This window comes from Ursus arctos, unplaced genomic scaffold (genome assembly GCF_023065955.2).
Source record: "Ursus arctos isolate Adak ecotype North America unplaced genomic scaffold, UrsArc2.0 scaffold_19, whole genome shotgun sequence".
Classification (NCBI taxonomy): domain Eukaryota; kingdom Metazoa; phylum Chordata; class Mammalia; order Carnivora; family Ursidae; genus Ursus; species Ursus arctos.
The window spans coordinates 14,868,486-14,929,870 of NW_026622863.1; the positions used below are offsets into that span (position 1 = coordinate 14,868,486).

At 55.2% G+C, this 61,385-nt stretch overlaps 1 protein-coding gene across 2 annotated transcripts; it reads left to right on the forward strand.

The window, feature by feature from the left end:
• Nucleotides 1–506: 506 nt before the first annotated feature.
• MMP15 (matrix metallopeptidase 15) lies at nt 507–23,098 on the forward strand. 2 transcript variants are annotated; one of them, XM_044382417.3, is made up of 10 exons: nt 507–1,007; nt 13,649–13,797; nt 14,486–14,614; nt 15,908–16,215; nt 16,575–16,736; nt 17,733–17,986; nt 18,356–18,494; nt 19,661–19,811; nt 19,899–20,014; nt 21,145–23,098. In XM_044382417.3, the coding sequence occupies exons 2-10, from the start codon at nt 13,694–13,696 to the stop codon at nt 21,594–21,596; spliced, it is 1,815 nt and encodes a 604-aa protein (XP_044238352.3). In that variant the 5' UTR covers nt 507–1,007; nt 13,649–13,693; the 3' UTR covers nt 21,597–23,098. The 2 variants fall into 2 exon arrangements, with proteins under 2 accessions (XP_044238352.3, XP_026350653.3); XM_026494868.4 differs by lacking the exon at nt 507–1,007 and adding an exon at nt 1,562–2,297.
• Nucleotides 23,099–61,385: the final 38,287 nt, after the last annotated feature.

Sequence of the window (61,385 nt, forward strand, 5' to 3'; positions counted from 1 at the left end):
ATGTTGTTCGGAGGGAAGAAAATTTCTTTTCTTCACTTGAGCAAGGGGGGAGACTGGCAAAGATTCTTTGCTTGACCAAACTTTAGTCAGGATCCCCTGAAACTTCCTAAGGAGGCCCTGCTGTGTACTTCCTTCTAGAATCCAGTTTAGCAAGAATCCTGCTAAATCAGTTTATCCAGAATTTCCCACCCTGAGATCTTATCACGCTAGGCATCCCTACTAGCCCCCCCAACAGGTGATATCTGATCTCCTTGGTCCACCTTAGGTCAGAACCCACCCTTCCCACCCCACCTCCCACCTCCATTCCACTTGCTTCTTGGCTGTAAATCACCCCTGTTCAGGTGCTATTTGGAATTGGGTCCAGTTCTATACTGGAATCTCTCTTCCCCTACTGCAACAGTGTTTTTTAATAAAATCTATCCTTGCCAGTTTAACTTCTGTTTTTCTTTCTCAGTGGTCTTTTTCTTTACCTCCAGGTCTCTGAACAGGCCATTTCCAAGCTCAGCTGGATTTCTGCCCATATCCGGGAGGTCAGTTGGGCTGGGCCACCCCAGGGTTTACTCTAGAGAAACCCGCCCTCAGGTAGGAAAGTTCCCATTCCCGGTGCTGGGAAGTGGCAGAGAGGAGGGAAGGTCTCCACCCTGCTGCTCTCCCCACCAGGTCATCACCTCATGACCCTGGAGCCAGTCTGTGGGGCCAGCACTGCCCTTGATCTGGAATCGTAGCCTCTGTGGACTTTAGACCAAGGCCCCTGGCCACCCCAGGCAGTCTGCGTCCCTGCAGGCGGATCTTAAGCTGCTCCCACGATAGGGTTAAATCTAGCACTTTCAGCTCCGCTCTGTGGAAGTTTTGCCCACTGGCCCATCACCTGGTGGAACCACATTGTTACATTTCACTTGCACAAAACAGTGTCCTCTGCTTGGACAGTTACAGTGTGGAGACAGCGGCATACCTAACCCTCAGCCACCGTTTGCCCCACATTCCAGATAAGGACCTGGAGGCGGCAGGTAAGTGACGAAAAGTGCAACTACCTCTGTCTGAAACCTGTGCCTTTGCCCACGCAAGCTGCCCAACCTCAGTGGGCGACTGAGGAGGGCCACTCAAGGACCAACGACACCCTGAGGCTTTTGAAAAGGCTCCTGGGGCCAACAAGCCGCTAGATTTTTATCTTTCTTTTCCCCTAAGACAGGACACTTGGGTCCCTCTTTCCTCAGCCCCCCTTCCTGCCTTCCGCTACCTTAGTATCCCTACACACCCGCCAGGTGGGAGAAAGAACAGTCTTTCTTCCTCCTTGCTCCCTCCCTCCCTAGGGGGTTGCTAGGAAGGGGGGGTGTCAAACTCGCTCTCCACAAGTAAGGAGGGGGTGACGGGGCGGGCTGGGAAGGATTCCCTCCTTCTGGGAAGAGTAAAAAGGCCGCCCGGTCGGACTCCACCGCCGGCACCTGCTACCGAGAAGCCCTCCCGCCGAGGTACCGCCCCTGGCCCCCGCCCGGGCCAGCGCTCGCAGAGAGCACTGGCCCTTTAAGAGGCGAGCAAGGGGAGGAGGGCTGGGAGCGCCCCGAGCTGCGCCGAACTCGCCGGGGACGTCGGGCGCCGGCTCCCTGGCTCGCTCACTCGCTCCGAGCGGCTCCCTGCGCCTCCTCCCGGGACTGCGCGGGGACCCGGGCCCGGGCGGGCGCGGGGCTAGCAGAGTCCCCGGGCGGGAGGCGCGCGCTCTGAGCAACACCCGGCCCCGGGCATGGACAGAGGGAGCTGGGCGCGCGGGGGACGCCGCGGGACCGGGCGGCCGGAGCGCTGAGCCAGACAAAGGCTCAGGAGTTGCGCTAGCTTTCGGGAGCCGGGCCCCGGGCGCCGAGGCTGCGGGACCCCGCAGCGGGCGGCTCCGGCCGGCCACCTCCCCCGCGGGCCGGCTCCGCGCGCCCGGACCTGCCCTGCCGGCTTCTCCTCGGGCGTGGGAATTTGCCGAGGGGACCTAAGCGGCTCCGACGGGGACAAGGACCGAGAGGTCTGCCGCGCGCCCCCCGGGCGGGGAGCCAGGGAGCGTCGCAAGTTTCCGAGCCGCGTGCGGGGCCCGGGCGCCCGCCAGCGGGCGAGCCCTGCGTGCACCGCGGCCGGCCGGGCTAGGCGCCGAGAACATGGGCAGCGACCGGAGCGCTCCCGGACGGCCGGGCTGGGCGGGCAGTGTTTTCGGCGGCCGGGAGGCGGCGGCGCGGCCGCGACTGCTGCCGCTGCTCCTGGTGCTTCTGGGCTTCCTGGGCCGCGGCGCGGCGGCGGAGGACGCAGAAGTCAACGCCGAGGTAAGGACCCCGCCCGGCCCCTCCGCTGCGGGCTAGGGGCTTGAGGGGTGGGCGGGAGGGAGCTACGCCCGCGGCCTGGGGCGAGGGGTGGAGGGCGCGGAGACGAGCTCCGGTCCGAGAGATAGGGGGCGGGGAAGAATGGGGCCAGGCTAGCTGCCCCTCCCCAGCTCGCCCTCTGCGGCGCACCTCATCCCAAATCCTGGAGGGTGTAGGACTAGCGCCCATTCTATCCTTGCGGCCGTGCCCTGGGCACTGATCCGCCCCAGCCCGGGTCCCGGGAGTCGCTTCTATTGCCCCCAGCACTCGCTCCCCTCCTTCCCTCTCCCCGCGCGGCTGATTCCTCGAGAGCCCTGCGGGCGCGCCGTGACGTTCTCTGCGAGTGGGGAGGGGGCTGCCCTGGGGGGCCCACGGGCGGAGCGGGCAGCGCTCCTGCCTCGGTAGCCTCTGGTCTGGGTGACGGCGAGCCGAGCGCGCGGCGGGCCGAGACGGGGGAAGGAATTCAAACCTCCGAGACAGTAGTCTCGGATCGCGGGGACGCTTTGGCGACTTCCTTGGGCTCTTGCGCGGAAGCCGCCCCACGGTCAGGTGGGTCCAAGAGAGACCCTGTCTCCCCACGGCACTTCCTTCCACTAGCGCCCCTACGCCGAGGCCTGGGTCGGAGAGGGCAGACTCCGAACGTGTTTTTATTAGGAGCCCTCCTGACGTCTCTCCGGAGCTCCGTCTCTGGATCGGTCCCGCGAGTGACCAGGCTCGGCCTCCTGGGCATACAGTGGGGTACAGCTAGCAGCCCCACCACCACACGCGGGCTCCACGGGGTCGCCCAGCGCAGTCCTCCCGAGCACGGACAGTGAGGGTACCAGCTCCGTTGCCCCAGCAAAAGCTGGGTCCGTTCTCTCCAGACTTCTAAAACCCGACTCCCTGCCCCAGACTAGGAGCAGGGTGGACTGGGCAGGAGTGAGGGGGTGGGAAGAGAGACGCGCCTCAGTGCAGACCCCGGTAGGCTCGGGCCTCGGTGCCCTTGGGTCGGCCTGGAGCTTCCCGCAGCCCGAGCTTCTATTTGCAGCCGGGCCAGTGCTCCCTCCCAGCCCCCCGGCGGCTTCCCCACCTCCCCCCGCAGCCTGGGAGATTTTTCCGATGGAAGCCTGCCCTTCCCCGCCCTACTTTAATAAAAGCATGGAGGAAGGGCAGGGAATTCCTCCCGGCTCAAGTTACACCTCCCAGCCAGTTCCCCACCTGCTCTGCGCTCCCTCCCTGGCCTGGCCAGGGAAAGCTGTGGGGAGCCAGGCCTTGGCTGGAGGTGGAGTGGGAGCCCAGCCCATGCCCAGTCCAGCTGCCCCCCCTTTCACAGAGTCAGTCAGGCAGGGGCTTATAGGGAGCTCCTGCTGATGGGGACTCCCATCCAGGTACTGGGTAGAGAGTGCCTGTTAGGCCCACCTGCTGCTCTGGAGTGGAGGACCCAATGATTCCAAGTCACAGACCCACCCTTGAGGAGTTTACAGTCTATTTAAGAATGGCATCTCCTGGAGCGCCTGGGTGGCTCAGTTGGTTAAGCGATGGCCTTGGGGCTCAGGTCATGATTCTGGAGTCCCAGCTGAGCAGGGAGTCTGCTTCTCCCTCTGACCCTCCCCCCTCTCATGTTCTCTCTCTTCTCTCTTTCTTTCTCTCTCAAATAAATAAATCTAAAAAAAAAGAAAGAAGGAGAGAAAGAAAGGCATCTCTGCACAGGAAGCAGTTATGGATCAAGCTGGAATTTGGTGGCCATGGTGGTGAATTGGCATTCTGAATGGCCGGGAGCTGGGGCGCTGGGACCTGTGGTTGGAGGGGCTTTACTCTCTTTCCTTTGCTTCTGCTCCTTCATCACCCCCTCCTCTCCCAGCTGAGGGAGTGCCCATAGCCCAGGGCCTGTACTGTCAGCCCTGAGTACCTGCAGATCAGGGCCCTAGCCTGTGGTGGCTCTGGCTAGAGATCTGTGACTGGCCTGCAGCCTGTCTCCTGGGGGGAAACCTGGGTTGGGCATTGTTGGAAGAGACTCTGGAAGGCAGAAGGACCGTTGATGTTGGAAGACAAGGTAGACAGAGGGCTAGAGACAGGTGGACTGTCCCAGCAACTACAGTTGGCTTTGGGGTACAGGTTGTTCTTTGGAGTCTGTCAAGTCTATCCAGATCTGGGCCTAAGAAGTCAAATGGCTTCAGCAACCAGCCCATTTGCCAGCAGGTCATGGGAGATGTGTCCCCAGGCCTGTGCTAGCTGAGGACCAGCATCAGAGACTCCTGGGCCTGGCCCTCACCCCAGAACCCCCATAGCTCCAGACTTCAAGTCGGGCCATGGCTGGGACCTTCTCCGAGCAGCCTGACAACTGAGTCAAGGCCAGCCTCTCTCGCTTCCCTCTCCCCCTCCCAGGACAGAAACCATAGGAGTTTGACCAGACTAGGAATCAGGAAGCCCTGTGGGTGGCATGTGCTAGGAGCCGGCTGCCACCTGCCATCTGCCAGGTCCCTGCCTGGAGTAGGCTGTCTTCCTTGGGGGAGCTGCCACTGAGCAACTCTGCCCTGTCCACTGGCTCCCCTGGATGTCCGTAGACCCACGTCCTGCTGGACTGAGGTGCCAGCGGCAGCTCCTGGACTCCCTGCCCTGAGAGTCCAGCCCCCACCTTCTTCTGCTCTCTGTCCTGCTGTTTCTGGCTGCAGCCCCTACTAGCCTGCTTAAGTGCCTTCCCTGTTCACCAGAGAATCTCTGGTGTCCCCCGCCCCCACATACCCCCTCCTTTTAGGCACAACTTCAGGCTCTTAGCCCCACCCCATGGAGGTGACTCAGCTGCCAGAGTTCACAGGTGTGGTACCAGGGCCACTAAAATGTGGACACACCCAGGTACACCGACGTAGAGACTCTCGCACATCTTCCTTGCCCTTAGGTGGTGGCTGAGCAGAATGAGCAAAAAAGGGGTGCGGGCCAACTTGAATTCTGATTTTGACCTTCAGATCTGACTGGCAGGCTGAAGCCGCAGGCTTCCAGTGTCCAGTCTCTGCTCCCACTGCTATGCTGGCCCCTGGGGGCCCCAAGGGTGCTCTCCTTTTGTACCCTTTCTTAAATGTGGAGCAGAAGGTGCAGAGGTTCCCTGTGTCCCCTGTCAAGGAAAAGGGGTTCATGCGAGGGCCTTGTCATCAGGAACCTGCAGAAGCTGCGTCTTCTCTCCTCCCTCCTGTCTCTGCTTTTCAGTCCTTTCTCTAACTACTCAACAGACCACTCCTCTCAGTCTCTTTCAAAACCCAGACAGAACTGGGCTGATCGGCACGGCTAGGGACCTGGCATCCCATTGGGCCCTGCCCTGCACGCTCAGTCCTCTGCCAGGTCCCAGTGCTGGGGCCGCCCCACGGTCCAGTCAGTCCACTGCCTCTGTGCACACAACAGCCCGGTGTGTGCTTGTCTGAACAGCGTAACTGGCTGACCCGCCCATTCTGACCCCTGGACGAAAATGCCTACCTTTGTCCCACCCCAAGGAGCAGAAGAAACGACCTAGAAACACACCCAGATCCCCCACAGGAGACTTTCTCCAGACCCCCAGTGCTCACGGCCTGTGCTGAGGCCAGCTCAATGGCAGCCTGGGACAGCCGTGCCCCTCTGAGCGCTGGGTTCTGGCCCCTTTGTGCCTCCCCTGCCCAGCTGGGATTTTGACGTCTGCCTGAGGCCAGCTGTGGGGGTTGCTGTGGTCGCCACTGCCCCCCACTTCTGATTATAGTTGGTGCTCTAGACTGAATTTGGCATACTCCCCCAAATTCATAGGTTGAAACCTGACTCCTGAGGCAATGGTATTAGGCGGGAGGCCTTTGAGAGGCGATTAGGTCATGAGAATGGAGCCCTCTTGAATGAGCTTGGTGCCCTTATAAAAGCAGCCCGAGAAAGCTCCCTTGCCCCTTCCACCATATGAGGGCACAGCAAGAGGTAGGCAGTCCACACCCCAGAAGAGAGCCCTCCCCAGAACCCGGGCATGCTGCCACCCTCATCTTGGACAGCCAGCCTCCAGAATGGTGAGCCATGCATGTTATAAGCTGCCCAGTTTGTGATATTTTTGTTATTGTGGCCCAGACAGACTAAGACATTAGACATCTTCCATATCATCCCAAGGTTGACGTGGCTTGCATAGCTGGCAACTCAGGCGGGGACCAAGCCCCATGGCCATCTCTGCTTTCGGAGATGTGGTCTCTGAGGCAGCAGAAGCAGAGGGGCCGGGAGCTGTCTGCTCGGATGCTGTCCCCCACACAGTGTCCTGGGAGGACCCCACAGATGAATGTGAGGACCTGGGGCCATGCACATAGGTGCACCCCCAGGTGCCTTCTAGTTGGAGGAGCCCCCATGAGTCAGGGCTCCCATGAGGCTGCTCCCCAGAAGGACACCAGTTCCAGGGATGCCTGGAGACTAGTGGCGGTGGACCGGGCCCTTTGGGGGAGAGAGCCCAGATGTTGCATCCCCAGGTAGGAACAGCTTAGGTATACAGGCTGGGCTTGGATCAGGGACGAGGAAGGGTGCCTCTTACCAGATCCCACTTCCCTCGTGGGAACAGCAGGAAATGAGCAAGAAGACCCAACTCAGTCTCTGACATGTGGACAGGCAGATGAGGACCTAGCACCCCCAGATGAGGATGCCGGCCATCATCCAGCCTGTAGAGATGTGTCCCATCCTACTGCCATCCGGTGGTCGAGCTGCCAGAGCCTGGAGGCCAGGGTATGGAGCAGCTTTCCAGGGCTGGCCCTTAGCCCTGAGAACTACCTTGCCCTCCCAGGACTGCCTGCCACCCCAGAGGGGTGAGAGCCCAGTTTCACATTGAGCATTTAGGAGCTTGGCACTAGGGACTTAGGAAGTGCTTGCAAAATGGTGGCCGAACACAGTGACAGCAGCAAGTGGCATTTGCTGTTGGGCAAGTCATGAAACCTCTCTGACCTGTTTCCCTGTCTACAGAATGAGAATCGTAATAGCATCTCCTGGATGGAGTTACTGGGAGATTCAGCGCGTTTATGTGTAAAATGCCGAACACCATGCCCGGCGGTCCTCACGTGGGGCCCAGTGAGGATGCGCTGTCATTGTTGAGCACCTTCAGCACGCTTGGTTATATCCTAGGCACCGCGCACGGGGGTTTTGTATGTTTCCCATTTGATCCTGGCGTTAACTCTGCAAGTGGAGGGGCTATCATGACCCCATTGTACAGAAGAGGAAACTGAGACTGGGGGATCAGAGAAGTTGTCCTAATTCCCCAGCCAAGAGGTGGCAGAGCTGGGATGAACCCCAGTTGGTCTGGCTTGGAGCTGAGCTCCCAGCCCACATGCTGGGCAAAAGGCTTCGAGGTGCCATTCTGTGAAGATCCAGGTGGAGAGGTTGTAGAGGTGGGGCCAGAGCTGCCCTCGGCCGTCCCCCCACCTATCCAGCCACCCAGGCTTTGCTCCATGAGCAGCCCTATCAACACTGATAACACCTACCAGAGAGTTTGCAGGTGAGGCCTCAAGGCCTGGCTCTCAGCCAGCCCCGAAACCACTAGCAAACAGGACACTTTCACCCCGCCCACTGGCCAAAGGACCGGTCTGTTTTTCCCTCCAGGTTAAGGATTGCAGGAGCAGGCCCAGAGGGGGCAGGGTAAAGGAACCCAGGAACTCAGGCAACCACCTCCTTCCAGCTTCCCTGGCTGGACATTCCCCACCCCTCCTACTCTCCCTGCTACCCAGAGCCCCTTCCTCAGCTGTAACTTTCACATAGTGAGGGGAGGGCAGCTTGAGCCCCAAATAAGCAAACGAGTTCTTCTGGAACTGCTAAAGTATGGACCGTGCTGCCTGGAAAGGTAAAAGATCCACCAAGGACAGGGGGCCTGGCTTGGTGACCCCTCTCCTCACTGGCCTTGGTCTGTGTCATCTGTGCTATCATCCCTGTGTGACAGGAAGGGAGTGATAATATTGACTCTGCTTTGCAAGGAAGGAACAGGGGGCGCAGAGAAGCTTAATTAGCCCCCTCCATCACCCTAAGGCCTGTTATGCGGACAAGCAGTCGGGACCGAGGGGCAGGTGTCCCTGGGAGGCAGATTTCTGCTCAGCCTGACAAGCAGCTTTCCAACAGTTATTGAAGCCCAAAGACAGAATGGGCTACCTTGATGGCAGTGGGCACCCCATCTCTGCAGGGGTGCAGGCTGGAAGAGCCCTGGGCCCAGCTATGGTCCACAGAAGCTTCAGTGAGGCAGCTGGATTTGACGGCCCCGAGGTCCTCTCCAGACTGAGGCTGGATGAGTCTAGGGCTGGGTTGGGTCACCTAGCTGGTGAATGGGCTTCTGGCTCAGACCCCCTGGAGAGGGTGGGCCCAGTGGGCACGGGGTGCATGCTCTGCGCCTGCAGGGGCTGTGGCTTCCCAGGACTACAAATCTCTTTCAGCACTGGCTCTGTGCCGGCCAAGACCGGGAGTGCAGAGCCAGGCCAGGCCTTGGCCTGCTCCCAAGAGCCCACAGACTGAGAGTAAGGGAGACGAGCACGATGAGGACCTCACACCATGGAAGGTCCGGGTCCGTCACCGGCAGCCCTGACAAGATGCCTTTTATGCCTGACTGGCAACTCTGCCAGGGTCTGCGTAGATTGCAGAAAGAGCTGGGGTGACAGCAGCAGAGCAGAGCCTTGCAGAGATCCTGCTTTATCGCACAGGGTCCGATAAGGCCGGGGTGGGGGGGCTGGTGGAGGGGCCCCAGCAATCTGAGGCCAGGGGAGCTGGCCAGAGGAGCTGGCTGCAGTGGCAGCAGGGGCGCTCCCCCTCCCCCACACCCCACAGCCGCTTAATGCACAATATCGATCCGCGGCTCCTTCTCAGACACACCCTCCCCGTGGGCCTGCCTTGGCATTGTCTCAGCAATTCTGGGGGGCAGCCTTGCTGACATGGCCCGGCGCCCAGATCCAGCCGAGAGGTAGGGTGTGGGGAGGATTAGATGCCCTCCCCCAGTACTGTGCTCTCCGGCCAAGAGGAGCTGGTGCTGCTTCACAAGCGGCCTGGGCCAGTAGCACTGCTTGTGGGTTCCAGTTCTAACCAGACAGCTGTGTGACTGTGGGGGGGCCATCGCCCTCTCTGAACCTCACTGTCTGTATAATGGGGATGGGGTACTTGTGAGCATAGAATGGGATGATGAGAGTAAACTGCCTGGCCCACCGCAGGGTTCTCAGCCTTCTGCTACTGTGTTTATGGCCTCTCCTAAGGGCCAGGGGGCCAGGAATCTCCCCTCAGACTCCTGATGGCCCCATGGTTCCTTACCTGGGGCTAGCCTCACCTGAAGCGTCTATACATAGTTTTTTTTAAAAAGATTTTATTTGAGAGAGAAAGCATGGGGGAGGGGCAGAGGGAGAGGGAGAACCAGACTCCCTACTGAGCAGGGAGCCCAAATGGGGCTTGATCCCAGGACCCTGAGCTCATGACCTGAGCGGAAGGCAGACACTTAACCTACTGAGCCATCCAGGCACCCCACATCTATACATACTTATGGGATGGGGTCTGGAGCTCAGGAAAGAATGGCTGGTAGAATCCGGGTGCGTGGGGTCTCTCTGCATGGTCCCTAGAGCTCTCTTCAGAACCTTCCCTGCCTCCCACTGGACAGTGGCTCTCATGGAGGAGCTCCCCCTATTTTGCAGCTTCCTGACCTGTCCGTGCCTCAGTTTCCCTACGTGAGAAACAAAGTTTCACCTGCTTAGCTTACCCCACCTACGAGACTCTAGGTAACAAGGAAGAAAAGAAGGCTACTTTCGTAAAGGACAGAGTTTACAGTCACCAGTAGGAGCAGCCCCTCCCCAACTTCAAGACTGGGAGGTTGATCATGACCTTGGGAGTCACGACCCCCTTTTGGCCCATGGCAGCAGAGCACGTCAGCAAGCTGGGACTTCAAGGGTGCAAGCAGCCCCGTCACACACCTGTGCACCCCAATCCCATGATCTTTTCCTTCTGCATCCTCACCTCCTGGGTTTGTCACACTCAGTGTGGCAGTAGGGTGGAGAGAAACATCCTCCCAGACACAGGGGACAGGAAAAGCCCACACAGCCCTACGGTTGGTGTAGACTGATGGGCACTTGGCAGTCAGCCCTGGGCACAAGTCTGCCAGAGTCAGGCAGGCTCCAGCAGCTTGTTCCCCCTATCCTCTGGGGCTCAGTTGCTCTGGGCCTAGACCAGTATCTGCTCCCCTCCCTCACGTGCCATTGCTCCCTGGCCTGGATCCTCATCCTGGCCAAGGGCATTGGTCACCAGGAGACTGAGGGCTCAAGGTTTGGCTGATGCTGAGTTGGAGGCGCCTGGCTTCCCTAAGACCCCAAGGGTGCTTGTCTGTGGGAAGGAGGGTCCGCGGGCACCCATGGGACCTTCCCGTCAGCCCCTGAGCTGCCCCCAGGAGTGAAGGGCCTCTCAGCCCCGTCGGCTCTGCTGGGCTCTGGAGCTCTTCACTGCAGACAGGCCCAGCTCCCCTCCCTTTCTCTCCCCAGGGCCCCAGCCTGAGCCTCCCCTGCCTGCCCTCCCGCTGTCACTGCAGACACCGCTAATCAGCCCCTTGGTGGCCTGTGATTGCGCTCCCTGAGATATTTTTACCTTATGCAAATAGGTGATGTAGAGGCGCCCTCCTCCGTCAGCAGGCAGCTCCACCTCCCCCCGCCTCACTGTCAGAGCTGGCCTAGTATCACCGCCCCGCCTTCTCTCTCTCCCAGCTTCTTTAGGAAACTGCCCATTACGGGCACTGGACTTCCCACCCTGCCCTTCCACGCGCACAGAGCCTCAGGAGAGGTTTCCCGTGCTTGGGAAGAACAGGGAAGGAGCCCTGGGCCAGAGGGATGGGGGCGGGGGGGGGTAGTGCAGGGCACTCCTGCCTCCCCTTGCTGCTGAGGCTGCCAGGCATTCAGGCCCTGTTGGAGCCTGGACCCTTCTTCCACTCTCTCAGGAGAGGCAAAAGGCTGCGGTTCCAGGGACAACCAGACAGGCCTCCGTCATTAATGATACATTTATTGAGCACCCTTCCCTACCTGGCACATTGCCACCCAGTGGTGTGGCCTCCCCATCGAATCCTCAGGGAAACCCATGTATGAGGCCGGTCCGGGTCCAGCCCGCCCTGTAAGTGGGATTTTACCTCTGCAAGCTCCTCCTCCCCGGTGCCTCCTGGGGGTCAGTGCCCCGGGCCGGTGGCCTGTTGACCCCTCCCAGCGCCTCCAGCTCTGCTGCTCCAGCCACCGTGGCCTGCTGTCCCAGGGGAAGGGAGCTGCTCCGTGACAGAAAGGCCCCTCTGAATGGCCGGGGCTCTGTGGTCGTCTCCTGCCTCCTTTGCCATCTGACGTGGTTTTCCTTAAATGCGGCCTTGATGAGTAGACGTTTGATTTTTTTTTTTAAACAGCACTAACTTGTAGCCTCTTTATGTACCTGGAAATGTCCCTTTGAATAAATAAAAACTTGGTGGTCTTGTCTTCTGAAAAACAAAACAACAACAAAAAAACAATTGAGTCTGATGATGCCTAAAGCACAGGAGGCACGCGGCCACAGCTCGCAAGTGGCCGGGCCAGAATCTGTCCCCAGCCCTGTCACCGGAGCTGATGGCTGTTTCCCAGCTCCCTGTCTCTGCCTGCTCGTTTGGTGGCTGTTTCCCAGGGCCCGGGAGGCCTGGAAGCTGCGGCCAGGCATCCGTCCATGTCACCCTCTTTGGCTGAACAGCCCCTCCCTCCAGCGGCCACCTGGGCACCGCTGAGCCGGCTGTGTGGGCCGCCCAGCCATGCCGGGGGCTGGCGATGGCATTGAGGGGGCAAATCTTTGGGGAGTTGGTTGTGATGCTGGTGGCAGACAGACATGGGCGTGGCCCTGGCCAGCTGACACAGGGCTGTTGGTCAATGGCAACCACCATACCTGGCCATCATCCTGCCTTATGGGACTTTGATGTGCAGCCTTAACCTTCCAGAGCCTCCCAGAGAGCAGGCCTCAGGTGCCCTCACTCTGGGAGCCCTGGAGAGCCAGGGCGGGCCAGGAAAGGTACAAAACACACTTCCATGCAGCCAGAGCCCATAGCAGTCCATGGCCTCTGTGCTCACCAGCAGCCTCTCTTGGCAGTCACCGTGCTGTCACGGCACAATTCAGCTTGGCTCATCGGGGATCCCATCCTCCATTTGTGACTGTGACAGCCATGTCTGCTCACAAACCTGCAGGCGTGAGTCCCTCCCTCTGTGGGAACGCCTGGTCTCCCCAGGGAGCCTGGAAGCCCCTGGAAGGAAGCACACCTGTCCCGGGGCCCTCCGTAGCCTCCAGCTCGCACGGTGTCTAGCACAGAGAGGGCACCACAGACACACTTGGCAGGAGGGGAGTGGGTGACTGGATGGACAGATGGAGAAGACTCGCCCAGCAAGCTCTGGAAGGGGACAGGCACCCCCGTTGTGTGCCAGCTGCTTTTCCCAGGGCTGCCCCATTGTTCCCTGAGAAAACTCAGGCCCGGTGAGAACAAAGCATTTGTGGCAAAGCAGGGACTGAACTTCAGGCCTCCTGTCCCACCCTACTGGGCCCGGGTGGGCTGCCCAAATCCCTCCGCTCTTCCTCCAGGAGGCTTACGATGTGCAGTGGAGCAGCACCAAGGGGCTGGTTTTCCTCCTTGGTGAGAACCCCTCAGGGTCCCCAGCGGTCTGCCAGGAGTGGTAGGGGGTCTACCCTGGAGCAGCCAGTACGATGATAAAGACAGCTACTGTGGACTGTGCTCATGGACAGTCTCCATCCTAATGGGGAAGACAACAAACACCGAAGTGAAATAGGTGTTAGATGACGAGTTCAGGGAAGGACAAGAGGGGAGGCAGGGTGCGCAGGTGGGGGTCGTCTTTTAACATTGTATTGTCAGAGAACACCCCTCCAGTAAGGTGAGGTGAAAGCAGAGACTGAGGGAAGTGGGGGGTGGGAGCCATAGAGATAGGTCTGAGAGAGAGTGTGCTTGGGCAGCAGGAACAGTAAGTGCAAAGGCCCAGAGGCAGGAGTGTGACCGGCTGGGGGTGGGTGGGAGGAGTGAGGGCTGAGGCAGGGGCAGGTAGTGAGGGCCTGGCAGCTCCTGTAAGACAGCTTTTCCTCTGAGCTGGGACGTTTTTGGAGGATTCTGAGCAGAAGTGGAAGATTGACCAGACCTGACTTGTAAAGGCCTTTTGTTCTGGCTCTTGTGTGAGAACAGACCGTAGGAGGTGGAAGCCGAGAGAGCAGTACAGACGCTCACACGGCCACTGCAGCAGGAGGGGGTGGCGGCCCCGACAGGGCGATGGTGGCCATCGCGGGCAGTGGTGGGATGCAGGCTGCGTGTGTTCAGAGGTAGCAGTGCCAGACATGCTGACCCAGGGGCGGCCTCTCCTTTGCAGAACTGGCTGAGGCTCTACGGCTACCTGCCGCAGCCGAGCCGCCACATGTCCACCATGCGCTCCGCGCAGATCCTGGCCTCGGCCCTGGCTGAGATGCAGCGCTTCTATGGGATTCCCGTCACGGGCGTGCTTGACGAAGAAACCAAGGCGTGAGTCCCTCCGTCGGGCCCTTCCCAGACCCCACTGGCACCTGCCCTCCTTCTGGCCTGCTCTGACAGGGGTTTGGCAGGTGGAGTTTCCAGAATAGAGTAGCCTAGATAAGAAATGGCAAATGGTCTGGTCTTCCCTGCTAGCTCTGATTGGCTGGGAGTGGCTGCCAGAAGCTTAAGGTCGAGAAAGCTCCGGAGACGAATCTGGCTGGGCACAAGGAGCATGGGAGTGATTAGTGATGTCTGCCACAGGCACGGGGATGGGGAGAAGTAGCACGCGGGGCCCTGGCTGGGACATCCTCGCTAGGCCTCAGCTCTGCGCTGAATCTGACAGAGGTGATGGGACCCAAAGTCACATCCTTGAGCATGCACTGAGCATAACATAACATGGACAGAGGGCCTCAGGAGTAACTCTCCCATTCCTGGGTGATACCGGTGAAAGGGGGCTCACTTTTGTGGAGCCCATGCTGGGCACTTGGTCTTCCAGCCTGAGGTCAACATGTCTGTTTTTCTGATGAGGAAACTGAAGTTCAGAGAGTCTCCCACCCCCACTGCACCCATACAGAGGACAGCTGGAGGCCAAAGGCAAAAGGGTGGAAGAAGGTGGACTGCCTGGAAGAGGCAGGGCCAAAGTGGGCAGGCATAGGGAGGAAGCCTCTGGGCTTACCCCTCTGTGCCGGTGACCCAGGTGGATGAAGCGACCCCGCTGCGGGGTGCCGGACCAGTTTGGGGTGCACGTGAAAGCCAACCTGCGACGGCGGCGGAAACGCTATGCCCTCACGGGGAGGAAGTGGACCAACCACCACCTGACCTTCAGGTAGGGACTGTGGCTCTCCAGGGCAGCAGCCCTCCCACAGTGTCGGCCAGAGACTGCCCGCTTCTCTCCCTACTCAGGCTGAGTCCTCAGGCTTCCCAGTGGGCTTGTCTGGAAGGCTTCCTTTCCCAGAAGCCCACCCCAGGGCGCCCAGCATAGACCATCCGACCCACTCCCACGCTGACAAGATCAGCCCTGCATTCTAGGCAGTCTTCCCCCGGCGAAGGTCAGGACCCTTGGAGCTGCTTCCGCTCTGTCCTCCTTCCCTCCCGGTTCCCCACCCCACCCGCCAGCGGCTGGGGGATGGCTGCACAGCTGGGGGCCTCCGCAGCGCCTGGCACACAGAGCTTCAGGCACCTAAGGGATAGGGAGGGTAGCAAGGTGTTGGAATCCAGGCATCTGTCAAGTGGGCAGGCAGCAAGTCGCCTGCAAAAACCCTGGTCCAGGCACCCTCCTCCTTTGGCGAGGAACCCCCCCCCCCCGCCAAGCCCTGAGCCACGTGGTAGTCCCCAAGGGCTCCCCTTCCTGTTTTAGTCCAGCCATGGCCCCACCCTCAGCTCTGTCTCCCAAGGAAGAGCGGCTCCTGCGGCCACTTAGACCCCAGGCCCCCAGAGCGAAGTCATGGCCCAGCCAGCTTTTAATGGAGGAGATCTGTCCAGCACACAGAAGCTTAGTCTGATTTATGTGGGCAATACCAGGCCTCCTCCTGCCTTTATCACATGAAGACTCAGGGCCCGTGTTCTCCATGAGCTTATTCATGTTCTCCTCCCAGCTCCTCAGGATGAGAGCACGACTGTCCTTTTCCCATTTTACAGATGCAGAAAACTAAAATACAGAAAGACGAAGTCGCTTGCCCAAGGTCATGTAGATCATGTCAGAGCCTGGCCTTGAACTCAGGACAGACTGACCCTGCAGTCCAATAACCAGAACTGCTTGGCCCATGTTTCCTAAACCTCAGCCATTTGTCTCCAAACCCTCTAGTTCTTTCTCTTAGCTACACGGCACCTGTTCTTTTATTTGCTTCATGGTTTTCTTATTTAAGCTAACTGGGCACCGTGCAACCTTATTTAGTGATATCCTCGTGAACTCCCAGGTTTGACGTGTTAGTTCTCTTTTTCAAACTCACATCAGAGTAAATGAATGGTTGGTATTGACGGGCACTGTCTGTGAACCAGCTCAGATCTTAGCGTGTCTCTTGGGACCACGTGTCTTCACCCCCATCCAGTGGGTGCTAGCAGTGGGCGGTGGAACCCAGTAGGCCCTGGGTTTACTCCCTGTCTCCCTGCCCACCCGCAGCATCCAGAACTACACAGAGAAGCTGGGATGGTACCACTCGCTGGAGGCAGTGCGAAGGGCCTTCCGTGTGTGGGAGCAGGCCACGCCCCTGGTCTTCCAGGAGGTGCCCTATGAGGACATCCGGTTGAGGCGGCAGAAGGAGGCCGACATCATGGTACTCTTTGCCTCTGGTTTCCATGGCGACAGCTCACCATTTGATGGCACAGGGGGCTTTCTGGCCCATGCCTATTTCCCTGGCCCTGGTCTGGGCGGGGATACCCATTTCGATGCAGATGAGCCCTGGACCTTCTCCAGCACAGACCTGCATGGTGAGGACACCTGGCCAGGGCAGGGCAGGGGAGGCAGAGCCGGTGGTGGGCATCGCCCTCTGAGCCGGTTCAGTAGCTACGCGGTTGGGAGGGGAGAGTTTCCCCTGCACATTTCTCTGGAGCACTGACCCTCCATCTCAGTCTTTTGTCCCGTGATCTCCAAAGGGTGATAGGGAAGGGAAGGGATCATCATACCCATTTCCCAGGTAGGGAAGCTTGAGGCACAGCAGTCAGAGCAGCTCAGCCTCTTCTAAGATTGGCAGAAGGGCCAGCTCTCTGATAGCCTCAGCCCACAGGGCCTTGGGGGTCCAGAGCCTGGGCCAGGCCAGAGCTGACTGTGCCACCCGCCCCCACTGCAGGGAACAGCCTTTTCCTGGTGGCAGTGCATGAGCTGGGCCACGCCTTAGGGCTGGAGCACTCTAGCAACCCCAGCGCCATCATGGCGCCATTCTACCAGTGGATGGACACGGACACCTTCCAGCTGCCCGAGGACGACCTCCGGGGCATCCAGCAGCTGTACGGTGAGCAGGCAGCATGGGTACGGCCGGGAAGCTCTGCACGCCGGCTCTCAACTCCCAGCCCAACGAGGCATAGGTACCAGTTTTGTAGATGAGGAAACGGGCCCAGAGAGGATTAGTGACTTGTCCACATCACTGAGTAACTGATGGTGCTAGAAATCACACCCAGGGTTGGCTGACTCCAGGGCCTGGCCCTTGCCCGGGGCCCTCATGGTGGCTCCAGGCTGGGGTCCCCAAAGCCCCCCAGTGACCCCTCCTTTCCTCCTCAGGGTCAGTGGTATTCTTATTAAACTAGGCATGCCCCTGGGGTCCCAGACCCCGTTCTTCCCACTCTCGCTCCCAACCCAAGCCTGTCCCAGCCTCTCCAGTGAGTGTTGTTGGCTTATCACTGCCCGGTGGCTTTGAGGCAGGTGGTGCCCCCTCCACCCAGGCCCCACCCGAGAAGGTCTCCAGTGGTAAGGTCTCCTGAGGACCAGTTCTGTGGGTCAGGGCCTGTGCTCAGTGCCCCACTGAGCCCCTTGTTAGAGCTGGCGGTACCTGCCCTGCTGGACACATGACAGACATTCCCTTACTGTATCCCCGGCAACCTGGCAATGAGATGGGCCCTCGGCAGTGGTCCCAGAGCCACGTTCTTTCCTCTGCATGTGCCCACTACTTCCTGGTACACTGAAGCAGGCTAGTGTCCTGAGGGGAATGTCCCCAAGGGAACGTGGAGGCAGGAGCAGACTCAGGGGCACAGTGACCCACGTCCAGTGTGGGGAGGTCGAGGAGGGGGCTGTATGGAGGAGGATGGAGGTCCTGAGGATGATGGCCCACGTGGGGGAAGGGTCTGCTAGGGACAGACGGGGACTTGCACCTGGTTAGGCCTACCACCGAGGCACATGACCCTCCAGGCTGGGGGCCCCAGGGTCCCCCGGTTCTGAGTAGGAGAACCTGGCATCCTGGCTGGGTTCTGGGGCTATCTGCTGACTTCCCACTCCCCCCCACCCCACTCTGCAGGCACCCCGGATGGCCAGCCACAGCCCACCCGGCCTCTCCCTACTGTGACTCCCCGGCGACCGGGCCGGCCAGACCATCGGCCCCCCAGGCCCCCCCAGCCACCACCCCCAGGTGGGAAGCCAGAGCGGCCCCCAAAGCCAGGCCCCCCAGCCCAGCCCCGAGCCACGGAACGGCCTGACCAGTACGGCCCCAACATCTGCGACGGGGACTTTGACACAGTAGCCATGCTGCGTGGGGAGATGTTCGTGTTCAAGGTCTGGCCCCCACCCATGCCTCCCCTAGCCCCTTGGCCCCGTCTCAGAGCAGGAGAGCAAGCCCCACATCCCACTCCTGGACCCTTTCCCCACCTGGTTGCCCAGGCATCCCCGGCCCTCCCTCACTGAGCAGCTTCTGGGGAGCCATCAGACCCTAGACCAAGAAGAAACCAGCCTGAGGGACAACGGGCTTGGCCAGGGTGACACAGACGTGCAGGGGCCTATGCCCCGCCCAGGGCTCCCTCCCCGGGCCACCCTGGGCTTCTGAGCTACCCCTCCGATCTCCCTGACCTGGGAAGGGGTGGATCGAAGAGGGGCCTTTCCCAGGATGAGGCCTACCCTGCCCACTCACACCCACACCCTCCCCAGGGCCGCTGGTTCTGGCGGGTTCGGCACAACCGTGTCCTGGACAACTATCCCATGCCCATCGGGCACTTCTGGCGTGGTCTGCCCAGTGACATCAGTGCTGCCTACGAGCGCCAAGATGGACGTTTTGTCTTTTTTAAAGGTAAGTAGGGGTAGGTGGGAGGCCTGGGAAGCCTTCCTGCCCTATCCTCTGATCTGGCCTCTGACCCAGCGGGCCTGAGGGAGGAGAGCAAAGGGCTACATTGCATGTAGTATCCTATTGCCCACTGTGGGGGGAGACGAGTCAAGGCAGGGGTGCGGGATGTAGACAGAAACCAGGAGACACCCGAGCCCCTGGGGGCCAGAGGCTGCTCTGATTGGAGGCCACTGTCCGTCCTCTGCAGCACAGGGGCTCCGCATTGGTTCCCTCCTTCCTTGCCTCTTGTGCCTCCGGCAGCCCCTCCTCATAAGAACAGATCTCCCGAGCCCACTCGGGCAGGATTTCTGGGGTTGGCCTGCAGGGACAATGAAGCTCCCTACCACCAGGCCTCCCTCTGGGTTCTGCCCCCCTGGGGAGGGCCTCAAGGGCAGTACCCCGTGACAGATCAACCGTATCCCCAGCCCCCCGCTGGCCTGAACCCAGCGAAAAGCCCCCCCCCCCGCCCCGGGCCCAGAGACCAGGCAGGGCTCCGCCTCTTTCCTCTCTATGTACAAGAACTGTAAAAACCAAGGGGCACCTGGGTGGCTCAGTCGTTAAGCCTCTGCCTTCGGCTCAGGGCGTGATCCCAGAGTCCTGGGATTGAGCCCCACATCAGGCTCCTCTGTTGGGAGCCTGCTTCTTTCTCTCCCACTCCCCGTGACTGTGTTCCCTCTCTCGCTGGCTGTCTCTCTGTCAAATAAATAAAATCTTAAAAAAAAAAAAAAAAAAAAAGAACTGTGTTTGGGGGTGGGGTGGATGTTTACGTGGGAATGCAGGCCATATATAGTGTGCCTGCGTGGTATATATGTAAGTGTGAGTGAGTGACTTGTACATGTGTCAGTGAGTATGTCGCAGGTGCCCATGAGTGCCAAGTGTGTATGACATGCAAGTGAGTTGTGTTGTGTGTTGTCTTGGGTGTGTATAGGGGTCAGTGCCTGTCCTGCGTGCAAGGGTATGTATGATTCTGTGTATGTGTGGTGAGAGAGAATGTGTGTGTGTGTGTGTGTGTGTGTGATGAGTGTGGCCGTGGGTGTGAACAGATTTGTGGGCCCAAGGTCAGATTCCCTGTACCCCCCCTATGTACCCCTCCCAGCCCCAGGCCCATCCTCATCCACCTCCCACTCCTACAGGTGACCGCTACTGGCTCTTCCGAGAAGCGAACCTGGAGCCCGGCTACCCTCAGCCACTGACCAGCTATGGCCTGGGCATCCCCTACGACCGCATCGACACAGCCATCTGGTGGGAACCCACAGGCCACACCTTCTTCTTCCAAGAGGACAGGTGAGCAACCCCTTCCCCAAAGGGAGAATGCTCCAGTCCAACCTCTCCTACCCAGAGAGAACCCACAGCCCAGTGCTTCTGTCACAGGTACTGGCGTTTCAATGAGGAGACACAGCGTGGAGACCCCGGCTACCCCAAGCCCATCAGTGTCTGGCAAGGGATCCCTACCTCCCCCAAAGGGGCCTTCCTGAGCAACGATGCAGGTACCCGGGCCAACCCCCTGCAGTCTGCCTAGCACTCACCAACCCCCCCCCCCTGGATTCACCAGGATTGCGATGGCAGGTATGGGGGACACCGCTGTGTCAGGCCCTGGGCTGGGGGCTTCCAGAGCATGACTCTCCGATCCTTCCTGCATTGTCTCCATCCTCTTTTTACAGACAAACTAAATCAGAGAGTTTGAGTAAAGGGCCCCAAGTCCCATCGCAAGGGAGTTGGGGAGTCGAGTCCAGCCCAGGTCTGCCTGTGTCCAGAGCTGGCACTTGGGACGGCCTTGCTCCCTGCAGAGTCCAGCTAGGCCTGGGCAGCCCAGAGGGAGCCTGAAGCCCGAGGGCGGTGAGCTTGGCCCAGGGCGATGGGGGGCAAGGGTCCTCCCAGTGTGCCCACTTTCCCGCCTGGAAAGGAAGCTTGACCTCTGTCACTATAACTGGGCAACAGGGAGCTGTGGCTTTTATTTCTCCAGTGGGGTCTCTGGCGACCTTAAGAAAAACCATTAGTCTTGGTTCTCAGGTTCTGGGTCTTTGGGCTCAAGGTAGACCCTGCTGGCTTTGCCGGGGCTTAGGCAGTCACGTGCATCTCTGTATGTCTGTGTATGATGGCATCACTCTGATCTCAGTGTGTCCAGCAGAGTAAAGACTCACCCATAGTTCAGACTTGACCCTTCCTGGGGCTGATGGGACGTGGGCAAGGTGCCCAAGGCCGCAGAGGCTGTCCAAGGCAGCGTTGGGCTCTGTTCCAGCCCAAGCTGCAGGGTAGCTGTGCGGCCTTGAGTAAAACACCGGCCTCTCTGGTGTGGGGTGGAGCCAATCCTGGGACAGGGTAGCAGGGCCCCCTGAGTGTCACCGCGGGCCCAGCGGGCTGCAAGACCCTTCCGTGCACCGTCCCAGTCAATGGCAGCCCAGCCAGGAAGCGCTGGAAGCATAGTCAGGCCCTTGACCCCAACCCGCCCCTCTTTGAGCCCGGTCTGGCTCCTGTATGTTGAGAGAGGGCCGATTTGAAAGTGCTCAGGCCAGCAGGTGAGAAGGGGGGTATTTTAACGCCGGGCGCCTTCAGCATGTCCTGGTCTTCTTTGAGGGTCTGCGGCCTGACAGCACGCATCCCTGCTTGCCCTCCGCAGCCTACACGTACTTCTACAAGGGCACCAAGTACTGGAAGTTTGACAATGACCGCCTGCGGATGGAGCCAGGCTACCCCAAATCCATCCTGCGGGACTTCATGGGCTGCCAAGAGCACGTGGACACGGGACCCCGATGGCCCGATGTGGCCCGTCCGCCCTTCAACCCTGACGGGGATGCAGAGCCCGGGGCGGGCGGGGACAGCGAGGAGGGCGAGGAGGGCCGAGAGGCCGGCGGGGGCGGCGGCGAGGGGACAGACGAGGACGGGGGCAGCCGCGTGGTGGTGCAGCTGGAGGAGGTCGCGCGGACGGGGAACATGGTGCTGGTGCTGGTGCCGCCGCTGCTGCTGCTGCTCTGCGTGCTGGGCCTCACCTACGCCCTGGTGCAGATGCAGCGCAAGGGCGCGCCCCGCGTGCTGCTCTACTGCAAGCGCTCCCTGCAGGAGTGGGTCTGACCCGCCGCCGCTCTCCTGCTCCTCTCGGTGCTACGGGCGCCGGGGCTGGCGGGGCCTGTGTTCTCAGACGGCTCCTGGGGGCGCCCGGCCAGAGCCTCCCGGGGCTCCCTCAGCCCCTGGGTGGGGGCCCCTCCGGGCCCTCTGACATCCCTGCCAGCCCTGCCCCATTGTTTATTTATGCCCAGGTTTGGGTGGTTGTTTTTTTTTTTTGCACACTAATTGAGTATTTGTTTCTACTTTGCGACCAGGAGCAGCGGTCCCTCAGCAGGGGTTAGAGCTTTCTAAATGTAGTTCTGCTCCGGACAGGGAGTGAGCCCCCCGCCCAACAACACCTCCGGCTTGGCCACAGCCAGAGGAGCAGAGGGTCAGAAGGCCCAGCTGGAAAGTGGCTAAAGGGTTTCTGAGGCTCCTTCCCGCTCCGGGCCCTCCTCAGCCTGAGCTGGCTTTGGAGACTGGTGGGGCCTGACTGGTCTCCACCCACCTGGATCTCTGCCTTGGGAAGAGCTTTCACCCAGGGGCAGCCCCAGGCCACAGGGGACAGAAGGGTGAGGTGGCCTACTGGCCATGAGTCATGTGGAGTTTTGATTCCTTCCCCACCCACCCCTCTCAACCCCTTACCCAGCTTCTCATGCCTAAGACGCCTACTCTGGCCCTGGCCAGCCGAGCGGCCCATAGTCCCCAGCTCCCACATACCCCTTGAGCCCACACCTCCTCCCCTCTCTGCAGAAGAGGCCCTGGGCCTGCCTTACCAAGGACCAAAGGGGGTCTGCCAAGGCCCCTCCACCTAGGGGCCTCACCCCCCAGGCTGGGCTTCCAGCCCCCGTCCACCCCTCTCTGAGCTATGACCACCCTGGGCTCCTTCCCTGGGCTTCCTCCCACTCTCCCTCACCCACACCACCATCCTCAGGGGTCTCGGAACCCCACCAACCTCAGGCACCAGCTGCCTGGCTCCTAGCTGTCCCAGGAAGACAGGGTGCTGCTGGGTGCCCACAGCCCACCATGCACCAGGCTTGCGGGTTCCTCCCCTCTAGCTCCCTGTCCACCAGGGCTCTGGGAAGAGGGACACTGGTGGAGAGAGGCCAGCAGCTCATCCCCTCATGCAGACTTGTGGGATGCGGCTGTGGAGCCCCCAAAGGAGCCACTGTGGTCTGGAGACTCCCCTTCTCCTTGGCTCAGCCCCAAGGGCCGGGATGCCTCCTCCTTCTTTTCCTTCCCAAAGTAAGCAGGAGGCAAGGCTGCTGTGGAAATGGTACTGTACAGCCGGCTCCTTCCCCTCTGCTTCCCCTCAGCCCTGAGCAAGTGGGTTCGCCACCCAGACCCCTGAGACCCTTGGAGGGAGAGGCATCCCATGGGCTGGCCTGGAGCAGGCTCCGGCGGCTTGCTCCCCGCTCCGTCCTCAGACCCGGAGAGCCAGCCAAGGGATGAGGGGTGGAGGGCAGTGTCCACCCCCATACAGTTCTTTCTGTAAATACTCTGCACTGATTAAATTGTACAGCCGGCAAGTGTGGCCTCCTTTGTCAGGGGCCCTGGGCTGGAGCCTAAGGCTGGAGGGGCTGCGGGGGACAGGAGTGAGTCCACGCTGCTATTAGGGCACTTGCCCTCCATGCTGAAGAGACCTTATTCCCAGTTCTACAGGGTTCCTTCCCAGTGGCCCTGGGAGGGGCAGAGCTCAGAGGAAGAGTGAGGGGTGACTGCCCTCCACAGACCAGAGGCAAGTGGGGCAGGAGACCAGGGTTGGCCCTGCTGAGGTGAGGCAGAGAAAACGCAGAATTTACTGGACATTCATGCACAGTGAGAAAGGGCATCCCAGCTTCCCACACGCAGTACATGTCTAGGAGGGGTGGGAACACCAGGCCAGGCCGGCCAGCCCTCCTTCCACTCACCCAGACTGGGTTCTGGGTGGCCTGAAGACCCAGCTTGGAGGCAAGAGACTAGAAGTGGTACCACTTTGGATTTGGAGAGGTCCCCTTGGCACATGCTCTGCTGGGGGGAGGGGGCACCCAAGATCGGCCTTGTCATCTTTGAAGAAGCAGGAAATCTCACCCTGGGCAGCCTGCAGATGAGGCCCAGGAGAGCAGGAGACTGAAGCTTTACTGCCCCTGGGGTCTGGGCACGGCTGGCAAGCCTTGGACCCCACATGCATCCTCTCGGCCAAGCTATTGGGCACTGGCCTGCACCCCCAGAAATGCAATGGTCAGCTGTAGTGGGGTTCCACCCCAACCATGGAGCAGGCCAGGCCTCTACAATAGCTGGGGCAGGGTCCTTCAACCTGTTCCAGGCCCCACCCTCCCCTCAACTGCACACCTCCTCCCCAGCCCCCTTGATCCCACCCTTTCCTCTCTTTGTGTTGAAAACTGGCTGAGGAGAGTAGGAAATGCTGGCGCTCAGAAGCCCCAAAGGCCTCTCAGGCTCAGCTAGGAAATGGCCCGTGAGCCCCCCCACACACAGGGGCCTTGGCGGGCAGCATGGGGGTCCGGGGCAGACACCATCTTGTCAGCTTTCTTGTGGCAGAAGCCACAGGGCCACACCCAGGTCTGCCTTCTGCCTGAAGCCTTAGGGTCGCCCAGAAGCCCAGAGGTCACCAGGCAAGTGGGGGCACAGGGACGAAAAAGGAGAGGATATGAGACCTCTCACCGAGCTCTTCCTCAGAACCCGGGCCAGGGAAGAGACTTGGCAGAGAAGGCCTCGGCTTCTCAGGAAATCGCCCGAGGAGACTTCCACCCCCAAGCTCTCTGGTAGAATCTCAGAGCGACCCAGCAGCTGAAGGAACAGCCCATCTGGTGAGCCCGCGGGTGCGAAGGTCTCTGAGGTTTGGGTGTCAGGCCTTAGCCCTGCCTCCCCCAGCCCCAGAGAGCCCTGCCTTGAGACTTGACACCCCCTGTGCCCCCCCAGGATTAACAGGAATCTGCATCTTTAAATTGGTTTTGCTTAATGTGGCTGCACCTAGACTCACCATGGGCCCCACAGCCCCCACCTTGCCGATTCCCAAGTAAGATCATTAAGACTTAACAGATACACAAAAAGAAGCAAAAGAGGAGTCGTCTCATTCCCCAGGCCAGTGTTGACAGTTTGGCGTGTTTCTTCCAGCCTTTTTTCCTCTTATTTGCACAGCTTGGGGTTTTAGAGTCTAAAACATCCTGGGCTTTGGCCCCATGCCCCGGGTGCTTACATCTCAGAGGCGGGAGTAACGCGACCTGCCGCATGGGCCACTGGGGGGGTGAACGGAGGATGGGTGGCTGTACTGTGCCAGCCACGGTGCCTGGCACTCGGCAAGTGCTCGATGGGCGACTGCGACCCCCGTTGACTTGCACACTCCCCCACTTACATTTTACTCATGAGAAAAGTGGGGCTCAGAGAGGTCAAGTGACTGGGCCAAGGTCACACAGCTAGGACATGGCCATGATAGAGACAGGAGAAGAACCCAGACAGATTGACTTGCACAGCAGCTAGGCCCCAGCTCACCCTGCTGGAGCCTGCTGGTGCTGCTGGAGAATAGAGACAACGATGAGGAGGCCCCTGTCCACCCTGGTCTTCCCTCCCCACACATTCTAGGCCTCGAAGACCCCAGGGCCACCAACAGAGCCCGCTTTCAGGCTGGGGCAGGGGCCAAGCTGGCCGCTTCCTCCCCCTCTGACTTGGCAGAAAAGCCTTTTTGTTGTGGCTCACACAGAGGCCATTCTCTGGCTCACGGGAAGGAATGGCCGGCTTCCTGTCCATCCACAGCCTCCCAGACTACAGTGGACTCCTCCACATAGGTCCGACGTCCAGTCCTGCCTCTGGGGCCCAAGGCTGCCAGGCTTTACCCTCCAATTCGTGACACCACTCGAGGGGGTAGGGGTCAGCCACCCCTCGGCTCTCTCAGAAAATGCCAGAGATTCCAGGCCTCAAGGCACCTTCAGGGCACAGTAGTACCACCCTCACCCCACTGCTCAAGTGGTTTTGTGACTCACAAAACACTGGTAGAGGCCCCTGCCCGGCTGCTTGCCCTGTCCCAGCTGTCCCCTGCCCTGGCTTGCCTCTATGCCTTTGTTTATTCTGTTCCCTCCTACTGGAAAACCCTTCCTTGCACATTTCATGCTGTCTCAATTGTATAGATCCTTCAAGGCCCAGATGAAGGCTTGCCTTTTCCAGATTCCCACCCTCCCTCCTCAAGATAGTTGAGTTCCCTTTCTCCTCTGGCTCACCCAGCACTCATGTCCTGACCATTCCTTGTCTTCAAGCTTAGCTGGCCTTTTTTTTTTTTTTTTTAATTTAAATTCTAGTTAGTTAACATACAGTGCAATGTTGGTTTCAGGAGTAGAATTCAGTGATTTATCACTTACATACAACACCCAGTGCTCATCCCAACAAGTGCCCTCCTTAATGCCTGTCACCCATTTAGCCCACCCCCCACCTCCCTCCCCTCCAGCAGCCCTCAGTTTGTTCTCCATCTTTAAGTGTCTCTTACGGCTTGTTTCCGTCTCTCTTTTTTTCTTTCCCTCCTTCCCATATGTTCGGTTGTTTTCTTTCTCAAATTCCACATATGAGTGAGATCATATGGTATTTGTCTTTCTCTGACTGACTTATTTCACTTAGCATAATACGCTCTAGCTCCACCCACATCATTGCAAATGGTAGCCTTCCCATCCTTACAGGCACTCAGCTGCTAACCGTGGCTCCACTGCTCATGAGCTGTGTGTCCTTGGGCAGGGTACTTCCTGTCTCTGAGCCCAGATTCCCCCATGTGTAGAATGGGGCTAACAGCATGCATATCTCATATGCTTGTGAGGCCTGACCGAGCGAAGCCCTGTAAATAAACACTTAGAACAGCCCCTGGCCCATGTCAGACTCCAAATAGTTTGTCACTAATATCTCTATTTTAGGTGCAGGTGTACCTGATGGGCACTGAGGAAGCTTCCCTCCTTGCCTTTCTCTCCAGGAGTGTTTGTGGAATGTGGTCAAAGGTCGAGGAGCCTGGGGACAGGTGCCGGGAGGAGGGATATTCCTGTCCCACCAGCTCCCCTCCCAGCTGCCGAGCCCCTCCTAGCCCTTGGCACCAGCCCTTCTTCCCAGACCCTGACTCAGGTTTCTTCCCAGGGGCCCCTGACACCTCCCACCCCCACACTGTTCACCCACCTCAGTCTGCCAGAAATAGCCGCCAAACTCCCCTTCACTTCCAGCCAGGCTAAAAGGCCCCTCCTGGAAAAAACGGTATCAGTCCCCTGCCAGCATGGATCACAGCAATAAACTGGATTCCATTAAGAAATCGTTCCAAGTCACTGGAAAGGGAGAGGCAGTTATACCCCAATACCTTCATCAAAAACACACAGCACCATCCTAAAACCTGCAGGCTCCGGTCAGATCAACCTCTCTGTACAGATGGGGATACTGAGGTCTGGAAGGGGGCTGATTTGGCCACCATCTCTCGCTGACCCTGACTGGTCTTCCCGTTTTCAGGCAGGACTCCCTTCCACCTCCCCACCCCCACCCCCACCCCACCCCACAGTCTTTTACTCCTCTCCCTGCCGCACCCCCACATGCGACCTCCCTCTTCTGCTCTTTGGAGAGCTGAGGGCAGGGTGCTGTGATGAATCCTGCCTTCCAGATAAAGGGCATGTCTGTGCTTCATAGAGCACAGACCGTGGAGTGGAGCTCTGCCCTCTGCAAATAGCCCCCCATTGTCCTGTGAGAACAACCCCTCCCTCCCTCTCAGGCCTCGGATTCTGGTAGAGCTGACCCCATTCCCTTGGTGGCCAGATGATCTTGTGACCCAGGACCAGCCAATCAGCATCCTAGCTCATGGTTCAGGGGTGGGCAGAAAACCCATGCCGGGCCAATCAGGGCCTTCCTGGGACTTTCTCTGGAGCCCCTGGGAGAGAGAAGCCCTGTGTCTGCCAGGATTGCTGAGCTACTGGAGCAGGAGCCTGAAGCAGCTAATGGGTTATCTTGCCACTACATGCAGAGAGCCTGCCTCAGAGCAGGGACAGCACAGAGGGAAACAGAGCCTTGAAGATTCTGGAAGGCACCACTGGAGTACCTGGATCCAGCAATGCCTGAAGCTCTAGGGCCCTCGGCTTTCAGTGACATGTACCAATAAACTCCCTTTATTTCTTAAGCCAGTGTGAGCTGTTACTGGTTTTGGTCTTGACTTCTTAGATTTTTGTCCTGACTGATGCCCAGGGTTCCAAACTTGTGCTTAGCTTAACGCATTCTTTTCACCCATCTAGGACTCTTCACAGGATAGCGCCAAACCCCATGGCCACAAAGCACCCATCTCTCCAACCCTTGAATGTTTACTGAGAACCAGGGCTCTCTCTCGGGTCCCTGACACAACCCCCCAGCCTCAGTAACGCTGCCTAAGACAACATGGGGCACCTGAGTCTTCCCACCAGGCCCCGGAAATCAAGGAGCCAGATGGTGGCAAGTGTAGGGAGTTGGGGAGGCTCAGTTGACTGTTCCCTGACTTTTCCAGGTTGCAAAAGGTAATACATAGCCATCGAGGACAATCAGAAACCACAGAAAAGACAAAGATGACGACGAAATATTTCTACTCTCCCGCCAAATAGTCCTAACATTTGAATGTAAACCCACAGGCTTTCCCTTATGAGTATATATGAACATAGTTTATATTTAAAAAGTGAGTTCATACCAGGCATGTGTTTTTTTTTTTACCTGTCTTTCCCATTTCATATAGCATGAGCTTTGGATGAGAAACGTTAGATGGAGAAAACTTTTACCTTGTCGGTTCCTTGCATTTTTTTTAAGCATGCATTATATGCCCATAATGATGAAAGAAGTGAGTAAACGGTATATACCTGTAACCCCTTTTTGTGTCCACAGATTGTTTCCTACGACATTCTTTTGGTAAATGCATTCAATAGATGCCCCAGAGGAGTTCCCTCAACCCACGGCCAGACAATTACAGATAGTATTTTAGAAGCATCCATAATTATCGCTAATAGTTCTCAAGGGCTCACTCTGCACCAGGCGTTATATGCTTTACTATAGTTGATCTTGATAAGAACTTCAAAGGGTAGTTCTTCTGTTTCCACTTCATACCAGAAGAGCACAAGGCTCAGAGAGGGGAAGGAATTTGCTCAAGGTCACACAGCTAATCAGTGGTGAACTCAAGCCCACACCTGCTTCTGACCCGAAAGCTCATGCTCTTGACTCTTCATTTATTCAATAAATGTCTGCTGATGTCAGGAGTCAGGCCAAGGATCCAGCACTGAATAACACAGAGACCTTCCCTCGTGGGACTCACATTTGAGGGAGACGGGCATCCCAGGCAGAGGGAATAGGCTGTGCAAGGATCCTTAGGCTGGACCATGCCTGCAGTGTTTAAGTAACAGAAAGGAGACAAGCAGCATGACAAAGGGGAGGTGTGGGGACAGGTCCAGGCAATGGAGTCAAGTGTTGGATTTATTCTAAGCCCGACAAGAAGGCTTTAGAGTATTTTAAGGGGTGAGGAGGAAGGAAGCATGATCTCTGATTTTACAATATTTCTCTGGCGACTGTATATTTTGATAAACTACCTTTGCAAACATCCAGGATTCTTGCCTTCAGAGAGAGTCCTAGAAGTGAAATCACCAGCCCATGATGTTCTAAGACTTTTACTACATAGTGACAAATTACTCTTTAGAAAGAAAGTAGCATCTCCTTCAAGTGGCTGAGCACCCATCCCCCTGTCCCCAACCCCCCCAACACACACTAGGTATGAGATCATTTTTGTTGTTGTCTGTTTTTGGTTTTGTTTGTTTTTTTAAAGATTTTATTTATTTATTTATTTGAGAGAGGGTGGGGGCAGGGAGAAGCAGAGGGAGAGAAAGAAGCAGGCTTCCCACTGAGCAGAGAACCCTACATGACATAGGGCTCAATCCCAGGGTCCTGGGATCATGACCTGAGCAGAAGGCAGCCAGTTTAACCAACTGAGCCACCCAGGCACCCCATGAGATCATTTTTTTTTTAAAGATTTTATTTATTTATTCGACAGAGATAGAGACAGCCAGCAAGAGAGGGAACACAAGCAGGGGGAGTGGGAGAGGAAGAAGCAGGCTCATAGCAGAAGAGCCTGATGTGGGGCTCGAACCCAGATCGCCGGGATCACGCCCTGAGCCGAAGGCAGACGCTTAACCGCTGTGCCACCCAGGCGCCCCCCATGAGATAATTTTTATCAACATGATTAGTGAAAGTAATATTGCTTTGTTGGTTTTACTTGTAGTCTGTTAACTGATGCTGAATTTGCACAATTTGGGAATTTTTTAGGGGAGGTGAGGATTGTCTGCTCATGCCCACTGCCCAGTTTTCTTTCAGGGTGTTTCTTCTTATTGATTTATAGGAACTCTTTATATTGTAAGGAAATTGGCCCTTTGTTAAGCAATTTGTTTTAGAGCTACAAAGTTCTCAGCCCAAGCCCCTCATGTCCAGATGGGCAAATTGAGGGCTGGACAAAAATGGGTACTGGCCCTAGTCAGTGCTCTGAGTTCTCTGGAGCCATGCTGGTTCCAGGAGGATATCCATGCCAGCTGTGTTCATTGCTTAGACAGAATCCCCCTCTAGCCCCTCCTGATGTGTATAAGGTTCTTTCCCTGTCCCTACTCCCAGCTCCCCACCAGAGCCTTTTACTCAGTTCCTAATGGAGAGGAAACCATTCTGCAGACAAGGAGTTCTGTGTGCAGGTGATGTCACCCATGGAGGAATGGGTCCCAGAGAACAGAACTTAGTTTCCCGGGCGGGCAGGATATGGGGGGGAAGGGGCTGTGCTCCTGTCCTCCCCTTGTTCCCAAATACCAGGAGGGGACACATCATTTGATGGGGAGGCTGGCCACACAGACACCCCACACCAGCAGACTGCGCTAGGCTGTGGGATGGCAGGAGCAGACCCCAGAACATTCGTAAGGGGCATTAGAGAAGGGGTAGTGGGATGAGTCAGGAAAAGTCCAGGATCAGGGCTCAGAAATCCAGGGTGAGAGCCCAGCTCTGACTGGCCACTTCCATGGGCAATCAGCCCTTCCCGTAAGATGGGGATTCAAACGTGAGGCCCCACTTACTGTGGCAGCACCAGTGGCGTTGCCCACCTGGCACCCATCCACCTGTTTCTTAGATGCACACCTTGATTTTCCCTTTAGAGAGCCAGCCCTCTCCCGCGCTCATTTTATGACCTGCAGAAAGGCTGCCCTTCCCCCCAGCTGTAAGGACAGGTGAGAACCAGGTGGAGTGAGTCCCCTAGTGCTTCCTGCATTCCTACTAGGGTTGGGCAGTGGTCCAAGTCTTACCTGGGAAGAGCCTGCTTGGAAACCGAGCAACGTTTAAGGGAACAGAGACACAAGACAGAAAGATGACATTGTTTGAGCCCCTGGATACAGCCCGACCTGACGTCAATACCCTTACTTTCTTTCAAGAGCCAATAAATACTGTCTTCAGTCAATCATTTAAGTTGGAATTTCTGTGATTTGTAACTGAGAAAAATATAGCCAAACACAACCATCACTTAATCCAGTTCTTCGTCACCAAAGTCTGGGGCTCAGTAAGAACATAACAACTTGGGAACAGAGTGACAACTCTAGGAGCCCAGACACGCTGTCCTCAGCCACAATGCCCTGCTCACCAAGGTCTGCCAGGTCCCACGACGCACAGCCCCACTCACTTTCCCTCACATCCAGGTGAACGTACAACTTAACAGAAGGCTTTGCAAACACGTGATCTTGTTCAGTTTCATAAATGCATCGAGCAGTTTGGGAACCAATAAGAAGGAAGTCTATTTTCAAAACACGAGAAGACCTTTGTGCGCAAAAATGTTCATTCGCCTTTATTTGCAGTGGGAGTAACTGGAAGCAACCAAAGGGTCCAGTAACAGGACATTTATTAAATAAGATGCAGCATATTCTTTGACGGAATGGCATGCAACCATGTTTACATAAATGGTGATTCTGGAAATTGTCCATGTGGCCGCAGTGTGGAATCCGGCCGCGGGGCAGGGACAGGGGGGTGGGGGTGGGGAGAGGGAAGGGGCATTGGGGGAGGGCTCTGCTACAGACCACAGAGGACAGAGGCCAGAGGAGAAGGAAAATTAGCACCATAGCGTATCAGAAAGGGGCCTTCAAGTGCATCTGGTCTATTTCCTATTGGGGAAACTGAGGTCCAAAAAGGCACCATGGTTTGCCCAGGGTCCCAAAGAAAGTTAGTGGCAGAGTCGGACTCAGAGACGGTCCTGTGGTCCCTGGAGGACGGTGGTCCCAGCCCTCACTCGATTACTCGCCTGCACTATATGCATCCACTCTCTGTGTAGAAAGTGAAAACACTGCAGATAAGGCTACAATCCAGAACCTTCTTACTGCTCAGAGGTCACGGCTCCTTCAGTGTGGTGTTGGTCGTTCCAGACCACTTCCGTGCATTTATAGACTATATCTATATAGTCATCATCGAGGGAGTGTTTGTTTTATGACCGATTTGTTCACTTAACATAAATGTTATATCGTGCGCAGTGTTCGGCAGCTCGTGTTTTCACCCAGTATTATGTCCTGGACGCCTTTCCACGTCAGCATGTCCAGATCGACCTTGTTCCTTTGAGTGCTCTCCATTTTGTGCAGAAGAGATTACTAGGGGTAAGGATGGCAAGGTCCCCTGTCCTCCCTGAGGGTACAGGAAGGCGGCCCCACCTCCTCCGTAGGCAGGGCTGTCAGTAGAAGCAGCAGGTGGGACTTTGGTGAGAGGCAGCTCGCGCAGAAGGGCTTCAATCCTCTTTCCCTTCCCCTGGAGGGCTGATCCCTGAAGCCTCTTGTGGAGAAGGGGGGGCCTTCTAAGATGGAAGCGCCTGCCTCAGCTGAGTCCCTCCCTGAGTGACTGTGTGGAGCAGAGAACGCACCTCCCCACCCCCACCCCCACACTGGACACATAGGCGAAGCAAAACACAACCGTGTGTGTTAAATCATGACGATGTCAGGGTGAAGTCAGCTCTGCAGCTTAAAGGCTCCCGGGCCCTGGCTGACCGACGCAGTCTGGGCGTAATAGATTTTCAAGACAATTCCCTCCACCAACAGGCTGCCCCTAACGTGTTCATATTACAGACCTCGGTGCTGTTCCCGTACCCGCCTCCCTGTGCATGCTCGAGAGCATTTCTCCAGGCTTTTCTTCACGTGCCCCTGGCCAGGCATCTCTGCTCTGCTCCACCTGCCCTGGGAGCCTGGCCCCACGACGACACTTCCTGGCAGGCTCGCTTGCCCTCTGGCCTCTGTTCTACCAACAAAGGGTGTCTGTCTGAAGGGCAGAAGAGAAGGAAGGCGGGGTACCTTCCCCCAACTCACCCCATCCCTGCTTGGCTTCCCCTCAGAGGATCTGGCAGCAGTAAACAGCTCCCCGACAGCAGACCCTCGCACTCAGCTCAGGTGATGCTCTCCCTCCCCTTGACCTCTGGGCTCTGGGTAGCTTTGTCACCCCACCGGGCTAGTCTAGCATCTTCCCTCGCAGCGTCCAGTGACACCTGACAACACCGTGTAAGTCATGAAGACTGCCTGGCGTGAATTCTGTATCCTGCCAGAGCTCCGTTTGATACATTGGAGAGAAGGTCAATTCCCTGGACCCCTGGAAATGGGTGTTGTCTATTTTTAATAGATGCTTCCAAACCGCCCTTCCAGGACACAGCAGAGCTTTCCCTGAGCTGGCCACAACACAGCCCTGGGAGAGACAGGAACGTGGGGCTCCCTCCCTGAGGTGCGAGCGGCAGTTTCAGAGCGGGCGTCCAGGCTGACCACGCACTGCACACGGGTGCGCCCAGGAAACCCTTGTCTGGACCCATGCCCAGCCACTCCTGGCCACTGCCAATGGAGCCCGGCCTGCAGCACCTTCCCCCAGTCCCACTCCGAGGCAGGACAAAAACCTGACAAGCGTGTTTTCACCAACCTGAGAGTTTCGGTCCTTCTTTGGGGACTGTTTGTGTTTCGGGTCACGTTGTTGGCTGCCCTCACCTCCTTCTTTCCTCTGCCAAAGTGTGTTCCCTAGGCTGCCAGGCCTTTGGGAAGCTGGCCGTTTCTGCCCTGAGCTGCCCGGTGGGAATCTCCTTTTCCTATTCCAGGCCCTTCCATGTCCCCTGTGCCATTTCACGGTCTCCTCATTGTCCAGCAAATGGGAGGTACTGCCTCCACCTTACAGACAGGGAGCCGAGGCCCGGCAGGGGCAGCAACTGGCTCAAGGCCACTCTGCAGGTTGGGGGCTAGGGTGACCTGCAAACTGCCCCCCCACCCCAACTCAACCACCAGACGGGGACCAGACCTGGTGGCAATCCCCCTCTCCCAGTCCATGTACTCATTAACACGTGCAGAAACAGACCCGCCCTCAGAGCAGAGCGTGACCTTGACCAAACCCTGGCCCCCACCTGTTTTTGTAAATAAAGTTTTGTTGGAACGCGGCCACTCCTTGCCGACTGTGTACAACCATCCCCCCCTTCTCCGCGGTTTCGCTTTCTGCAGCCTCAGTTACCCGAGGTCAACCGCGGTCCGGAAGTACACGATCCTCCCTCTGGAATTGTTAGAAGGTCAACAGCAGCCTGATGCTGCCGCATCTCAACGCCTGTGTCATTGGCCTCCCCCTTGTCCTCATGCAGGCATTTTATCATCTGGCATCACTGCGAGAAGAAGGATGCACACAGCCCAGTAAGACGAGAGAAAGAGAGAGAGCGCACATTCACATAACTTCTATTACAGTATCTTGTTACAATTGCTCTATTTTATCATCAGTTACTGTTCTTCATCTCTTACTGTGCCTGATTTATAAATTAAACTTGGGGGTGCTTGGCTGGCTCAGTCGGTGGAGCGTGTGATTCTTGATCTCGGGATTGTGAGTTCGAGCCCCACGTTGGGTGTAGAGATTACTTAAATTTTTTTTTTAATCTTAAATGAAACAACTTTATCATAGGCATGTATGTATAGGAAAAAACATAGTATATACAGGCTCACTTCTATCTGCGATTTCAGGCACCACCCCCGGGGTGGCGGGCTAAGGGGGGAACTACTGTGCTGTCTATGGCAGCGGAAGGGTTCAGTCACATCAGAGACCATCCGGTCCCCAAACTATTTACTATGTAGCTAGGGCCACTTTATGACTTTCTAGGCACTTTTATGCCATCATGAGCCCCCTTCCTTGAAAAAAAAAAAAAAATATATATATATACCCCCATAATTGTATAAAATAATATTTTATGACTGTATTGGTATAAAGACAACTATAATCCAGGCTGGATTGTAGTCTCTTTTTTTTTAGTGGTTTTATTTTATTTATTTTTTAAAGATTATAATTATTTATTTACTTGAGAGAGAGAGAGAGCACAAGTAGGGGGAGGAGCAGAGGGAGAAGCAGACTCCCCGCTGAGCAGGGAGCCCACCTCAGGGCCCGATCCTGGGACTTGGGGATCATGACCTGAGCCAATGGCAGACGCTTAACCGACTAAGCCACCAGGCGCTCCTTTCTAGTGATTTTAAATAAATTAAAACATTTCTATGGGCCTCTAGAACAATTGTGGACCCTAGGCACTGTGCCCATTGTGCCTTATGGAGAAACCGGCCCTGAGTTTGCCATGCTTTGGGTCCCCTGTTGCTGAGAGTAAAGTCCCAAAGGGAGACACCCCTATGGTTAGCCCTCACCCTGGTCCTTACTCCAATAGTAAGGGGGCAGAGAGAATTTGATGGATTGGAAGGGAACCATTCAGGGCTCAGACAAAATGACTGCGTGTATTTCTTAGGATGCAAGTATTTCATGGGGCACCTGAGTGGCTCAGTCGGTTAAGTGTCTGCCTTTGGCTCAGGTCATGATCCTGAGTTGGGCTCCCTGCTCAATGGGGAGTCTGCTTCCCCCTCTCCCTTTGCCCCTTCCCTCTCCTTGTGCACGTGCACTCTTTCTCTCTCAAATAAATAAATAAAATCTTTGAAAAAAGTATTTCAAGTTTCCACATTTCATATTTTTCAAATTTTTAAATAATTTTTTTTGGAATAAATAATAGATGGCCGTGGGTTAAAAAATATTTTGAATGTCCCAAATAATTTGCAAAGGCATGTGACTCACCCTTCCATCTCTGCATCCCCACCCCCTTGCTGCCACTGGTGTGATTTCTTCCCAGCAGACTGCATATACAAGGGACGGGTACACAGGGTTTATCACACACGCTCTCCCACTCCCGGCCTTTCCCCCTCTAAAGTCTGTATTCTTTTTTTATTTTTTAAAGATTTTTTAAATTTGTTCAGAGAGAGAGAGAGCAAGAGTAGGAGCTGGGAGGAGGGTCAGAGGGAGAGGGAGAGGCAGCCTCCCCAATGAGCAGGGAGCCGGAAGACCGTGGGCTCCATCCCAGAACCCCAGGATCATGACCTGAGCCAAAAGCAGACATTTAACTGACGGAGCCACCCAGGCACCCCTTAAAGTCTATATTCTTATGCATAAATACGGCTTGTCTGTTAAACTGCTCTTTGGTATTCCACTGAATGAAGATACCATAATTAGGATATTTGGGTATTTTCAGCATTTTTCTGTTACAACAGTGGAACCACAAACACTCCTATACAGACCAGCCATTCCGGAATACATTTTTTCATTCCAAACAAATCTCTCAGAAAAGGAGTCTTTCTATACAAGTTTTGATAAAGTCTCTCCCATTACCTGAAGTTTTCTGATTCCTTTATTTTAAACAAGGAAGTACTATTTGCAGAAGACACAATAGCCTGAAATGACCTCAGCGAATTCTAATTTGGGATGTTTATGGCGGACACCCAGCAGAAGGAGTTTGGGAGGGAGAAAAGGAGGCAAAGACATTTAACACAGATTTCGTATTTTTCCTGGGGAGATGACTTCACAATTGCAAGTGTTAAATAACACTGTAAACAAACCTTTCAAAAATTACTTTAGAAAGCAGTGCTTTAAAAATTAAGAGCATCCATTCACCAGACACCACTAAGAGAATAAACAGGAAGCCAGAGAGTAGAAGATCCTTGCAATCCACACATCCAACTGAAGACTTGTATCCAAAATATATGAAGAACTTCTACAGAACGATAAGACGAAAAAGCAGATGATCCAAAAGGAAAATGGATACATGACTTGGTCAGCACTTCATTAAAAAAAGGATACCCCAGGGACCAACAAACACACTCTATTAACCACTAGGGAAATTCAGATTACAACGACAATGCAAGACCACTATTAACCCACCAGAAGGGCTGAAATGAAAAAAAAGAAAAAGAAAAGAAGAAAACCACTATCAAGCGTTGACAAGAATGCAGACCAACCAGAACTCTCATACCCTGTTGATAGGAATACAAACGGCACAACTTTGGAAAATGGTCTAGCATCATCTGTGAGAGCTGAACGTACGCACACTCCCTGACCCAGCAGCTTCACTCCTAGAGGTAGACTCAGCAAATATGCATGCACCTGTTCACGAAAAGGCATGTGTACGAATATTTATACAGCGCTGTGATACTGTGATTTCTAATAAGAAATTTATGTTTGGTCTTCTTCAAGGTTCCTGGCACACGTCTTGGAATTTCCTAAGTGATAGGAGCTACAAGGTGTCTTTTGTTATGTTAATGACGTGACTTTTGGAAAACCCGCAGAGAAACCAATCAGTGATTAGAGACTTGGAAAGTTTAGTTCCACCCCATCCCCCCACCCAACCTCCAGCAAAGGAAGAGAGGCCAGCAACTGCATTCAATCACCAACTGCCCATGATTTAACGGACCACACCTATGTAATGAAGTCTCCATAAAACCCCAGAAGCACAGGGTTCTGAGAGCTTCACCCCTTCCCCATGCCTTGCCCTCTGCGTCTCTTCTGTTTCTGAGTTAGATCCTTTTACAATAAACTGATAATCTAGGAAGGAAAATGTTTCTCTGAGGTCTGTAAGTGGCTCTAGCAAAATAATCCAACCCAAGGAAGCGGCTGTTAGAACCTCTGATGTATGGCCTGTGGATCTGAAGCACAGTTAACAGCTCGGACTTGCCACGTGCAGCGGAGCCCGTGGGGGAGGGCCGTCCTGCAGGACTGAGCCCTTAACCTGTGGGCTCCCACGCTATCTCCAGGTAGATGATGTCAGAATTGAGTTAATTGCTTTGTGATGTTGAAAAAAACCACATAACAGCATTAATACTATTAAGTACTCTTTTAAGTACCATTTGTGATAGCCAAACAAACCAGTGTCTCTCGACAATACAATGGATAACTGTGGTATAAACAGACACATATGTTCAGGGTCTGTTTGGGGTGATGGAAAAGCTTTCGAAACAGATAGTGATGATGGTCGCACAATATCGTGAATATAATTAATGTCACTAAATGTACACCTAAAAATGGTTTCAATGGCAACTTTTTAAAAAATATATGTGTTACCATAATAAATAACATTTTTTTTAACGATTTTATTTATTTATTCGACAGAGATAGAGACAGCCAGCAAGAGAGGGAACACAAGCAGGGGGAGTGGGAGAGGAAGAAGCAGGCTTATAGCGGAGGAGCCTGATATGGGGCTCGATCCCATAACGGCGGGATCACGCCCTGAGCCGAAGGCAGACGCTTAACCGCTGTGCCACCCAGGCGCCCCAATAAATAACATTTTTTAAAAAGATCCCTATATTGCAAATAAAGAAATGAAGTCAAGGGGGGGATTTAAAAAAAAAAATACCCAGGTCAAACCAACCTCTGGTGTTAGAAGTCAGGCCAGTGGTTCTGCTTGAGTGGGGGATGGTGGCCAGGAGGGGACCTGGGGTTCTGGTGGGCAGGGCATGTTCTTTTTCTTGATCTAGATGCTGGTTACATGGATGTGTTCTGTTCGTGAAAATTCATCAGAATATTTGTGTGTTTTTCTGCACTCATATGAAGAGATGAAATGGATCTGTACCATCTAATATTTGGCAGATGGCTAACTGGGACCTGGGTTAAATTTCGGGGACAGTGTCTTAGGTGCCTGTTGCAAACACATCAGATGGTAGTCACACTGGAAAGTGGAGAGGGCCACTCAGAGAGTGATCACAGGGACAGTGACGAAGAAATGACAGAGATGTGTGGGCGGAGTGTAATGCAGAAAATAGGACATACTTATTTAATGAAATGTGACAGAGCGGACAAAGCTACTTTTCTAAAGTGGTGTATTGTTTTAGCTAATATGTGACTTTAAAATATCTGTGTGTAGCTAAGTCAATACATTAAATATTTGAAGTACTTGAATATTTAACCGACATGCCTGAAAGTTCTAGAGCCAAGCTGGCCCACAGATGTGTTGTTGGTTTTTCTTTTTTTTTTTTTTGTGATTTTAAATTGCAATAAAACACACATAGCATAAAATTTCCCACCGTAAGCATTTTACGTGTGCAGCGGTATTAAGTACATTCACACTGTTGTGCAACCGCCGCTGCCGTCCATCCCCAGAACTCTGTTCCTCTTGCAAAACTGAAACTCCATGCCCATTACCCAGTAACTTCCCCTCCCCCCAGGCCCTGGCCACCACCATTGTACCTTTTTTTTTTTTTTTTGAAAGATTTAATTTATTTATTTGACAGACAGAGAGAGACAGCCAGCGAGAGAGGGAACACAAGCAGGGGGAGTGGGAGAGGAAGAAGCAGGTTTCCCGCAAAGGAGCCTGATGCGGGGCTCGATCCCAGCACCCCGGGATCACGCCCTGAGCCGAAGGCAGAGGCTTAACGACTGGGCCACCCAGGCGCCCCTGTACCTTCTGCCTCCATGGATTTGATTCTCTACGTACCTCATAGAGGTGCAATCATATAGTAATCGTCTTTTCGTGACTGGCTTAGTTCACTTATGTTCTCAACTTTCAACCATATTGTAGCATGTGTCCAAATCCCCTTCTTTTGAAAAGCTGAATAACATTCCATTGTATGGATATCCTACATCTTGCTTATCCAGTCATCCGCTAATGGACACTTGGGTTGCTTCTACGATTAATGCTGCTATGAACATGGATGTGCAAATAACTCTTTTAAGACCCTGCTTTCAATTATTTTGGGTATCTACCCAGAAGCAGAATTGCTGGGTCATATGGTAACTCCATGTTTAACTTTTTGAGGAACCCCACCCTGCTTTCACGTCAGCAGCACCAATTTACATTCCCACCAACGATGCGCAGGGTTCCAATTTCTCCACGTCCTCTCCAACACGTGTCATTTTCTGGGTTTTGACAATAGCCCAATAGATGTGCCATTGCCTTTGTTTCTGAGCTCTCTGGGAAACAGAAGATTGTCATATATTCCGGCAATATGCTGTTATTAATATACATGTGCAAGCATGCCTATCTCGGGGATAAATTCCTAGATGCGAAATTTCGGGATCAGAGGATGTGTGCATTTTTAAAGTCACCAATTTCTCACAGAGGTTGCCCCAGGTCATACTGCCACCAACAGTGTGTGAGAGTGCCCATTTCCCCGCACCAGCACCATCCCCACGTGGGATCAAATACTACCAACTACTGATGTTCCCTGCTGGTGGCCCTGGTCCTCTGTGTGGAAAGTGAGGTCCTTTGCCCTTCCTTCAGGGCCACAGCAGCCATCAGCCATCTGCCCACTGAGCCTTGTTTCAGGCCCTTATGAGACTTCCCTCCCGAGTATCCTCTTCTCCCACCCCACCCTCCGCAGAGGCAGTCCAAAAGATTTTTCTCAAACCTGGAACTCTTTGGGAAGCTCCATGTCACACGTAGTTGTGTGGTGTCTCAACAGAAATTCGCCAGCAATTTGCTTTTGAAAACTGATGAAAGCAGCTGCAAGGGGACCCCTGTGTCTCATTTTGGGTTCCCCCAGAAGTGAGCCTGAGACAGGGATTCCAGGGAAAGTAGTGTAGTTTATGCTGGTGACCCAGGAACACGAGGACAAGAGCAAGAAAGTGATAAGGGAAAGGAAGACAGAATAAAGGGCACGTTATCAAGCTAGTTAACCAACGTGGGAAACCAGAGCTTATCCCCCTGGAGGACTCCGGGCGGTGGGGTAGCACACGCACAACCACCATCCCACCTGAGAGGTGGGGAGCTCGGGCGCTCGCTATGCACCAACACCCATCAACAACTGGCTGGGGGCTGCTCTGGGGTGCTCATTCTCTGGCTGACTGCGCATGGGCAGTACCAGGGGAAGTTCTCAGGTAAAGAAACGCAGGAGCTGGCAGCCAGAAGTTGGACCAGCATGCCTAGACCAGTAAAGGCCTGGGGGCTGACAGCCTCTGCTACACCCTATAATTGTGTCTCCCCGTTGTGTCTTCTTGAGTAAGAGAAAGGAAGAGTTGCAACTGGTGCAGGGATATCTGCACCCCAGCAGCTCATCTCGCTGTAGCCACAAGTCTTGTGGCTTTCCAGAACTCATTCTGCCTTCTCTTCATACCAGCTTCTGGTTCTCCCTGGAGGAATCACAGCCAATGTCCCATCCTCTGTCCCTGGGGTTGGGGTGGAGTTGGCCCTGCCCCTCAGATGCAGGCCGGTCACATGATCCTGGCTCGACCAATCAGCAGATACCATCATGCTGCTGGCTATTGTGATTGGTTCAGAGATAATCAGATTCCAAGTAGCCCCATCAAAGGTTTTCTTTAGACCCACCACTGCTACTGGGAAGGTAGGGGTCTTCTCCTCCCGGGTTTGTGGGTGTGGAGCTGCGGGCCACTCCCGTGTCATCAGGAGGTGTCAGCGTGTTGGTGGTTGTTACCTCAGAGCCACTCAGGGAAAACCCAGCAGGGAACTGGAGACTGATTACTGGCGACCCCTTGAGCCCTGGATGCAGTCAACCCGAAAGTGAGGTCCCCCTCGGACCGTTCAGATACCAGGGCAAATTAAGTGCCCTTTTTAGCTTAAGCCAACTTGAGGTGCTGACAGCCGACGGAGTACTAACCAGTGCACCTGTGCACCTTGACAAATGTGGCCATTGAGAATAACCGTGGGGCTCCCCTTGCCCACCCATTTTGGGGGCAGACCATCAGTCTGGGTCTCCCAGCGGGAGACAGAAAGGGATATTTTCCTCATCATGGGAACCAGGGCAGAAAAGGTGGGAGACAGAGACTAAAGAGGTTCCTGCCTCATGTGCAGCATGCTTTCCCTGCTCTCTCCCCCCTTTTCCACACCCTGGCCACACCAGCCTCCTCACCCTTCCCCACTGGGGCTCTGGGTCTTGGTCCTGCCCTTCCTGCCTCTGGGGATCCCCATACCTCCCTATTCCCACCCCACCCAGCTCAAACATACCCTTGTCGTAGCTGGCCTGGACCAGACGCCAAAGAGAATGACTTTTCCCCTCCTCCTGTGCTCCTACTGTTTCTATCCTATTTAAAGCAGAGCATGTGCTCAGTATGATCATTCACTCACTCATTTTTACAAGTTATTTACCGAGCATCTTCTGTGCTTTTGTGCATTAGGAATATAGCAAAGGATAGTACGGACAAAAACCGATCATCCTGGAGCTTACAATCTAATAGGGGAACAAACAATAAAAATCAATAAATGAGGAAACTACACATGGTATATCTGAGAGCAAATACTAGAAAGAAAAATCAAGCAGGGAAAAAGGGTAAGAGAGATCTGGAATGTGGCCAGAGAAAGTCTTTCTGAGAACGTAGCATTTGAGCAAAAGCCTGAAGGGGTATTGGGAAGTATAGCAGATTGAATGGTGGCCCCCAGAATATATGTCCATGTCCTAAGCCCCAGAACTTATGGAAGTAACCTTATTCGGGAAGAGGATTTTTGCAGAACTGTTAGAGAAGGAATTTCTGTTGTTAGGCCACCAAGTGTGTGACAACTTGTGATAGCAGCCCTAAGAAACAAATACGGGATATAAATTGTGTGGGAATCTGGGGAAGAATGTTCCAGCAAGAGGGAATCTCCAGGATGAAGACTCTGAGGCAGGAACCAGGCTTGGCGGGTTTATAGAAGACCAAGGGGCCGGAGCAGCTGGAACACACTGAATGGGGCAGCTTGGTAGGAGGTGAGGAGGAGAGGTTTAGGGACTCGATCATGAGATCATGTAGGGCCTTGTTGGCTTTTACCTTGAGTGAGGTGGAGCCAAGAGAGGGTTTGAGCAAAGGAGTGACATGATTGACTTAGAGTTTAAATACACGAAGGAATAAATGAATGCATAGCAGCCACCCTATCACATCCCAATTATGTCTATGTCTGTCTATGCCGCCAGACTGGGAGCAACCTGAGGAGAGGGACTATGTCTTAACATTTTTTGCATCCCTAGGGTTCAACCCTAATGCCTGTCCTGGCTTTTCTTGGCCTACAAATCAATAAGAAAAAGACCAAAAAATAGGCAAAAGGAAAATTCAAGTTTAGCAAACATAGAAAGAGACCAGCTCAGTTGCATTCCTTGGTATTTGTCCAAGAGAAATGAAAGCATGGGTTCACAAAAAAGACTTGCCTCTGAATGTTCACTGCAGCTTTATTCATAAATAAAAACTTAAGCAGCCCAGGTTTTCATCAACAAGAGAATGTATATTTGTGTATCCATACAATGGATACCATACAATGGATGTTCAATACACGAAAGATAAGGCAATGGATGTTGGATTTACTCCACACTACCCGACATCACAATTCACTATCGCAACGACATAGATCATTCTCACAGAAACATGGAATGAAAGAAGCCAGACACAAACACGTACACACTGTCGGACCCCGTTCCAGGAAGTTCCAGAACAGACAAAGCTCATCTATGAGGAAAACATAAGAACCGTGGTTGCCTCTGGAGGATGGGGCAGAGACTGACTAGGTGGGCACAAGAAGGAATCTTCTGGGGCTCATGTTGTGTATCATGACGGAAATCTGGGTTACACGAACGTATGCACGGTCACTACTAATCAAAAGATACACTTAAGATTTTTGCCTTACCGGGGCGCCTGGGTGGCTCAGTCGGTTAAGCCTCTGCCTCTTGATTTCGGCTCAGGTCATGATCTCAAGGGTCCTGGGATCAAGCCCCACATCGGGCTCTGCACTTAGCACGGAATCTGCCTGTCCTTCTCCATCTGCTCCTTCTCCTGTGTGCTCTCTCTCTCAAATAAATAAAATCTTAAAAAAGAAAAAAAAGATTTTTGCATTACCATGTGTAAATTTTACATAAAACAAAACAAACAAAAAAAAGAATCATAAGCAAATATTGAACTCCAGTTAATGATATGCATGTTCCAGCATTTAGAGATGAAGTGTACTGATGTCTGTAACTTACTCTGAAATGTGTCAAAAAAATAAGAATCGATGGATGGATAGATCCATATGTGCTAAAGCAAGTCTGGTAAATGTTTTTTCGTTTTTTTAAAAAAGATTTTATTTATTTGTTTGACAGAGATAGAAACAGCCAGCGAGAGAGAGAACACAAGCAGGGGGAGTGGGAGAGGAAGAAGCGGGCTCCTAGCAGAGGAGCCTGACATGGGGCTCGATCCCATAACGCCGGGATCACGCCCTGAGCCGAAGGCAGACGCTTAACCGCTGTGCCACCCAGGCGCCCCAAGTCTGGTAAATGTTAATCGCAGAATGTACATGGTGGGTGAACGGGTGCTCCTTGTACAATTCTTTCTACTTTACTGTATGCTGAAATTTTCATAATAAAATGGTTCTGGGGCTAAAGAGGCTCAGTGATCAGGGAGGTGCAATTTTTGAGACTCTATCTTCCACCTATTGGATCGAAATACAATGAGACTCTATCTTCCAAGCACTAGATCACCAAAAATGTTCAAGACTAGAGATACTCGGTGTCCGCGAGGGTGTGGGGATTCTCATATACTGTAGATGGATGGGTCTGTCACAGAGCCCCTGCCAAAGCCATCGGTCTGGATGCCCCGCGTGCTTCCTTCCTGTCCCCTTCCTTCCCCGAGTAGCTGGTCCTTTACATACAATGTATACAGTGTTGTATCCTGTTTTCTCCTCAGCATTAGATTATCAACATTCCCCAACTTCTTTAAACAGTCTTTGTAAACACTGTACTTAAAGGAAAAGAGGCATTGCAGGATTTGGGTGTTTGGATTTGTTTGGTTTGGTTTTTGACAATGACAAGGTTCATTGTAGAAAAATTAGAAAATACAGAAAAGAACAAAGAAGAAAATAAAAATCCCCCGAAAACCTCCCACTTGGACGTTTTGTCCGCCCCCTCCCCGCCTTTTCTGGGCATATGTCTGGGCACACACGCACACATTCAGATTTTTATGTTTGTGTGCATTTGATCAAAATTGGGATCCTATAGGACATTGTGTTTTATTACTCGATTTTCTTTAAATTCTTCTGGGAATGTGGTTTTCCAGGCTGCCTGGTTCTTTAATGAGGAACTGCATGATTTTTCCATTGTTGGGGTCCAGGTAGGGTCAGCCTGGTACTTGCTATGCTCTTGGGGAGCCCCGGGGAGGAAAAGGCCCACCAAACCAGCTGTTAGAGGTGTACAGGCTCCTGGGGTCAGAGGGCCTGGCACAAGCACCCACGGATTCTGGGGGGGAGGGTGCCCCATTCCTCTGGCCCCTGGCCTGGCTGCCCCAGCAGCCCCCACCGCCTGCTGCCAGGCTCCACGGGGAGCCGAGCCCATAATCACTGTCCCCTCAGGGTTCTGCTGCCTGTCCTGGTTTGTCCTGCCTGTCCTGAGCTGCCCTGGCTGGGCCCTGAGTCCCCCTGAGGACTGTGGGAAGAGCCGGGTATCTGGGGCCAGCCATCAAGGAGTCTTGCCTCAGCGAGGCTCTTGGCCCAAGAAGCAGCCTCTGTCCAGCCCTCAGCCTGGAGGAAACCCCTGTGTCCCAGGCCTCATTGTGTTGTCAGGATGTTCCGTTTCCTGACCGTCTAACCTATTTATGGGCCACAATGGCTGCTTCCCTGGGGAGGCCCCTACTGTACTTGGGCCCATCCTCTTCGAGCCTCTGGACTCGGCCCACATGTCACATCCTAGACCCAGCCTGGGCTTGCCCTGGAGCAAGGAGAGTAAATGGGTATCACCTCAGGTACTGATTCAGTGGATTGATGGGGCCTGCCAGGCGTAGGGTGGGGATTCTGAGGCTCTATCTGGACTCAGCAAGAGAGAGTATGACAGTCCATCCGCTGTGACCACTGTGTGGTGCTGAGTGACATGAGCTTATAGCCTGGTGACAGCAACCCTCTATTCTGGCCCAACTTCCCCTCTAGTCTCACCTCCTACCTCCCTTCCATGTTCCTCCCCTCCAGCCACAGGTCTGCTCTCCTTTGAATATGCCCTGCCTTTCCCTGCCCCAGGGCCTTTGCTCATATTGCTCCTCTGGCCTCTTGCATCCTTCCACAACCTGAGCAATTAAATCAGGCAAGATTTATCACAAGGAACATTCAGCCCCAGTTAGCTGTTTAGTTCAACAGTTCTTACTCAACCTTCAAGACCCCAATTCAAAGGTTGCCTCTTCTGTAAGGCTCTCCTATGCCCCCGAGACTGGGCCCCGTAACCCACCCAGCCCTGAAACCATTCTAAAGGAGAAGCCACCACATCAGTTCTGTGAGTATCTTAGGTTGAGCTCCCTAGAAGCAGAGCCTGACGCGTGAATTCTTGTGCAAGTGGCTTATTGAGAGCCTCAAGCCAGAGAAAAGTGAGGGAAACAGACTAGGGCAGAGGCAGAAGCTGTGGCTTCTGGAGAAATCTTGCCTCAACCTGATCTCCCGGGAACTCCAGAGCATGAATGGCACCAAAAAAGGTGTGGACTCCGGAGGCATGGGGACTGGGCTGCTCTACGCCCATGTCTGTCATTGCTCATAACCTCCCGGGCATCTCTGGGGAATGCAGCGCCCGTCAGCCAAGGGCAGCCTCTGGACAGGGGTGGGCAGAGAGCAACCAACAGCATGGCGGCTGAGGGAGGGGGCACCAGCCTTGGGATCTGAGTGTCCAGCAGAGTGCTCCACCAGAGAGCACTTAGAATCTGGCAGACCAGGGAGGGCAGCAGCTTCAGGACTGATACTGGCTGAGTCCAAGGCCTGAGCCCCAGCGCCTTCTCAGCAGGCCTGGTGTCTATGCCCCTGGGCCCCATCTCCTTCTGCTTGTGTCCCATCTCCTTCCCTTGGTTGTCTTACTCAGCCTGGCTATATGTCAAGCAGGCTCTAGGAAGGCCATAGGCCTCTGTGAAGAGGATGTTCTGGACTTGTCCCCAGCCCTGTCCACCTGCCACTCCTCTCTCTGGCCTGGGCATCATCCCTATACAGGTCACCTCTAGACTGGCAAGTAGGATCCCAAATGCCGCCTGCTCCTGGAAGCCTCCCCAGACTTGCCCAGCCCAGCCAAGGGGCCTCTCAGATCCACTCCCCACCCTAAAGACAACCTTGGGATTTACATGATAGAAGAGGGTTTGTGCAAAAGCCTAAATATTAGAAGCTTCAAAATAGCCTTTCTAAAAGGAGTTTTTTTATGTCACCCATTTCTCCAACCATGGCTCCACAGAGACAGACCTGCTGTAGCGGTGCAAGCTTGTGAAACCAGTCTGCCTGGGTTGTGCTGGACGTGCCTGCTCAGGATGACCTGTGTCGGGGGGTGGCAGCAGTGTCCCCACAGTCCTCTGATACCCTCAGTGTGGTGCTGGTCAGTTATCATGGGCTCGTGGGACTGGCCACTGTTGACAGGATGCGAAGTGAGTATATGTATTGGCCTCAGCTTTGCCTTTCTATGTTCGTTGTGCTTATTTGAAATCAAGGTCTCTAACATTCAGAAATAAGGTTAATGATGGAAATGAGGACTAAATGATAACAAATCTATACTTCACATGCCCATTTAACACCCCACAACCTGCGCCAGGCCCTGCGCTTAGTACACGTCAGTGGACGGATGGGTAGTTGGGTGGTTAGGTAGATGGGAGGGCGGGTGGATGGATGAACGGGTAGATGTGAGTGAATGGGTAAGTAGCTGCTTTACAAATAGAGAAAATGGGGTTCCAAGAGGTAGTGCCACCTGCTCATGGTTACAAATAAATGGCAGAACCAGGATTCCTTACTTATTCTTAGGGCATCCCAACTCCACAATTTGGGAGTCGTATCAGTATGGAGGGAGGAGGCGATAAGGATTCACAGGTCTCAGGAGACGGGGAGAGGTGAACTGGACAGGAAAAAGGTGATACTGGGGAGTGGGCAGGGTTCTTGCTGCTTCCTGCCCCCTGGTGGTGGTGGTCAGGTCTCCAGCCTGACCAACGCTGGGGTTGACCTTGGGGATCTAGGTCATCAAGCCACAGGGCAATGGTGTTTACACTGGGATGAGGGGGAAGGGTGCAGACAGGGGGGTCTGGGGAAGGGCTGGGTCCCTTTGAGCAATCTATACAAGGAGGGGCCGTGCCCAGAAAAGGGATGGGCTGGAGGGGTGTCCAGAAGCTTCACTCGGCATTCCTAGCTCACTAAGCAACCTATTTGGGGAAGGCAGGGAAATTGTGGTAGGGTTTGGGCCAGGAAGAAGACAGAGAGGAAGGGGAGTGCGCCTGTGTTGCCAGCTCCTCCAGGAACCGGTTCAGCTCATGCTTGGAGGAAGGAAGAGAGAAAAACAGGCCACCACATAGACCACCAGGCAGGAAGCTGGAATCCCAGCTCTGCCCCTGATGTACTTTGCAATCTTGGGCACTAGGTCCCCGGGCCTCAGGATCCTCACTAGCAAATGAGGACAGGAACAGCACCTGCCTCAAGCGTTGGTACGAGGACAGCCAATATCCAGGGAGCTCAGGGACATGCTTCTGCCCTTCCCACCCTGGCTTCTGTGATCCTCACCTCAGCCCTATTAGGGGAGCAGGGCAGGTGTCATGCCCATGTTTCAGACAAGACTGACACTCTGGGTGGTGAGCTCAGGCTTGCTTCTTTTCCCCACTGATGCACCCTGCCCCTCCCACACCTATGGCTATGTGTGGTGATGGCCAGGCGCCTCCATTTCCCACCTGCACTCGGGCTGCACCACAGACGCGCGCGCATGCGCGCGCGCACACACACACACACACACACACACACACACACACACACACCCCTGCCCCATCTGCAGGGCTGCTTTGGGCTCAGCAGAGCTAAGGGTGGGAGCCGGGAGCAGAGCATGGTTTTTCCAGCTGCTAGGCTCCTTCTGCCAGAAAGCGAGGGAGGAAGGAATGGGAGGGGAGTGGGATGGGGGTGGACGGGTGAAGTGGGGGTAGGCGGCACTGGCTGCCTATTCTATGGAAGGATCAGTTTTTCCCTGGAAACACTCAGTGGAGTCCTGCCCTCCACCCCTCTCCCTTTTCCTGGAATGAAGGCTTGGGATGGAGAAAAGGTCCCAAGGCCCACCTGGCTGCACACGCCGTCACACCACTGGCCCGGCGTGGGCTCCAGAGCCCCTGCCCCCACCCCATCAGCAAACCAAGGCTCCTAAGTACATCTCTGCCTAATGGAGGGAAACCGAGGCAGACGACCTGAAAACCATCTCCCTCCACAACTGAGTCCTGCCAACCCAGAGGAACATGGTTCAGTCCATGTCTTTCGAGGGGTCATGGCCACCAGTCCCCCACCTTGGGAATGCCAGGGGTCCAATGCGGGGCCACTTCCCTTGCCGCCTGCTCCGTTGTGTAATCAAGAAGTTGCTGCTTATGTCCAACCGGATCACCCCTGTTTCCTCCTCTGTGATTTGGAGAATAGACTGGGCCCTTCCTTGCCCCCGCCTCTCTCCTGGGCCAGCGAGGCCTGGGCTGGGGGTGCCGGGCGTGGGGGCATGGGCACGGGCAGAGGAAGTTCTAGGCCAGGAAGGACTGGGGGATGTCCTCTGGCTTTTGGCTCCTCCGAGTGGCTATGGCCTGGATCCTTCTTGCTCCCCCTCACTCCCTCCCTGCCTCCTGCTTTCTGGCCCGAATGTATTCTTCCTCCTTCCTCTCCCCTCTCCCTCCACCCTTGCCCAGAGTCTCCCTCTCTCTGGATGCCTGTCTTCTTGTGCGGGATCTCACTCTCCCTTTCCTTGCCTTCTCCTTAGCTTTCTTGCCCCCTTCTTCCTCTCATTTCTCTGTCAGGGCAGTAGCCCGGCCACCCCCTCACCAGCAGCAGGTCCCCGCTGGCTCCTCCCCCAGCTCCCACCTCCCCCGCTCCTGGACCCCTTTCCTGGCTTCTCTCTTCCCCCTCGGTCCCAGACCCCTGGGGAGGGCTCATTGCCCTCCTGATGAAGTCCCTTTTCTGGTGCCAGACTCGCTGGCCCTGACACCCTGACAAGCGCCTCCACCCACTACTGGCACATCTCGGCTGTAGGCTCGTCCTTCCTCTGGGTCTTTGCACTTGACCCCTCCACCTGGAAAGCCATATGCCTGCCCAACTCACTTCCAAGTCACTTCCTGACTGGGAGCCCTCCCCACCCCCTGGGCTTTCACAGCTCAGCTCCCTCTGAAGGCAGGTGTCTGTCCAGCACAGAATGTCAAAGCCGCCATCAGAGACACCTGATTCGGGTTAAGGGTGGGAGATCCAGAAAAACACTAGCCAAGAGGAATCCCTCACCAACACAAGGGGAGGCCAGTTGAGGCGGAACTCCAGAATAACAGAGCTGGGGTGGGGGGGTTCTGAAAGCACAAGTTCAGACCGTCACTTGACAGCTGGTGAGTCAGGGTTCCCTCTGTGGGGGCCCAGGCAGGCACCCCCAGACCCAGCAGTGCACGGCTCTTTGCTTTCTGGGCGCTGCTGGCTATCAGTGCCACCCCAGCAGGCGGCCCTGGGGCCCGGCAGACTGTAAATCACCACCATTGTCTGCCTGGCCCCAGTCTTGCCCATACTTTAAAAGGGAAGGGCAAGAATCTCCCTGCACTGGCCCCTCCGCCTGCCAGTCGAGAGGCTGGCGCAGGAGAAGAGAAAGGGGGTCTTTATGCCCACAGGCAGGAGGGCACTACATCCCCGCCCAGTCCCCCCACGGTGCCCTCTGGTGAAAGGCGCCTTTGTGAAGCCCCCGAGACTGGCCGGAGCAGACACGCAGCTGGGGGGTGCTCAGCCCCAGGGGGAGGGGCACAGGCCACAGTGGGGTAGGCCTCAGGGCCCAAGGACCTGAGGAAGAGGCCTAGTGGTGGCAGGAAAGGAGAAAGGACACACTCCCACTGCGGCACTCGGATGTGGTCTCACGGCTGCCACGTCCTGTGTCCACACAGGCCCTGACCTTCTGCAGCTGCCGAGGGGCCACTTCCTGTGGATCTGTCACGGGCAGGGCCGGCCTCCCCGCCTTGCCTCGCTGATGGCTTCCTCACCTGCTCTACCCCTCGGCCACGCAGCCTTCCAGGCTTCTCAACAGCTGGCCATCCCCCCTGGGGGACCCAGAATGTTCTTCTCCAGGAGGCTGGCCTGCTGGCCGCCATCTGAAAGAGCCTGCTCTCACCGCTCCCCACTCTACCTGCCCTTCCCCACCTGCTCACCCTCTAGCCGGCCTCATCCTTTGTCCCTTGTTGTGGTGCAATTGCTGCCAGTCTCCCCAGCTAGAAGGTAAGCTCCGTGAGAGCACTTCTGTTCGTTTCTTTCCTTTATCTTGCCCCCAGGCCTGACCCACAGTGGGTGCAGGCTGCATATTTCCAGGAGAGAACGAACAGATCATTTCTTTTCATTTACCCTTCCTCCTACCCTGAGAGTGAGGCACAGTAGTTCTCCGCCCGGGACTGAGGCATCTTTCTCAAGCTAGGCACTGAGAAAGACGTAGAATTGGGATTTAGAGCCAAAGCTGGCTGAGCCCCAAAGCCATGCCTATAACTGCTGTGCTCCCTGCTTCCCTGTGGCAGGCACCCCACACACACCAGGCCCCCTGCCTGGCAGGATCCCAAGGACAGAAGGGCTTAGGCCTTAGGGAATGTTCTTGAGGATGCCCTTGGGAAGCAACTTTGGAGTTCCAGTGGCCCCATCCCTCCCTTGCAGGTTGGATGGGATCCAATGTGGGGTCCTCCGGCAGAGCGCCCTCCCTGTGAGAATGGGGAGTGGCTCGCCTGCTCTCTACACCTCACAGCTGCAAGTCTGACCCTGCCCAGCTATGTATCATCAGGCAGGGCTCCTGCTCCCTCTGGAACATTAGTGCCCCCCACACACACCCAGGTGGGGCAGTAACACCTGTTTGGCAGGTGCATCTGTAAAGAGCACAGGTGAAAATCTGCAGGAAAGGGTTCCCGGGACCCGGACAGCAAAGCCCCAGATAAAAACGTGACCCTCACCCCATCTGCAAAGGCCTGAAGCTGGCAGGAAGCTAGGGGTGGGAAGGACGCCAGAGAAAGGCTCAGTCCCCCTCAGCCCTCAGCTGGAGGAAAAGGGCTGCCAAAGCTGTGAGTCAGTCGTCCCTGAAAATCCAGGCAGCCCAGGGCCCGGCACCATGGAACCCAGACCTCCTCTGTGGGTGGGGAAAGTGGAGAGGGTCTCTCCAGGGAAGAGCAAAGCCACCCAGCCAGGAGCCATCAGAATCTGTCTCTTCTGAGCCTGATCCAAGGACCTGGAGTGATGCTGGCAGCACCTGCTGGACAGCGCTGGTCCCTGGGAAGAAGCTTCCTGACAAAGGCCACACAGGGCAGCCTGCACCCTGCCCCCGACTGTCTTCATGTCCCTTCTGCATCCTGCTGCCCCAGGCCCACAAGTCCACAGTGCACCCCCCGCCCAGGCCCCTCTGAGCCAGGGACAGGGCCTTAGGGAACAGCAAGGTAGCCCCTTCACTGAGCAGATGGGGGGAGTCATCCCAGGAAGGGGTCCCACAATCAGCCAGCAGTAGAGCTGAGCCCCAAGGCCTGGCAATTGGCTCTGCTCTGAGGACAAGTCACTCGAGTGCAGCTGCCCCTCTTGGTGCCAGGTTGGATGCTGTGGCACAGGCAGGCTCTGACTCCAGAGTGGAGGTCCCGTCCAGTGCCCCCTCTCACCCCATGTCTCTCCACCCCCACCCCCCTCTCACATCCTGCAGTTCCCCAAACTGGTCAGGCTCTCTCCAGCCTCCAGGTCTTTGCCTACACTGTTCCTTCTGCCTGGAAAGTCATTGCCTTTTTCCCCCCTTTACCACCCTTTCGCTCTCAGTGCAGACAGTAGACATGGACTCCTCCAAGGAGTGCTCTCTCTCCTCCTGCCCTCTCTGGATTCCTACCCACCATAGAGGCCACTCTGAAGGGCTGTGGTTGAGCCCCGGCTCCCAGTGTCAAGGCCTATACAGAGCAGGACTCAGGGTTTACTTGGTGAGAGGCCTGCAGATGAAGGGGAATGAGCTCCCCGTGCTGGAGGGTCTCTCAGATGGGGGAAGGGAGCACTTTGCTCCTCCCTTTCTTGCTCCCCTCCTCTGACTACTTAGGTAGCTGGGGCGATTGGGGGGCACCTGCGAGAGAGGGACAGCCTGCATGCTGTCTCAGTCACCTCGCCCTTGGAAGGGCCCACTCCACCCCTGCTCTGTTGGCCCCATTTCTCACTTTGGCTTCCTGAGCCCCTGCTGCTAATTGTCCCCTCCTCTCTGTATTTCAGTGTTCAAATTCCAGGCACAGGGATTTGAAGGCTGAGTCCTGCCAGAAGCCCAGGGCAGGTCATCACTCCAGGGAGCCATGATTCACTCAAAAGTCTATTCATTCATTCAAAAGACGTGCTTTGAGCCCTAGACCTGTGCCGGGCACTATCCTAGGTGCTGGGGATACAACTTGGAAAAATGGACATGGGCCCTGCCTCTCAGACCTTACAGGCCAGTGGGCTCCTCCCTCTTCCCTGAGCTTCTGGGAACCTCTGCCTTCCTCCCTGGTGAAGATTTCTTCCGTTCTCCTCTTCATGAAATCCCTCCTGGCGTCCTCTATGAAGGCAGACACGCTGCCAGGGCCCTAGAGGGAGGCCAATCCTGGTGGGTCCTGCCCTAAGCACAGTCCATCCATTTTCAGTGGATCCCCGCCACAGCCCTATAAGGTGCCTATCACTATTGTAATTCTTGTTTCTGTAAAAGACTCAGAGAGGTCAACTCTATGGCCTGAGTTCACAAGGCGGGTAAGAGCCGGGATTCAAGCCCACATTGGCATGTCCTAGAGGGAAGGGCGTAACCTCTGGTCACGTGGCTCTTCCCCCTCTCAGAGTGCGCTCACCTGTTCATCTCATTGCCCTGCAGTGACCCCATGGGGAAGAAGGGCAGGTGCCACCAGAGAGTATGATCTCCACCAAACTTGCTTTCTGCTGGGAGGGAGGTGTTGGGGAGGTCTGCCTAGGAGGGGGGTCTGGGCAGTGACCACAGGCTGCCCAGCCAGCTCCCCCACAGCCCCTGTCTCTGTCACAGGGACCTCTTTCCCTCCCCACTGTTGCCAGTGGCACAGGGACCAATACAGGGAAGCTGTGTCCACCTTCCCCACCCCCTCCAGCCAATCCACACCACACTCAGGACACTAGCTCCAGGTTCTGCATGCCCCATCTCCAGCCTGTTTCCTCCCTGGCCTGTCATTGTCCTCTACAAGCCCCGGTCTCGGGGAGGCCCATGTCCTGCCCCCCAACACCTCCTGCAGTTAATCATGAGGGCAGCCCTCCCAGTCAGGCCCAGCTCTGGCCCCTCCAACCCACCCTGCTGCCAGGCCTCAACACAGCCATCCGTGTCTCCTGGTCAGAAGCCAGTGACCAACTCAAAATAACTGTTTCCCTTCCCTCCAACACAACTGTCTTTGCTGGGGAGGACAACAGCTGCAAGGGATTAGGGGTGGGGAACAGAACCAGAGAGCCCCCCACCCTCAGCCCTACACCCAGGCCCAAACCCATAGAGCTGGAGGCTGAGGCAGTGGATGTGGGGCCGAGGAGGAGGCTGCCCACCCCAGTGTCGGGGCTGCCTTCCCCGCTGAAATAAAGTCCTCCTCCCCCGAAGCAGGAAGCACGAGGGGAGCTGGAGGGCGGCAGCCTCCGCCAGCCCAGGACCCCAGGCAGGCTCACCTGTGGCCACTGGGCCACCTCCAAGCCTGAAGCCGCTCCCTGGAAGTCAGGAAGAAGGAACTGCCTACTCTTCTACAGCAGGAAGCCCAGTGCCCACTTCTGGGCCTTTGCTCCTGCTATTCCCTCCGGCTTGCCCTTCCCTTTACCGCCCAGTGTCCATGCCCCTAACTCCTCAAAGTCCTCCTCCAGAAAGCCCTCCTCCAACCCCCAACCCCTAACAAAATTCAAAGGATGGAAGTTACAGCCTTTACCTGACCGCACACCGTCCCTAATGGTATTTCTCACAGGAACAGATGCCTGGCAAGGATGACACAACATTGAAATGGCAGAACCACCCTCAGCTGGAGGAGATGGGGAGCTCTTTTGGACCTCACTGTTGAAATGGACCGGCCAGGCCTCACTCTGAGCAACGACCTCTCACCCCGGGCTAGCTCAGGCGCAAGGACCAGGGGAGGCACGACTGAGCTGAGGAGGGCCCGGAGACAGCTGGGAGCTGAATCCCCAAGGCAGGGCTCTTATCACCGCAGTGCCCGCCCCAGGCACGTCTTACGAGGACTAGGGCGCTCCCTACCTTCCAGGCTGCTGCCTTTCTCTCAGGGTGGCTCCTCTGTGCCAGAGCTGTAGTCTGGCTGGGACTCGCCATCTTACCCAGGGGCCACTCTCTCCTCCCACTCCTCCCACCTGCCGGCTCCTCCCACCTGCCGGCTCCTCCCACCTGCCGGCTCCTCCCACCTGCCGGCTCCTCCCACCTGCCGGCTCCTCCCACCTGCCGGCTCCTCCCACCTGCCGGCTCCTCCCTCCAGCTGCACACCCATTCCCAGCCGTCCCTTTCGCTGGGAGGTCTGATCCTTGCTTTCTCCCTCCCGGTCTTGGTCTCAGGGGCTCTCAAGGCCACGTTTAGAGCCCGCACCCCACACAAACACGAGAGTGGGCATATCCTCACGGAACTTCACCTGGTGGGCGGCGCTTTTCCTCCTGCCCTGTTTCTCCCTTCCACCCCCTCCCTGCTTCGCCCTCATACTCTTCCAACTTTGAAGATAATCTTACATATATTTTTGGTAAACCACCTCATACACTTTTTGGAACTGAGATGAGATATATGATAGCAAGTAAATAAATATTACGTGCTCTGTCCCGTGCATTAATTTATCCTTTCCTATCCTTGGCGTCTGAGAAGGGGGCAGTGCAGGGAAGGGGTAGGTACTAAAGGGGACCCGCCAGCTATGCTTTGTACCTGTGTCCTGTGTCCCTTAGGTTTTGGTAATCTGTTGCTACCTAGTGAACCACTCCAGAACTTCCTGGCTTAAAACCACCGCTGTTTTATTTACTCCTGGTTCCTGCACCTGGGCTGAGCTCTCTGGGCAGTTCCCTGGCTGGTCTTGCTGGGAGCCACCTGCGTAGCCTTGCTCAGCTGGAAACTGAGCCCGTGCTTCTGCACATAGTTTGGGCCTCCCGGTCAGTCCTCATCCAGGTGCCTCTCGAGGCAGTCTTGGAGATGAGGGCTCCAGCAGAGTGGCTGAGCGCCAAGAGTGTTTCCAAAAGTAAAAACGCAGAAACTGCTAGGCCTCTGTAAGGCTTTGGCTCAGAACGGGCACAGCATCACCTCTGCCACATCCCATAGTTAAAGCAAGTCACAGGGCCAGCACTGCACAAGGCGTCAATACAAGGAGGCAACGTTCATTGCAGGCCACCGCATTCACAGGCTGGCGCAACATACGTGGGACACACTGGAAGCAGTACGTGAAAGATTGTAACAACGGTAATCTGGGGTGGTGGGACTATGGGGGCTTTGAACTCTATTTTTACATTTGAAAAAAGACAGGAAATAAAGGGGAGGCTGAGAGGAGGCATCCAGTTCACTGTTCTGGGTGGAGCTGTCCCAGGCAGCTGTCACAGCAAGTCCCTTGATTCCCGGGAAGTTGGGGCCTTCTGCCTGATGGGGCCCTAAGAGGGCAGGGAAGCTGTTGCTGATGCCAGGGCCTATCCTCTGGGAAATGAGCCTTCACTGGGAAATGCGCTGGCCCTTACATTTACAACAGGCCTGAAATTTAGGCTTGAGACATCATGTCTGAATGAGGTTCACAGCGGCCGAAGTACCCAGCCAGGAGTGAAAGAAGGTGATGCTCACCACTCACCAGGCTGGCATTCCCTGGGGCCAGGGCAGGGGCTAGTACAGAGCTCGTGGTGCAGAGCATCTCCCCTCCACAGCCCTCTGCCAGCACAGCCAACATGAGCACAGACTCTGGGAAAGAATCTCTACTTCCTGTAACTATACAGGAATCTCAGAAACACCTATTCATTGGAGAAATGAGTCAAGTCCAAATATGTGACTGCCCAGAAACATTATCTAGGTACCTGTGTCCCCAGAAAACGGGGCCTAAGAGTTTGGCAGGCCCAGCCACCTGAGCCCTGCAGAATGTTTTAGTCTGGAACGCCTGCAGGGTCTGCAGTTCAGCCCTGCCCCCACCTGCACACACTCAGCAGAGGATTCTCTTGTGATCCTGCTTTCCCATTTGATCCCCTATCACACATCCTCCCATTCCCCAAGGAAATGCATCAGAAGAGAGCAAAGAGACACTTGGCCAAGCTTTCGGAACAGGTGGCACGAATCTTTCTCACATGCTTACTGGACAACGTCCTACGCTCGGTCTGGGCTGTGCTTTCAGAGCGGCACCTGGCTGGTCTCCAGCCCCGAGGGACAGAGATCTACGGCTCAGCGCTACCTCTCGCAGGTGGCGGCTACTGACAGTCACCAAGACCCTGACATGTTGCCTTTGGTAGGTTTCAACACCAAGAAAAGAGGCTTGGAAGCATTCTATTCTTCAGAGTTCGAGTGAAAATGAGAGCAGTCTTGGAAGGGAGGCCGCTTTGGAGGGCGCCTTGCAACCCAAATGCTCCTGTACACATGGACTGATTCTCTTGCATTTCCCAAATTGACTGTATTCCCTCCCAACTACTGGGAGGGTTCACAACTGAGGACTTTAAGGAAGAGAGCTGGGGGAGACCCAAGTGACGAGAGAACTCACAAAAGTCCCTGTTCATCTCCATTCCCCTCATGCAGTGAAACAGCAGAGGCTCTTGGTGACATTCTCTGCCCCAGAGAATAAGGGGATCCATCCGACGTGCTTCCACATCCCACCCCTCGCACACTGTTTTGCTTTGCTTCAGACACCATGGATACCAAGAGGCACGATTTTTCCAAGGCTCATGCTCCATCCAGATGTTCAGAGCCTGGTGGATTTACGATCTGGAGGGCCTCTGCCACAACCCAGAGGCTGTGGTGGTTTGCATTATAGGACTCCATATTTCAGGTTCTGGAAAAGGGGCAGAGATGTAAGTGACATACTAGAATTTTGTGTAAAAGGAACTTAAACCTCGAGAGGTGCTTTGCCTTATGCTTTCCTTTCTTCCCAGCATCTGGCCTCTCTGCATGCGACTCTTGCTCACTCCAACTTGGAGCAGCCTCTCCAGTGACCGAAACACCAAAAATCACCAGGGAGAAGGTGTTAACATGCAGATTTCTGGGCCAGATTTAGACCCACTGCCAGAGAATCTGCATCTTAATGAGCTGGGCCCAAGAGCCTGCATGTTAATAGGCCAGGGCTAAGTAATCTGACTGTGACCTTTTTAAAAGTGAGAAATACAATCAGAAGGACATCTTCAACAGTGTGTAACTCAAATTGTACTGAAGCAAACACCCGTGTGTAAACACTGCCCAGGCTAGGAAATAGAGCCCTGGTGGCCCTCGGAAGTCCCCGGCAGCACTTCTCGCCTCACTCACGGCGTCCCCATCCCATCCCGTCCAGCCCCTCCCCCCCCACCGCTGCAGCTAAAGCAGTCTCCTGAGCTCGGAGATACTCAGTCCTCTGCCTGTCACTAGGGACTGTTGTTTATCAGTGCACCCAGAACAGTGCACCGCTTGGCTTTTCTGAAAATCAGAAGTGGACTCGTTCCTAACACGCTGTACCTTGGTTTCTTGCTGTTTGTGCCGCGTGGCGGTTGTGTGCTGCCCCTGTTGCTGCCCCTTGCCGCACGGTGTCCCTTTTCAGGGCTGTATTGTATTCTGCGGTGTGACAACAACACAACTGATCGGATCCCTCGTTCATGGGAGTCTCTCACAGCCCAGCTTTGAGGTAAATTTCCTCACCTGGCTGCTTTTGTAGAGGAGGAAACAGCAGGTCAAAGACGTCAAGGGATTTAAGAGCCTGGCGTGGGGGTTCGACAGCTTGAGTTTGAAATCTGCTTCTGTCAGCAGGGGTATCACTGTGTGAGCTCCGGCACATTCGTCTCCGTGCCTTGGTGTCCTCATCTGTAAAATGAGAGTAATAGGGCCTGTTTCCGGGCTGTGAAAATTCAGTAACACAAATGCTTGTGAAGTAGTTAACACTTCGCCCCTTCAAACACTTTCAGAAATGGGAACTGGGGCTTCCATCTTACTTCATATATTTTGTGTGGTTTAAACTTCCCATGAGCATGGGTTACTTGTGTGACCCATTAGTGAAACACAAACCTTTGCCCCTACCACTTTATACCCTTAGCCTCCGTCGCTGAAGGTCCGCTAACATGCAACCGTGAAGTGACAACCAGGCCAGCCCTCACCGCAAAGGCAGAGCTGAGTCTGGTCCTCGAGCTCTCTCCGGCAGCCGTGTCTGACCTGACTCAGCCACCTGGAGGGATTCTCTGACTTCTCACTGCCCTCTACCTAAAGTTCACAGTCACCCACACAGGAAGCAAGGGGCCACCAACGCCAGGACGACAGGGATGGCATAGGACTCCAGTCAGGTGATCCGGGTCCTTGTTCCACCCCTGCCACTATTTGAGAGGCTAGCCTGTGTCTCTCTGGGCTGTGGTATCCTTGGCAGTAAAATGGAGGGACAGAGGGCTAGACAAAGAGAGCGCCAAGATCTTTCTCAGTGAATTCCCTGATCCTTGAGGCTTTTGGCTAAAGCTGCTGAGGTGCTGGGGAAATCAGCTTGGAGGCTGTTCTCTGGCATACCTGTCTTCCTGAGAAATGCCCCAGGAGGGGGCTGGCCTGGCTACAGGGAAAGCATTCAATGGGCCAGTGGCAAATAAGGGCCATCGTGGATCCACTCTCCCCCAAGATGAGTCCTGCTGGGAATGGTTGCATACCTATCCCACTGAGTTCATGACATTAACCAACACTCTCATTTGGAAGGCAATTCCTTCTAAAACACGCCGTGACTTCCAGGGAGCCTCATAATACAACTCTGGCTGCTTCAATTTCTATAATCTAAGGTCACTCTGGCCCTGGCACCGTGAAAGAGGCCACTAACCCTCACAGCCTGTCCCTTCCTCCTTTCTGTGGCCTCATAACTCGTTGTCACCATCTTCCTGGTGAGCTGGAAGGCCGAGGGCAAGGGGCCGTGCAGTCATTGGTGCTACAATTCACACTGGCCTGGGTCCAGTTTAGATAATACATCCCATCACCCTCAACGCCCCCTCACTTCCTCTCGGACGGATATGTAAAGCATCTGGGAAGTCAACAGCTGCCGCCTTCCACCCCAAAGAGGGAGGTGAGGTAATCCCCATACATAGTCCGACAAGTGCCTCAGGGTGAAAGGGGCTCTGTGTGGAGGAGAGTGTGTTACTGTGTTTCTCTGGACTTCCAGGAGCACTTCACTGATGGCCTGGCACTGAAGAGTGATGGAAAGTTAACCGGGTTTTCTCGTCTCCACAAAAGCATCTTTCATGCCACAATAGACCCCATATTGGAAGGAAGATTTCACTGTACGGTGACCAGAGACAAACAGCTCTGTTGAGGTCCCTGGCCACCCCACCGCCCCCCACTGCTGAGGATTCCAACCGTAATGTAACCCTGAAGGCTCAGGAGACAGGCACATGGAGTCTAACAACGGCAATGCTAGTATGTTTAAGGATGGAGAAGCGGGACGACACCCAGCTGTGACTGGGGTTGGCCCTGAAAGAAGAGGCACTGTCACCTCGGCAGATGGCCCTCTGCGTGCTGACCCACTGGTGCCTGTCAGAGGGGTGGCATCCATGAGGAAGGTGGCTCCCGTCTAGTCTTTAGCAGGAAAAAAAAGGGCAGAGTTGTCCTGACTGAGCCCACCTAAGTGTCAGGTACTCAGCAACTGTGGGGAGAAACAAACTCCGTGAGGCGTGCAAGGTAGCAGTGGAGCCCCTTTCCCTCCAGACCCCTGACCCCCACCACAGCCCCCCGGTTGCCTCCGAGACATGGTGCTTACCCACAGCACACCCTGGAAGAGGACGACACGGGAGAATAGTGCTTCTTGCCATTTAACCTCACAGAAGGGAGCAATGGCCATGTTGAAGTCAGCGCTGTTTTTACCTCTCATCGAAGTCAAGATGGCTGGTGCCCATAGTTCCAGTGCCATCCCTGTGGAATGGAACCAGATCCGGGGGAGTTCCCTGGGGCGAACCCAGGATCTAGGAAGGCCTTTTGTCCTTTTCTTGACTTGGAAATTTTTTTTTTAAAGGTTTTATTTATTTGTTTGACAGAGAGAGAGACACCCAGCGAGAGAGGGAACACAAGCAGGGGGAGTGGCAGAGGAAGAAGCAGGCTCCCAGCAGAGCAGGGAGCCTGATGCTGGGCTCGATCCCAGGACCCTGGGATCACGCCCTGAGCCGAAGGCAGACGCTTAACGACTGTGCCACGCAGGCACCCCCCTTGACTTGGAAATTCTTATTACATAAATACTACTTTTCAAAAAAAAATTTATCATACCAAAGTCTATACATGATACAATAACCATTCTCTCCAGATGTCACTGTACCAGTTCTTCTGTATCCTTCAAGACCTAGACATATCTGCATATGCTTGTCTCTGCCCCCACGCTGCTTTCCCCCAGAAATGTTACATATGGTAGAGTTGCATCATGTCGGCGTTTAACTTTTGTGAATTTATTTGTGCCAGAGTCGGTCACTCCACTAACCAAGCATATGCCCAAGAAGAAGTGTGAGCAGGGAAAGAGGGGTATGGTTTCAGTTCTCATGTGATTCAAGTGTTTAAGGAAACACTT

Coding starts and splice junctions, on each gene's coding strand:
- MMP15 (XM_026494868.4), top strand. CDS start 2,136: ATGGGCAGCGACCGGAGCGCTCCCGGACGGCCGGGCTGGGCGGGCAGT. Junction 17,987..18,355: donor GGGAGATGTTCGTGTTCAAG/GTCTGGCCCCCA, acceptor CACCCTCCCCAG/GGCCGCTGGTTCTGGCGGGT. Junction 19,812..19,898: donor TTCTTCTTCCAAGAGGACAG/GTGAGCAACCCC, acceptor CTTCTGTCACAG/GTACTGGCGTTTCAATGAGG.